The sequence below is a fragment of the Sarcophilus harrisii genome, chromosome X, assembly GCF_902635505.1.
Source record: "Sarcophilus harrisii chromosome X, mSarHar1.11, whole genome shotgun sequence".
In the NCBI taxonomy this organism is placed as follows: Eukaryota; Metazoa; Chordata; class Mammalia; order Dasyuromorphia; family Dasyuridae; genus Sarcophilus; species Sarcophilus harrisii.
This window is the reverse complement of record NC_045432.1, coordinates 13189286-13250233: the sequence shown is the minus strand read 5'-3', so window position 1 is coordinate 13250233 and position 60948 is coordinate 13189286. Positions and strand designations below refer to the sequence as shown.

Genomic DNA, 60948 nt, shown 5'->3' with positions numbered 1-60948 from the left:
CTTTCCACTCCTTGAGTACCATGTACGTGCTGGTCTGGCCTCCTAAAACCTCCCCAGAATCAAATTGTCTCACAGGGACGCTTTGTTAACAATGTTCTGGGTGTGTCTTCTCTGGGGAGCCGGTAGGCATTGGCTAGGAAGCCAGTGTCCAGTTGGGACTCGGCAAGGTGGTGGGATGTGACATGGCCGGGGGAAACGGCCCTCCCGAACCTTTCCGAGATGAGTCAAGAACGCTGGTAGAACACATTAAATTCATTTCTGAATGGGTCCTGAGTGTCCATTGAAATGTTTCTGAAGCGTGTGTGGTTGTGCTGAAATGTGAAAGCAGAGAATGCTTTGATGCCAGGGACGGGGGGCACGGTTGTCACGTGAGCGGGCGGCCCCCTTCGGCCTTTATGCGTCGGCAGGGTCCAGGAACCGGAGAGAGTCCACTTGGACAGAAGCGAGGCACCATGTCTGCAAGGGAGCTGTGCAGGCCAGGGGAGGGAGGGAGGGGCGGACACCTCTTGGGGGGAAGGGAGGGATCCCCTCGTCCCCAGCTCTCCTTGCCCTGACGGGGCTGTGTCTGGCCGTGAGCACGCGTTCAGAGGCCCACGGTGGGAGTGATGAACAAATTGATAGCAAACATTTCTCAGAGGAGGCATTATCCTCAGGGAATAAGGTTCCAGAAGCAACCTCCCTTTCGGGTGAAGGATGGCTTGATGTTTTAAGCTTCAGAAGTTGGCAGAAGGTTGGTGACAGGAGGGTATTTGGCTGCATATGAAATGCTTTTAAGGAAAAAAAAAAGACTCAGAATTTGGCTGGAAAAAGTGCTTAGACCAGAGGGACTACCACCATCCCACTGGGGCATTTAGCCAGCTTTTTCCCCATGCCCCTGTCAATGCCCCTGGGAAAATTCTAATTGTAGGTGAAGAATAGGATTTATAGTAAGAGGACGGCAACTCAAATCCCACCTCTGCCACTTATTATCTGAGTGACCGTGTCCCCTCTCGGAGACTCAGTTTCCTCTTCTATGAAGTGAGGGAGTTGCACTAGATGGCCCTTGAGGATCCATTTCAGCTTGAGACCTAGGAGAGTAGGTTCCTGGGGGGAAAGCACTATATTAGGAGCCAAGAGACCTGAAGTTTAGTCCCAATGCTTCAATACCATTCTCTGGTCCTCAGTTTCCCAATCTGTAAAATATGCTTAGACTAGACAGTCTTGAAATTCCCTTCCAGCCGGAACATTTTGTGATTCTATGGCTTAATTAGCCAAGTCTAAGGCATTTTTCCGCCCTAATGTTCTATGAATCTGATTCTCAGATGGCTATTGATTCACCCCCATCCCATATTCCCTTTCTAGGTGCTCTTTCCTCAAAGCTCCTCACCCAAAACCTCGTGGACCCAGCCCCAACCCTCCCCCAACTTCACTTGTCCTCCTGTGCCCTATCGTCTTTCAGCTAGCTGTCCTGTGATTTATACATTCATCCCACTGAGGGATTAATGGCTGGGGAGAGCTCAGTGCTTCTCCCTTTTCCTGGGTAGCAGGGATCAGTCTTAAGCCAAAGAAATTGATCTCAAATGGGGGCCCTTTTAGGAAATGAGACTGAAAGTGAGACAGCGCTGGGCCGCTGAGAGGCTTTCCCCGGGCCTCTCCCATCAGAAAGTTGGAGGCTGTCTCCCGGCCCTCCGACCTCCTGCCTTGGAGAGGGTGGGTCCTTGTCATTTCAGGAATGTAGAAATCTCTGGACTCTCCCCTGTCCCAGCAGAGATCCCAGGATGACGTTGTGGCCCCAGGGGAGAGGCCAAAGGACTCTGCCCAATCATGGGCCCCTGCCTCCTGCTTTTCCCCTTCCTTCCTGGGGGCCAAGGTGAGAGAAAGGGAAACAGCCACAGAGGGACACAGGAGCTTCTAAGACCACTCACCAGGGCTGGTAGTTCAGTGGTTAGCCTGAGCACGGGAGGAAAGTATCTGCTCCCCAGATCCCCAGCAGCCAGAGTGAAGGCCTGTGAACTTGATTGTCCCCTCAGAGTGAAGCTTCTCTGAACCCCCCAGGCCGCATAACCGGGGCACATGAACAAGAGCCAAAAGGCATCTGCACGTGGCTATTCTCCCCGGGGGCTGCCGGTTAGGTGGTGCTAATGGGCTTCTCCGAAGGGCCTCGAAGATCTCGGGAAGTGAGTCCCCACTCACGTGGGTTAGGAAAAAAGAAAACAAGGAGAAGCGGGAAAAGGCCGCTCCAGCCTATCCTGTTGGCAGGTAGCGGGCTGTCCAGACCACCTTTGCAAAGCACCTCCTGTCTCACTGCGTGTTCTAACACCCTGGCCCAGCCAGGCCAAGACCTGCCTTCCAAGAAAAACCCATTAGGGGAACAAGTAGGGGAAAGAGGAGAGGAAGTTGGGCAGGCCCGGTTCCTTTAAGGATCCCACGGTGGTATTTGGACCGGATGCCTTGGCAGTGGTTCGGGGGGAGTGTGTGTGCCTGTATCTGTGTGTGTGTGTGTGTGTGTGTGTGTGTGCGCATGCAGCGTGTGTCTGTGCATGTCTGTGGTGTGTGTCTGTGCATTGTGTGTCTGTGTGTGTGTGTTTTCAATGATAGTGGTCCCTCATGTTACCAGGGAGACTGAAGAGATGGAAGGAGGATTGGCACGGTGGTGTGGGGGAAGGCTTGCGCTATTTAGTGAAAGGCAGCTCAGGGAAGGTCCCCCATCCCACCGAATACACATATATATATATATATATATATATATATATATATATATATATATATACATAGCATGCAAATGCACACGGGCATATATACCACACACAGATGCGGGCACATGTACACAGGCATGGAGACATACACACACACCACAGAAATGCCACACACATGCACACACATATACACACACACACACAGAGAAATACCACACAGAGACACACCACACACACACACACAGACACACAGACACAAACACCACACACAGAAATACCACACAGATATATATACACACACACAGAGACACACCACACACACACACACAGACACACAGACACAAACACCACACACAGAAACACCACACAGAGTCTCACACACACAGACATAAACACACACGCAGAGACACATACAAACACCACACATAGACACAAATACCACACACACAGAAACACCACACAGACACAGAAACACACACACACAGAAATACACCACACACACACAGACACAACACACAGAGGCACAACACACAGCAACACCCCCCCACACACACACACAGAAACACTACACAGAAACAAACACATACACACAGAAATACACCACACACACACACACACACACACACAAACGCCACACACGGAAACACCACACAGACTCACAACACACAGAAACACCACACACACATACCACACACACACCACACAGAGACACCACACAGAGACACACACACACACACACACACACACACACAGAGAAATACCACACAGAGACACACCACACACACACACACAGACACAAAACACACACACAGAAACACCACACACACAGACAACACACACACACAGAAATACCACACAGAGTCTCACACACACAGACATAAACACACATGCAGAGACACATACAAACACCACACATAGACACAAATACCACACACAGAGAAACACCACACAGACACAGAAACACATACACACAGAAATATACCACACACACACAGACACAACACACAGCAACACCCACACACACCCCACACACAGAAACACTACACAGAAATAAACACATACAGACAGAAATACACCACACACACACACACACACACATACAAACGCCACACACGGAAACACCACACAGACTCACAACACACAGAAACACCACACACACATACCACACACACACCACACAGAGACACCACACAGAGACACACCACACACACACACACACACACACACACACACTCCCTCCCCCCTTTCCTCAGCCCTGAGTCACCAGCTGCTAGCCAGGGAACTTCATCACTGCTGGGGGTTGGGCACCTCACTCTCACCAAGCCCTTGTGCCAATTCCATTGCCCTGGAGTCATGTGCCGGGAGTATCCGGCCTCAGGGGCAGCAGCAGTGAGAAGTCTCCTGTAGGCCCCCAGTCCAGCTAGAGGCAAGCTTCAAACGAACCCAAAGCCCTACAGTCAGTTTCTAAAAGGCACTCCTAAGGGTCTAGTGCTGGGCAGAATGGACCATGGGTGCAGACAGTGAGGCCTGGAGAAGGGGGTGACTGCCCTCGCCCTGGAACAAGCGGAGAAAGAAGCCTGAGACGAGGTGGGGTCGGCACTCTGGACTTTGAGCCCGAGAAGCCTCGGAACTGACTGGCAGGAAACTGGAGCACATACATCCCAAAGGGGTGCAGAAGAAAGGGTGGGAGGGAAATCAGGAGGTGGGAGCCAGCCTCCGTGGGAGGGAGGGCAGGAAAGAGGAAGACAAGAGCATAGGGACATGTTCTAGTCAGGACTCAGAAAGGGCTGACAAGCTGGCGGGGCTTTCTGGGACCAAATAATACACCACCCCATTTTATAGATGGAGAAACTGAGTCCCTGACTTTCTTACCAAAAGCCACACATGGAGCTAAAAGCAGCTCTCCTTAGGAAAGCCACTTCCTAAGTCCCAGTCTAGTAGATGGGCCAGCAGGCTGGGGACAGGCAGGGTCCTTCTCCCCCCACCCCCAGCTCCAAATCCTACTGTGGAGAGGGCTGCCCGTGTATGAAAGCCCGGCCCTGAAAGCAAATGACAGACAAGGCCCTTGGGACCTGGGACAGTGGCTGGGAAATCGCCTCTCCACACTTGTGCATGTCTGAACAATGATGACTCAGGGGGTTAGTCACAGCAAAAAGGCTGCTGCTGGTCACCTTCTCCCCTTCACTCGCTCATCCTGTCCTAGCAACAGCGAGGTCCCTGCTCGGGGTCAGCTCTGATGATGCTCAACTGCGAAAGCATCATCGGTCCAGGCCAGCCTGAGGGAGGGGGGATCCCGGCCCCGAGGCGTGCCGGGAGCTCGGGCAGCACTTCACCGGGTCCTCAGCGGTTACCGAGGGAGCTCCTCCCGGCTGGAGCAGAGCTAGGAGCCCGCGGGGCTTCCCCGACCCCAAGCTTGGCTTCTCCCGGACTCAGCCAGGCTGGCCTCGGGATGGAGCTAGCGCTGCCTCCCGGGGCCCCGGGGGGAGGGAGGGGGGGGCGCGTTAGCTCTGGGTTATCGGCCCGACTGGCCGCTCCGGTGTGGGGTCCCAGCTGAGCCCTGAGTGGGCTGTGCAGATGGAAGGCATTAGGAGGAGGGGCCGTGACCGCAAGGCTTTCTTGTAAGAGCCCCGCTGCCCGAGACCAAGGTCACTGCTACTCTGGTCCTAGTTCCCGAGCTAGCCCGAGCCGCAGCCCCAGCTACACCCGAACCCCGGCCTCAGCCCGAGCCCCGGAGCCCCACGGGCCCGGCTCTTGTGCCCCGCGTGCCCAGGAGGATGAGGAGGAGGAGCTGGGGATGGCGCATTCTCACCCAGCACTGATCACCCAGGGGGACCAGAAAACAAACTGTGCCAGTCCCCCAACCCACGCTCACACAAGCACTTTAGCCCCGGGGCCCCGGGGGGCTCCCCTACTTTAGCCTCGGGGCCACGAGAAGGGGGCATGGGACCCTGCGGGATCGCGAGGGTGGGAAGGAGCCCCCCCCCACATTGGGAACCAGGCTGCCCCTCGGCAGATCCCAAAGAGTCCCAAGTCTCCGAGGCACGGCCCGGGTGCTGGAGGCAGTGCCCACGTGGAGCTGGGGTGGGGGATAGCACTGGGTAAAGGCTAGAAACCTCCACAGGATTCAAAGTGTTCGCTCAGGTTTCCCCCCCCCACCCCCCCGCCCCGAGAGGGGGCGGTGGCAGTAGCAAGTGGCGGGAGGGGGGAAGAAAGGAGGAGAGAGAGGGGGGAGGAGGGAGGGAGAGGGAGGGGAGAGCGGGGAGAGCGAAACGGGAGAGAGGGAGAGAGCAGAGAGGAGAGGGAGAGAGAAGGGACACAGAGGCAGAGGGGAGAGTGAGAGGCAGGGAGGACACACGAACACAGAGGAAGTCAGAGACGGGAGAGAGACGCGAAACAGAAAGAGACGGAAAGGGAGAGTGAAGGGGAGACCGAGGGAGAGCCGGGGGTGGGAGCACGAAGGGGAGAAGAGGGACCGAGCGGAGCTAGACAGCGAGAGGACCGCGAGACTGTGGGTTCGGGTGAGCGCCGGAGCGGAGAGCCGGGAGAAGCGCGAGAGAGCGGGCGCCGAGCTCGCCGCCCGGTGCCCGGTGCCCGTGGCAGCGGCGCGGGACGCTGCTCCCCGAGGTGCGGAGGAGGAGCCGGAGCCGAGCCGAGCCCGAGCCGGGAGAGGCGGCGGCGGCGGCGGCGGCGGCGGCGGCGGCGGCAGCAGCGCCGGCTTGCTCGCCCACTTGCCCCCGCCTGTTCCCTGTGGCTGCGCGCGAGGCCGCTCGCTGCCCGGAGCTCCGGAGCTCCGCCGCTGCCCGCAGCGGCGGCGGCCCGGGTGTCAGCGGCGGCGGCCGAGCCCGGCACTACCGCGCCCCCGCCACCCCCGCCCCCGTGTTCCCGGTGGGCTGCGGCGGGGGGCTGGGGCGGGCTCCGCCCTTAAAACCCGGGGGGGGCGCGCCGGCCGGACCCCTCCCCCCCCCCCCCTTCCGGCTTGGCGGGAGGCGCCCCCCGGCGGCCCGACGGGCGGGACGGGGGCGGGCGGCCAGCCCCGCCCCCCCCCCCCTCCCCCGGCCTTGGGCGGCGGGGCCCCCAGCGGCGGCGGCGGGGACGGGGGAGCGCGCCCGCCCCGGGGAACCTCCCCCAACCCCCTCCCCGCAACCCGAACCCCCCAAACGCATCCCGGCCGATTGACGCACCGCATACCCCAACGAACCCTCCCAACACCCCCCCACCCCGGCCCAACGTCCTTTGACAAACCCGCCGCCGCCCCCGCACCCACGACACACGCCGCCAAACACAAACCCACACCCCGGCCCAACGTCCCCGCGCCGCCCCCCGCCCCCCCCGCCAGCCCCCTACCCCGCCCCTCCCCCAATCCCCTTCCCCTGGCAACCCACTTCCCATCCATTCCCCGGGCTTCCGAGCAGCCTGCCAGCTCACACACGCCCCTCCGACCCCAACGCGTCAGCCCCACACGGAGCGCACTCCCGCCGGCGCTGCCCCCCATGCACACCCCGTTTGCAGGGGTCGCATCGGGCCTTTGCCATCTCCGGGCCTCAGCTTCCCCCTCTGAAGAAAACGAGGAGGGGGCGTTGAGGGACTTCTAAAGCCCTTGCAGCTCTTCAAAAGCTATGTTCTGTTGCCACATCTCCACACACTCGGGGCCCTTGTGTAAGATGTGTCTGGGTCTCAGTTTTCCCGTCTATAAAATGGGGGGGAGGAGGTTCCTGCCAGACTCAGTACTCTGAATCTGGATCTTGGGAAGGGAGACAGGGAGGGAGGTGCACTCGGACAAGGCCCTTAGGCTCTTGACTTTCCCAGCCAGGGTCGGGTTTAATGCACCAGACTCTGAAGCATCTTAAGCAATTGCCTCTAGACTACTGGCTGAGGAGAGGGGAGCGGGGCTGGGGAGTTAGGCAGGGGGGAGTCTTCTGAAGTGCCTGAGAGAGAGTGACCCTGAGGGAAGAGGGTCCGAGCCTCCGGGCTTCACCATCTCTGCCTTGTCTCTTGGTCTGTCTCCATCCCTCTCCCCCTCCCTTTCTGGCTTGGGGGTTGTCTGTGTCCTCTCTCACACTATCCTGGGCTCAAAGCAAAGTTCTGCACTATCAGGTAACCGAGATAAGGGGATTTTCCTGCTGGGGGCAGGGTACGAAGGTGCAGCCTCCTGCGGGGAAGCCTTCCCAGCTCCTGCCTTCGTGTAAGCCTCGGCCTTTGGCTGCCCACCTCCTCCTTCCTCACTCCCCACTCTCCACAGAAAAGGACTGTCCTACTACTTTCCCTCCTCTGTCCTTACCCAGCCCCCTCCTCACCCCACACACACACACACACACACACACACAAGTACACACTCAGACACACAAACATATACACATACACTCATACACACACACACTCACACAGAAACACTGATGTAGGTATTCTGTGACAAATACACATACACACACCAATGCATCTGTGCCCATACTCCAAGAAGGCCATGTGCATGTGTACAACACACCGTACACGCATGTACATGGGCCTCTGTCCCCACATTTCAGACAAGACAGACTTCCACACACACATACATGGGCCAAGGCTCTTTCCTCTTTTTTTTCCTCCCCATCCCCCTTTCCCAGGCAAGTGGGAAACTCCAGAGACCCAGGCTGTCCCCTCAGGCTCACCTACTGCTGCTCCTCGAGGATCTGACTCGTTTTCTCCAACTCTACAGGTAGCACCACCAGGCCCAGTCAGGACTGCCACCCCCAGCCTCCCCCCTCGGCCACCACGTTGGGGGACCAAAGGATCTCCCTTCCTGGGTCAGCTTTTCTGGGAAGAGCCATACAGCCCCACAGGCCCCTCCACCAGCCACCTCTCCCTTCGGATTCTGCCCTGGATTTGTCAGCAGTTTGGGATCCCCTCAGTTCCCTAAACGCCTCGAAAAAACGATTCCGGGCACAGAAGCTAGGGGGAAGAAGGAAACCCTGCCCCTTAGCCAGCTCACATCTTCCTGCCTCTCCCTTCCCTCACTTCCATCTGTAGCACAGCTGGAAGAACAACCCCCCTCTCTCCAACTCCCACCTCTCAGAGCTCCAGATTCTCAGGACACCGGCTCAGAGTGGCCTTGGACTCAGTTTCCTTAGTTGTACTCTTCTCTGGAAGAGAACTTTACCTAAAAGATGAAAAGACCTCAGCCCCCTGAAAACTAATTGTCCAATCACATTTATTGAAGACCCTGTGGTCAAGGGATCCCATTCCCTCCCCTGAGAGAAAACAATCTTTCCCTTCTCTTGTCCATAAGATCCCGCTGGGATAAGGGGCTCTTCTGACCTGGACCATTAGCCTTCCCCCCTCCAAAAAGAAAATATTCTTTGCCTTACAGGGAACTTAGAACCTGGGAAGAAGGTTCTCAGGTAGTGGCCCTCCTCTCCAGACCTCTGAGAAGGGGTCCCGGAAGCTGGCAGCTCTCACCACTGGAGAAGCGGACTCGTGGTTCAGGGCGACGACCTCTCCCTCCGACGTCAGAACAGGAAGGGCCAAGCCGCCGTGGCCACGTGAAGCCAAGGTGGGAAGTTAGGGAACGAGGAGGTGTGACTGGAGCCCAGAGCCCTGGTGCTTTTTCCAGATTCTGGGGCTACCCGGTTCATTCCCAAAGCTATGATGTGGGGAAGGGAACCTTGGCCTTAGCCAGGCCCACCAGGAGCAAAGGCCAGCCCTCGGGTTTCCTAGGGGAGGCCCAGCACAGCTCTGGGCAGCGGGCCTTCGCCACTCTCAGTTTTCTGTCTCTTTCCAATAAGGAAAACATTGTCACCCATACTCCCACTCCCGCTTTCCGATTCCTACCAACCTGGGGCCCCCTTTCCACCCCCCACACCCATACACACACCTTCAAGTGGCCCTGCCCTGACTGACTCCCCGGGCTCTTCTGAGAGGGAGCTGAGGGAGAAGTAAAGATGGCCCCTAGGCCACATCCTCCCCATCTCTTCTTTCTTGCTTGAAAGACAGACAGAGACACCCAGGGACAGAGAGAGCGAGCAACCTGAGGAGAAAGTGAAGGAACTGGCCCTGACCATTGGGTCATGTGCATATCCCTCCCTGGGCCCCTCTGAAGAAATCGGGGGCAGCTCGCTAGTCATCTTTCTCCATGGAGGGGCTCGGAAGATCACCCCTGTGGCTGAGCAGAGAGCTGGCCACCCCCCAGCCCCAGCTGCTCCTCCTGGACTGCCGGAGCAGGGAACTCTATGAATCGGGCCACGTCCAGGGGGCTCTCAGCGTCGCCCTCCCAGCCCTGCTGCTTCGAAGGCTGAGGAAGGGGAACTTATCTGTGTGCTCCCTGCTCCCCGGCCCCCTGCAGCAGCACCAGCCACTGGCCCCTCTGCCCATCCTCCTGTACGATGAAGGGCGCTGTGTGGAGGAGGAGGAAGGGGAGGCAGCCCAGTCGGTGCTCGCCACCCTACTCCAGAAGCTGCAAGAGGAAGGCCACCCCACCTACTACCTGCAAGGTAGGTGCCCGGCCTCAGAGACCTGGGAGCCTGGGAGGAGGGGGGAGGGGAGGGGAGAGAGGAGAGGCCGTGGGGCCTCGGGAGCCGGGATTAAGTGCCCATCTGTGAGGGAGGCCCAGCTACATCACTGACTGACTGAGTGAGCGAGAGCCAGCTTCTCCCTCTGCCACAAGAGCATAGACCCCCTGCCCTGCCTCCCTTACAGGGTCACAGGGCAAACTCCCGGGCAAACCTTCTTCTTCTTTCTACCCCATCCAGCTTGCCAGATCTTATCTCCCTAATTATGTTTTTTCAGGGCTGTACCCTGCTTGGGCCTGCTTTGCCCAGACTTGCCCCTCCTATGGCCTAAGGGGAGGTTTTCCATGAGAAATTGAAATCAGCTGTCCTCTGCTTAAATCAGATTTTTAAAAAATCAAATTATGGTTTAAATGCAAGGGAGTAGCTGGTAACTTAAAGGCATCCTGTTATAAGCCTTTCTACAAAGTCAAGAATCCTTGTATAAATTGAGTCATCGCCCCCTAATTTCTGATTTGGAGATCCGGGGATTTTCACACACGGTGTATTCGTGTCCATCAGCCGTGAGTGAGGAAAGTGTAAAGTGTCCCCACTAACGGGATGTCCTTATGGCGCATGTGAGGGTAGGACCTGACCTAGCAATTGGGTCATATTGCTAAAAGAGACCTTAGAGGTCATCGAGTCCAACCCCTTCATCTTGCAGATGAAGCGTTCCCATTCACCCAACTAGTAAGCATCCGCAGCAAGATCTCAACCTTGCCCTTCCTGACTTGAGCCTGGCACCCCATTCCCTAGGCCATACGTGTCATTTCATCCAATTCAATGAGGCAATAACCAAGGGGTGATATACCCATGGCAGCCGTGCGTGCAGAGGCAAGGGTATCCAGCTGGAGCCAAGCAACAAAGATAACCTTTAACAACTTTGCACACAGTTGAGTTAGAGAGGAGGGTGTGGAGGGATAGTCGACACCGACTAATAACGCGGCGACACAGAAATCAAGTCAGCTGGTCTTGAGGGTTATTGTCCAGGCAGTGTATGGAAAGGTGGCTCTCGATATAGAGACAGCGGCGTCGCTGCATGGTCTCATGGTCCTTCAAGCTGTTCTTGATTCTGAGTGGCTGGAGTAGCTGGTGTGCCCGGAGAAGTGATGAGTTGGCTTGTACGGGTGTCTTCCCCAAGAAGCCAGGCTACTCCAGAACATCAAACTGAGACTGAACAATGGTGAAGCCTATCACAGGGCCAGCCTAGAGCTACAAATCTGATGTTTAGCAGCTAAGTTCTGTCTCCTCTCCCTAAAGCAAGGTTGCTTGACAGCAGAATATAGATATCTAAAATACTATATTTTATGTATCATATAAGTGTGAATACATTATATAGCGACTAGGTGGCACAGTGGATAGAGTACCGAGTGTGGAGTCAGGAAGACCTCCCACAATAGCTTTGTGACCCTAGCCAAATCACTTCACCCTGTTTGCCTCAGTTTCCTCATTTGTAAAATGAACTGGAGAAGGAAGCAGCACACCACTCCAGTATCTTTGCCCAAATGGGGTCACAGAAAGTTGAACACAACTGAACAATCACAATATATGTGTTTACCAATAATTGGTAACAGACATTTTATATATAGATATATACACATACCCACACACATACTTCCACATAATAGACGTGACCAAAAAAGAACTCAACAACAATATGTACATCTATGTATTCCTAGAATTGTGAAATTGCAACGTTTCTTTAAAACTCCTTATTCACATATTCTAGGGGGCCACAAGCTGATGCTATACCTCCCCCCAACTCCACCCCCTGCCATACACACATATAAATTAGAATTTTTTCTCTGTAAAATAAGATGCTCCCCATTTTCCAAAAAAGAAACTTAAGGATTTCCCTCTATTGAAAGAGCAAGAAATAGAAAAGTTTAGGGACTTTTTTGTTCTAAACATTCAAATGGTTAATGGTGTTCCAGCGGTATTTAGTAAGGTTTCAATCTCAAGAGCTGAATTCTACCCCCTCCACCCCCAAGAACAGTCTTACTATGTATACATATTGTTATAACTTCCCATCTCTATCTTCTTTCTACCATTTCTTTTCATTAATTGACACTAAAATTCATTATGGTTATTGCCTGCTGTATCTATTGTTTTAACAAACAGAATTTGAGTGTGTGATGTGTGCTGAACTCTGTGTCCAGGGCTGGGGGAGTTAGATAAAGAAACTTCTTAAATAAGAAACAGTTGCTGACCTCATGGAACTTCCAGTCTAGTAATGGGATATGTGCAGATATCGGGACTAAACCATTATGCATAAGTGAATAAGAGAGGTAGAGCCCAAAATGTTACATGGGACTGGGGGAGCAAGGGGGGGGGGGGGACGAGCGATCATTTCTGGCTGGGAGGAATCAAATCCTAGAAGCACTTGTGAAATGCTTACTATATGCGAGGTTCTGAAGGTCCAGAGCAAGAGGAAACGATCTCTGCCGTGGGTATTTGAGTTGGCTCGTGCAATGTTTGAACTGAAAAGAGGATGAGAGAAGTGGAGGACATTGCAGGCCAAGTACATAGTGTGTAGGGAAGACACTGAGGTGAGAAAGCACAGGGCATGTTGGGAGAGAGGGGGGAGATTTCAAAGCAGATGTGACTTGAACCTAGGTTGTCCAGGAAGTAGAGTCGGAAAAGGTGAAAAAGATAAGGCGAGACCAACTTTGAATGCCACACGAAAGGGTTTGGACTTTCTATATTAGAAGATTCATTGTTGTTCAGTTGTTTTTCAATCACGTCTGACTTTTGGCGACCCCATTTGGGGTTTCCTTGGCAAAGATACTAAGTGGCTTGCTATTTCCTTCTTCAGCTCATTTTACAGAGGAGAAAACTGAGGCAAACAGGATGGAGCGATTTGCCCAGGGTCTCACAGCTAGTAAGAGTCTGAGGCCAGATCTGAACTCAGGAAAACGAGTCTTCTCCAGGCCCAGTGCTCTACCTCCTGTCGAGCCAGCTAGCTACCATATTAGGGAATAAGGAATCATTCAAGAGTTTGGGGTAGGAGCACTTTGAGCTGGAAGGTCACTTAGAGGTCACTTTATCCAGTCTCCTTATTTTGTGAATGAATAACCTAAGGCCAGAAAGATTAGATGTTGTCCCAAGGTCAATCAGGATTTGAACCCAGGCATGGCTCCCTGACATGGTGCCAGACTGAGTAAAGGAATGATACATGCAGAAGAAAGGCCCTCTCAGACTTGGCCAGTTTTCAGAAACTGAGGAACTGGTCACATACACTTAACACAGCTTTACTAGACAGAATGGAATCTTTCATTGATGACTCAGACCTTGCTTGGCCTCTGGGCCCCTTTTTTAATGTCGGTGATTACTGCTTGGGATTATAAAAAAGAAAAGCAAAAGGAAAAGAAAAGGAAAAAAAGAAATGGCACTTATTTACACAATCTATTTGATTGTGGGCATACAGGACACAGTCAATCAGAGCTTACTGTATCGGGTTTGCATCAGGTGAAGGGGACCTGTAACTAGGCACATTGTGAAAGTTCCCATTGTCCTACACAGAAAAGGAAGAACGGGGGTCAATCGCACTTAATGTAGGATGTTCTAGGCAAGGGAGTGAAGAGAGCTCTGGATTTGGAACTGAGCATAGCAAGATCCTCCCAAAAATGCGGTGCCCAGAACTGAGCCCCAGACTCCAAATGGCGTCTGCCCACTGGTGAGGACACAGCCTCAGACACTAGTTCTTAAGGAGACCGAAAACCTCATTCATTAGCTTTGGGCTCCCGTGCTTCCTGTGCTTGGTTCCGGGGGAGCTTTTTTCAGATGCATGGACACCAAAACCCAAAGCTCTGATATTGTATTTAGGAAGGTTTCAGGGGAGTCACCTGATTAAGTTTCATTCTCATGAATATGACCCACCCTTTGAGCCTGTCACAAGTTGACTCGTTATCTAAGGTTATCTAAAAATTTGATAAGTATATTTAGCTGGAGGCAGCCAGATAACTAGACAGTGAGGTGGTGAGATAGAGTGCTAGACCTGAGTTCAAATGTAGCCCCAGACTCTTTTTAGCTATGTGAATCTGAAAGGGAAGGAAATGAACATTTATTAAGTACCTAAGATATGCCAGACACTGAATAGTATCTCATTGATCTTCACGACATCTTTGGAGGGTAAGTGCTATTGTTATTCCAATTTTACAGTTGAGGAAATTGAGGCAGATCAAGTGAATTGGCTAGCATTACACTGTGTCTGAGGCTAGATTTGAATTCAGGTCTTTCTGATGAAACCCAGCACTCTGCTGTATCCCCTAGCTGTGCTTGATCCAGTTTCTTAACATCTGCTTGTGGCAGTTCCCTGATCTGTAAAATAGGGGTAATAATAGCCCCTACCTCCCAGGTTTATTGTGAGTATCAAATGATATAATGTTTGTAAAGTACTTTGCAGCCTTAAAGTTCTGTATAAATTCTAATTATAATAATAATAATTATTATTATTATCAGTGATGATGGTGGTAGTCTTTCCCCTCCGAGATTGCTAGTTTTTGGTGGTGATAAACTAGGCCATTTTTGGTCTCAACCCTTACCCAGTCCTTAGTCATTAAATGGGTGTGACCTCAGACAAACTGAGACCTGGGAATGACCTTAATTTAGAAAGGCCAAGGTCACCCCCCCCATCTTGGGTCATCACCGTGCCAGTCCTCTTGATCTTTTTCTTACCCCAGAACTCTGATGACCCTGGAGGAGAAGAGTGCAGCATTATTATTAGTATCCCTTTATAAAAGTCACAGATAAAGATGCTACACAGCACGCCTGAGCACGAGCGGACTCTAATCCTGAGCACGGCTGACTCTAATCCTGAGCACGGGCGGACTCTAATCCGGCCGGGTGAACAGGCTCAAAGAATAGTCATTAAAAACTCACTATCAGCTGGAAAGGTGCTCCCTGGAGGAATAGCCTAAGGATCTGTGCTCCCGTCTGTGCTCTTGGTATCTAAGGGATTCTGAGAGACCCCAGTAAGATTCCATGAGAGTAGGAGAGACAGCCTGAGCAGAAAAATGGCAAAGGGAATAGATATGCCAGACATTGGGAAATTAGAACCCGCAGACTTGGCACCTGATTGGGTGGCAGAGAAAAAGTGAGGAAGAAGAAAGGGTCAAGGATTACACAGAGGTCATTAGCCCAGATAACCGAGAAGATGGGAGTGCCTTTGACAGATACTGGGAAGTTCAAAAGAAGACAGGTGGGGAAGAAAAGATAACCAAGTCGTTGGGTTGCTGACATGAACGTCCATTTGGAAATGCCCTCGACTCTCAGTCCCTACCCTCACCTAGACTGTTGCGTTGGCCCCTCCGTGACTCCCGTGCTCCCCTATTGTCCCCTCCACAGCCTGTCCTCCATACTGTTGCCAGATTGATATTCCTGGAATAGATCTGGCCATGCCAGGCCCCTACCCCAAAATCTGACTTTCTATCGCCTCTAGAAACAATTACAAATTCCTTAATTTGGCATTTAAAGTTCCCCTTTCCCCCTTCCTGCCTGCCTTCCCAGTCTTGTTCTAAATGGGCCTTGCACTCGGTCCATTCCAGCCGGTTGTTGCCTGTTTGGGACATTCCATCTCCCACCTCCCCTCGGGGGCATGGCTGGTCTCTCCTGTCTGGACTGAGCTGCCTCCACTTCCACTTTTTGGAAGGCCGGTTCCCTTCAGAGTCCAGAATGCACTTCCAACATAGGACCCCTCCTGTCGTCCCTTCACGTCCCAGTTATTATTTTGTCCTTTTAAAAATGACTTTATATATAATTGGTGTTTATCTGTATACTGTCGTATTTCCTTAAGGGAAGAGATGATTTGATTTTTGTATTTGTATTGCTGGCACATAGTAGGTGCTTAAAAGTCTTTGTCAAATCAGACTGAAGATCCCGGGCATTCAATTGTACCGTGAATTCAGACATCACCCAGCCAAGGCTGATCTCGAGCTAATAATTTATTTCATTTAACTGATGCTAGTCATCCTCATCAGAGCTGTTCTCTTATAAGGCCTGTGCTTGTTGAATGCAGTGAAATGATTCATAGTGCTTGATCTTATTCCTGTGATTTCATTGACGTAGGGAGCTAATGGTGAGGAAATTCACCAAAGCAGACAAGCCGCTATTCTGCAATCTATAGTCCCAGAACATTGAGTGAGATATTAAGTAACTAAGGCAAGGTCATTTGGCCAATACATGTCAGAGAGAGGCCTTGAACTCGGGTGTTACTGACTCCAAGGTCAGCTCTTTAACCACTCGGCCAGCCTGCCTTTCATTCTTTCATTGCTCACATTTGTTTGGTACGTTCACTGTCCCTGGCACATAGCGAGCACTTAGTAAGTGCTTTCTCCATCTACCTGCCTATGTAATGGCCCCTAATGAGGACAAACTCCAAACTCAAGAAATAACCATCGACTTGGAAATAGAGCTTTCCATATGGGTATATCTGTTGGCATATTGATCATGGAGCACTGAGCCTCTGGGATCCTAAAAGGTTGTGTGGAATGATTGAGAGCAGCTGGGGTCAGACAGGGAAGAGCTGCAGAGGGGGTACGGGTTTGACCCCAAATTAGAGATGGCCAGAAGAAAACAGAGATGACCCGTGAGGGAAGCTCCCACCCCATTCAGTCCCTGATGTTTCCTTTCTTTTAAGAGGATGGAATTTGCCCAGTCGGGTTCTCTTAAGCGCTGTGCCTACAATGGCTACGGGTGGTCACGGGGCTTTGCTGTTTAGGCTCTTCCCACCCCAGGAACGACTTATTGGATTCTAGAGTACTTAACATCATATCTAGTCAGCATGGCTCTTCCCACACAAATGGCACGTAGCTTATGAAACAATAGTATAAATGGGATATTGGAACACCATATTTGCTGAGGATAAATGGAGTGAACAATGAATGCGGAACTTAGAGAAAGAAAACCTCTCAGAACCATGTAGTTAGTATCTTCTCTGTTCTCAGTCCTACCAAGTAAGTCTTTTCTATTCTCAGGAAGACCTTGAAATCGTTTCAGTGTCTGTGGGTTTGGGTTCTGGGCCACAGCATCCTTAGCACTTGTTGCTTCCTCCATGTTGAGTCCTTGCTGCACTGTTCTAGCCCTGTGTGTCTCCATTGAGCCTGGTGCCAGTATGTTTTCCTCATGTGACTTTTCCCCTTTCTCCCTACGACAGGTGGCTTCAGCAAATTCCAAGCTGAGTGGCCACACCTCTGCAAAACCAAGCTCGATGCCCCCTGTGCCAGTAACTCACTAGTGCCTGTGCCAGCACCTGTGGTGGGCCTGGGAGGCCTGTGCCTCAGCTCAGACTGCTCAGATGCTGAATCAGACCCAGACCGAGACACGCTGAGCTACAGTCTGGAGTCGGAGGGTGGGAGCCCGCCACCGCCGGGACACCCCCCATCCTTACCTGTTCAGATTCTCCCCAACCTGTACCTGGGCAGTGCTCAGGATTCAGCCAACATGGACATGCTGGCCAAGCTGGGCATCCGCTACATCCTCAACGTCACCCCCAACCTGCCCAATCTCTTTGAAAAGGACGGCGACATCCACTACAAGCAGATCCCCATCTCTGACCACTGGAGCCAGAACCTCTCCCAGTTTTTCCCAGAGGCCATTGACTTTATTGGTGAGTTGTTGCTAACCAGAGATACCCGTCTTCACACTGTGCGCAAGTGCGTGCGCACACATCACACTCACACATTATTCTGTCTCCCCTCAATATTGTCTGTGTACCCTGATGCTTAGGTGAGCAGAGAGTAGGGAACAGTTGTGTATGGGGCCATTGCACCAGCCCCACGGGCCCACACTCATGCATGCCTGTGCCTCAGTTTCTATATTTGTTGCTCTCCCTCCTAGGACTTCCCCTTTTCTCATCTCTCACTCCTTCCCTTTTTTATTTCCTCTAAAACTCACATCCACAAAATGATGAGAAAGTAATACAATGTTAAGCCTCATGGGAGAGGGGAGAATGGCAGCTTGGGATGGGCTTAGAGAACAGGAGATTCCAACTGGGCCTTAAAGCTAAGCAGGGGAGCGGAAGAGAACCATTCCAGATGAGATATAAGGGTAAGAAAACGCCAGTAGAGAAGGCACCCACTGTGACTGGAGCTGAGGAAGTGGGATGTTGAAGGCAGCAGTGGGGGATAACCAATGAAAAGATGATGAAGAAAAAGAAGAGCCTAGGGCCAAAGCTAGGAAGGACCTCCAAGGCCAGAGTTCCATCTCCTCGTTTTACAAAGGAGGAAACTGAGGCCCAGGGAGGGGGAGGATCCCAGATCTAGAGCCAGAAGGGATCTTAGAGGTCATCTTCTTCAACCCCCTCCTTTTGTAAAGCAAGAACTCTGGCCTGGGAGAGGCCTTGCCCAGAGTCACAGAGATAGCAGAGCTTTGAATACAAGTCCTCCCCTCACTTGACTTGCAGCAGCTGAAAGGATTGCAATCTGTATTGGTGGAGAGAGGGCCCCACATGAATGTGCTGAAATAAGAAGATATACTCCCTAACAGTCATCTGGAGAGCATGTAGAATAAATAAATAAATAAATAAGATAAATAAATAAGATAAAAGGAGGCCGCCCATTCGAAATCCCTCATCATTGACAAGATGTCCAAAATAGGCCCACTTTGAGTTGGGGAGTTGGGGAATTGGGTTTCCCCGGAGAGAAGACAATTCAATCTTCCCAGGGTGGGGCTGGGGTGGGGTTAATGTTGACACTGCAGCAGCTGAGCTTAGTATTGTGGAGGATAGCATGAAGGGAGAGATACGTCTGGTATAAACTAACTTCTTGAATCTCTCCCTCTCCCTCCCTCCTTCCCTCTCTCTGTCTCTCTGTCTCTCTCTGTCTCTGTCTCTGTCATTTAACACCTCCCTCAGATGAAGCTGTGTCCCAGAACTGTGGGGTGTTGGTGCACTGCCTGGCTGGCATCAGCCGCTCCGTCACCGTCACCGTGGCTTACCTGATGCAGAAGCTTCACCTCTCGCTTAACGACGCGTACGATCTGGTAAAGCGGCAGAAGTCCAACATCTCTCCCAACTTCAACTTCATGGGACAGCTCCTGGACTTCGAACGCAGCTTGAAGCTCAAGGGCGAGGGGCCCAGGGACCAGAGTGATGGAGAGGAAGTGGGGGGGAACCATGCCCCAACACCCCCCTGTTTCTTCACCACACCCACTGGTGACGGTGTCTTCGAACTGGACTCTACCTAGGGGCTGGGGTTTGGGATGGGGGCTGGGTGGAGGTTAAGGACCGCTCTCCATTGAGAATTCTTGACCCCAACCCAGGGGACTCCACGGAAGTTGGGGGGACCCCAATACCTCATATGAAGAGACAAGAGCTAAGAACCCAGAACCTTTTGCTGTTTCCTGCCCCTTTTAAAGTGGTGAAAGGGGAAAGACCTTTTCTAGCCACTTGAAAAACCAAACTTCAGCAAGAATCTGAACGTGCCTATTGACCAGGTATTGACAGTGATGTTGATACTGCTGCCCCGCACCCCTGCTCCCGGAGCCCTCAGCCAGGGCAGAGAACCCTTGGGGGCTCGCTCAGAAACCCCTCCATTGGAAGGTGGCGCCATTGCGGGTGCCCTGCCTCTTCTGAGACTGGAGGGTCAGAGTTGGGAGCCAATCAACAATGCAAGGCGGCGCGCACTTCTCAAGTGCCTGCTCGGTGCCGGCTCTGTGGAGGTTGGGGCTGGGGTCGCCTTAGAAGTGGAGTTTTTCCAACCCCGTTGGTTCTCCGAGCCCTGCGGCCAGGGCTCCTTAATGACTCGGGACACGAACCTGTGACCTAGAACCAGCGCCTCCTTCTTCCCCGCCTCCTTCCTCTCCAGGAAAGCCCTCGAGCCACCTCAAGCGACAGAGCAGCAGCAGACTGTGGACAAAGTGAGCCCCACTGAAGAGGTTAATCCTCCCACTTCAGGTGGGTCAGGCCACGCAATACCAGGTCTAGAACCTGGACCTTCAAGACCCAGGTCAGGAAAATCCGCTTCTATACCTTGTCCAGAACTTTCTGTTTGAGAGCCATACTTTCTCCCCTCAAGAGGCCAGCTCTTGGGGTATCTGGGACTCAGATCTGAAACCTGCCACTCTAGAACTTAGATGTTCCAGGCCCCACATCACCATGCCATACCTCAGCCATCAGCTTGGTGGTGGTTTTGTGTGTGTGTATGTGAGTGTGTGTGTGTGTGTGTGTGTGTGTGAGTGTGTGTGTATTAGTGTGAGTGTGTGTGTGTGTGAGTGTGTGTATGAGTGTGAGTGTGTGTGAGTGTGAGTGTGTGTATTTAGTGTGAGTGTGTGTGAGTGTGTGTTCTGGGAAGGGGGAGGGCAGTGTGCGCATGGTTCTGGGCCAGAACTTTTGGTGGGGGGGGATTTCTGAGCACCAGAAATGGATAGCTATCAGAGAAGGAATGTCCGTGTATTTCATTTTTCAGGGGGGAGGCTGCAAGGGCTTGGGGGGAGTTGGGTGGGGGGAGGGGTGCCGTTGGAGCTGCGAGTCGGATTCCAGACCCAACATCTGGCTTTCTGACTATTTATATACTAGATTTTTCAAAGAGATTGTTTTTTGTTCGTTTGTTTTCTCTTCCCCCAGATATGTCTTAGAGGGGCAATCGGATAGGGGTCTCTGAGACTGAGGATGATTAAACTGTGGCTAATTCTGGTTGCTGTTTCTAAGCAGGCAGGTCAGGAGCTTTTCCAGGGAGAGAAAGAATTGGTGAAAACTCAATGGAGACAGACAGAACCAGATCCACAGATGGTGTTGTTGGTTGATCTGTTTTGTTTTGGTTTTTTGGATGGGAGGAGGGAAGTACTTAAGACACACACACACACACACACACACACACACACATCCATCCATCTACAGAGGTTCACACACACACAGACACACCCAGGCATGCACCCTGTGAGCAGACAAAGATGGACAGTCTCACACACACAGTATTGGGCCAGGGCAGGACCAGCAGGCATGGATGGTACAGCCGTGGGCTTTGACTAAGTCTTCTCACCCTCCTGCGTGGAAGAAGGGACACGGCACCTGGTTTCTTTAACATGTTGGCAGATTTCGTTTGTGATAAGCATTTTACAGAGGGCAAAAAACCCAAGGAAGGCACCGTTTTTATCATCGTCTGGGAGGAAGGATTGTGGTAAAAGGCAGAGGCTTCTGGGGAGGCAGATCTGTGTCTGAATCAAAATCTCCATTCTGAATTCCATCCGCATCTGATTTTCAGTAAGAGTTATTCTGATGATCAATATTATCGTCTATTTCAATCAATGTTATCAGAAGCATCATCGTGGATATAAGCTAAGCTTCTCCGGGTCCCAGATTCCCGGCTGCTGATTGTGTTTGTTTTAGCGCCAAGGCTTTGTTCAACTTGGAGAAAACCCTCTAGTGGGATGGCCTAGGGCTCTTTCCTTGATATATTAAAAATTACTGACATTTATACAGCACCTTCAAGTTTGCAAATTGCCTTATTTACATTTTCTCATTTGAGTCTCACAACGTTCCCAGGCATTATGATCTCCGTTTTACGGATGGAAAAACTGAGGCTCAGAAAGTTGACAACAATTTGCTTATACTCATATGTAGAGCATCTGGGGACAGATTTAACCTAGGTTTTCCTGATTGCAAACCTAGCACCCCAGCCACTAGATTGTCTTTCCTGCTCTTACCCTTGACCTTTTTTGGACCTTGTTTTAATCTATGGCTCGGATATGGATACAGATGGCATGTTTATCACATTTGTAAATTATATGAAACTGGAAAGCGTGGCCCGCATGTTGGCTGGCAGAGCCGGGATCTAAAAGGACCTTAACAGGCTAGCATGATAGGTTGGATTTAATAAGATGGACTTTAACGGGCATACAGGTAAAGTTGAGCCATAGCTCAACAAGTCAATTATACAAATATAAGATGGAGAGGGAAGGTCTTGTTAAAAAAAAAAAAAAACCAAGGGGTACAGTAGATGGAAGGCCACTTAACCTGTCTGCCTCGGTTACTTCATCCATAAAGTGGGATTAGGGGCAGCTAGGTGGCTCAGTGGGGCCAACTCTGTAGTCAGGAGGATAGAGGTACAAATCCAGCCTCAGACACTTGATACTTACCAGCAGTGTGATCCCGGACAATCATTTAACCCCACTGCTTGGCAATAATAACATAAAGACAGGCTAATAATAGCACCTACCAAGGCTTTGATTGGTGTTGTCTAGATAAAATAAGTTGAGATTTAAAGAAAATAAAATGACCAGAGGTTTGTGAGCAAACTGCAAACTCAACACGCGTTAACAATGTGATAATACAATCTAAAAGCCAATCCAGTCTCGGGCTGAATTGGTGGAAGCAGAGGTGGGGCACGGGAAGTGACCATCCCATTATGTACTGTTCTCGGAACATGTCTGGCACGTTGCGGTTGCTTCTGGCCTTCACATTTTGGGGAGGATGCTTACAAAATCTGAGGTCCTTCCAGAAGCTGGTGCCCAGGGTGCTCCAAAAAATAGGAGAAACGCTTCCAGGAAATAGTCGGCATATCTAGAGCGGAGAAAGGAAAATTGAGGCAGAGACCGGGAGAACACGACTGATGTCCTCAAGTATTTGAAGCACTGTTATGTGGGAGAAGGAATTGGATCTAGAACCAAAATGCTAAGAAATCTTAGAGCTCATCTAATTAAAACCTACTTTTTTTAGATGGGGAATCTGAGCCTCGGGAAAGTTAACAAGTAAACGCAGAGCCAAGATTTGAAAGGAGGGCTCCAAATCCAGACCTCTTTCTGCTTGGTTCTAGATTGTGCCACTAAGAATCCTGGTGAAAAGTTGCAAAGAGACCAAGGCTTGATGTCAAGAGAAAATTGACAACAAATAGAATGGACTGCCCCTGGGGCTCTCTCCTTGGAGGGTCTTTTAGCCCCTGGGGGATGGAAAAGAGACAGGGGGTTCCTGTTCAAGTAACAGGCAAGCTGAATGACCTTGGGGTCTATTCAGTTGGCAGATTCTGTGATTCACTGGAACCCTTTAAGCAGGGGGCCAGTTGCAGCCCAATGGGTGGTTTGGTGCCTGACGACCAGCCCAATTAAGTTAAAAAAAAAAAAAAAAAAACTCAAACCCAAAATGACTATGACAGATTGACTTTTTCAGTCCTATCAACTTTCAGAGTTTCTTATCAAAAACCTCCATTGAGATACATTGTTGGTGGAATTGTGAATACATCCAGCCATTCTGGAGAGCGATTTGAAACGACGCTCAAAAAGTTATCAAACTGTGCATGCCCTTTGATCCAACAGTGTCACTACTGGACTTATATCCCAAAAATCTCCATTGAGAGGGAACCTATCACCTTCCATGTCTAATTATTGGGAGGTTTTTACTGAATCAAATTAAAATTGACCTTTCTGATATTTCCATCTTTTATTCTGACTTCTTCCCTCTAGGATTAAGCAAAATGAGGTTGATCCAATATGAGAGCTGTCATATTGTCACGACAGTTCTCTTGTCACCCCCAAATCTTCTCCAGCCTCCAAGTCCCCATTTTCTTCTAGTAATCGTCACATCACCCCCTTCCACTCTGCCCAATTTGTCAATCTCTTTTTGAAAATGTAGCAGCCACAAAGATAGAAAGGTCCAAAGACCTACAAAGTAGATATCAGTTGAAGAATAACTAAACAAATTGTAATGCATAAATGTATTGAAATATTACTACGCCATAAGAAGCAGTGAATATAAAGAATAATATAAATTAAAAAGAATTCAGAGAAATATGGGAAGATATTGGAAAGATGACATGATACAGAACATAGTAAGCAAAATCAAGAAAACAATTTACTCAATTACCACAACAATTTAAATAGGGCATAACAACTGAAATGGAATACTATGTAGTTAGGATAATTAATCTTGACCATAAAGAAGAGAGGAGAAAATTAACTTCTATCACTTCTTTGCTGAGGTGGAGGACTATGGGTGTGTCAGACCCTGCATATACTGCATATTCCACTGATGTGTTAATTAGTTGCACTAGGTTGCCTTTTCACTCCCTTTTTTATTCTCTCTTATAAGGGATGACTTCCTGGGAGAGGAAAGGAGAGTGTGTATTTGGTAATGAAGGTGATGTAAAAAATAAAATACCCAAAAAACTTTTTAGAGAAAAAGGAAATGTAGCACCCAGAATGTTCTAGATGTAGTCTAGCCAGGACAAAATACAATGGGACTCTCACTTCCCTTGTCCTAGGTACTGTTACTAGTAGTTACTGTTACTGTCTCTCCTAATGTAGCCAAAGATTTCCTTAGTTGTCTTGGCTTCCATATCACACTCGTGTCATATTGAACTTGAAGACCATTAAAGACAGCAGAACTTTTTCAGGAATATCACTAGCCACATCTTCCCCACCTTGCACTTATGAGGTTGATTTCTTGAACCTTATGAAAAGACTGATCTCTAACAAATTTAATTGTATTACTTTTGGACCAATATTCTAGCTGTCAAGATTTGCTATCCCTTCCACCTTTGGGTCATCTAAAAAATTTAAGCAACATACCATCTAAAACTTTTTCCACATCACTGATAAATATAGTAAGTATTACAGGATCTGAATCCCTGAGGGACTCTACTAAACCCCACCTTCCATGTTAATATTTAATGACTGCTCTTTGAGTCAACCAGTACTGCCATAAACAAACCGTAGTCTGGTTTATTTCTCTTTGTCTTGTCCAGAAATTTAGCACATGAGACTTTGTCAAATTATTTGCTAAAATCAAGGTGAAACAGTAATATGATAAACCACTATCTAATTTATCTTTAAAAGAGAAATGAAAACCAGATTATCTGAATAAAAAAAACTTAGGAGGAAATCACAACAAATAGCTCTAAAATTACAAAATATGCAAATTAACAAAATAAGAAATAGGCAACCCAATTTCAGAAAGAAAATTTGAAAGGGACATAAGTGAATTTTCAATGAGAAAAAAAAAGCACCAAGGAGACTAGCAAAAATGGCACAATAGGGGGGAAGTGTTACAGACCAACTCTTCCTCAGTTACTCCAACAAAGACCTAGAATGGGTATTCGATCTAGTGGATCCAGAGATCCAAAGAAAAGTCATAATGAACCATTTTCCAGCTCTGATGCTAATCAGAGCATAGGGAGGCGCGCAGAGTCCTGTGCATATAGAGGATAAGATCTAGGCAGGAAGATACTCTGGGCCTTCCTGGGACCTGTGGCTGTGTTCCAAAGGAAGGAGCTATTCAAGATTACAACAGGGACAAGCTTGACACTCACTGTGCAGAGAACAAGACCAGTACCTTTGCCAGTGGTACCTCAGAATTGGGTGATAGATTTAGTCCGTACCGAGAAAGAGATCTGCTTCTAACAATGGAAACAGTCATGGTCTGAAGTTGTGTTCTGAACAAGCAGCAAGAAAGAGAATGAAGAGTTTAATACATGAAGTACAAAACCTTACCCATGCAATAGACTTCTGGAAAATTAGAATGGATCAAATGGAAGTTAATGATTCCATCAGACAACAAGAAATATTAAAACAAAGCCAAAACACTGAGAAAATAGAAGAAAAAATACAGCATCTTACATCACAAACAACTGCCCTGAAAAACAGATCAAAGATGATTTAAGAATCATTGTATTACCTGAAAAGCAAGATAAGAGTCTAGACATATTTTAGGGCATCGTGAAAGACAGTCTCCCAGGTCTACTGAAGAAGAGGTAAATGTGTAAAAAGAAAGGACCTACCAATTATTTCCTGGAAAAGAAATCCCAAAATGAAAGCTTCTAGGAATTCCATCGCCAAAATCCAGAGTTTTCAGCTCAAAGTGAATATATTGCAAGCAGCCAAGTCCTGAGGAGCCACAGTCAAGACCACGCAAGATTTAACAGCTACTACTTTAGAGGAGCAGTGAACTTGGAATACAATACTCCAAAGAAGAAAAGAAAAAAATTTATCAAGAATAATTTACCCACAAAATTGAAATATAATCCTATGGAGGAGGAAGTATACATTTAACAAAATAGAAGACTTCTAACTATTCTTGATGAAAAGACAATCTAAATAGAAACCTTAACGTACAGTCATGAGTAAAGAAAAATAAAAAGGTACGTATGCAAGCAATGGAGGCAAAATTAGAGTGAAATATTTATATGTCAGGGGATTGATACCTGTCCTCACAGAACTGTAAGCGGAGTCACAAAGGTGTTGAATTAGACAAGGGGCCTCGGATTGGTTTTGTTACATTTTGGTAATCTTAGGGGAAAAGAAGTGGAGGGGAATGGGATACAATAGAGTATGAAGGGGGAAGGAATTTAATCTCATACCATGTTGGGAGGAGAGAAGTAGGAGACACATGGACCTTGCTTTCAAATGATCTGCTTAAAAGGGTAAAATACACAGTTGGTGTATTTGGGTTGAGAAATACATTTAACTCAACAGGGAAACAGGAAGAAATAGGGAGAAAGAAGGGGAAATAAGAAGGGAATATTTAGGGAGGAATTAGTCATAAGCAAAATGCACTGTAACTGCTGGAATGTGGATTGTGAAGACAAGCTTAAAAAGGAAGAAAGAAAGGGGAAAAAAGAGCCCAGTGACTAGGGTTTGGGGGAGAAGAAAAGTAATGGAGGAACAGAGGAACAAAAGCAGATTTTAATAAGTCTAGAGCATTGGTGAGAAGCTCATTCTTGTCTTGACAACTTCCTATTTGTTTAAAAAATAAGTGCCAGGAAGAAAAAAGAAAGAAAAGTATAAGAGAACAGAATGGAGGGAAATATATAATCAATGGTCATAACTTAAAATGTGAATCAGATAAACTCACGTCAAACAGAATAGAAGAGCAAAATGGATTAGAATACAAAATCTGGTGATTTGTTTTTTACAAGATACATACTAGAAACATAAAGATTAGCAACTAAAATAAAGTACTAGAACAATAGAGATTATGCTTCAACTGACCCCAGAAAGATAGGGTTAGCGATCATGTCCTCAGACAAGGCAACAGCAAAAATAGACAATTAAAAGAAACAAAGTAAAAGAAAAATTAAGTTAATTAAATTAGATTTAAAATTAAGTTGATTTAAAGAAAAATTAAAATAAACAAAAGGTGTCTGCATCATAATGGATTATCTGGTGCATCCACTTTACAGAGCTGTGAGGATTAAATAAAATAATATTTGCCAAAAGTGCTCAGCACAGTTCCTGACACCTAGTAAGAACTACAGAAATGCTTATTCCCAGCTTTAATGGTAACTATCATAGAAAGTGAATTAATATCAGTACTTAACATCAATGGATCCAATGGTGTAGTAGCTAAATACTTAAAGAAAAAGCTAAACCAGTTACAAGAAGAAATACATAGTAAAAGTATAATAACAACAGATCTCAATATATTCCCTTTCAGAAATAGGTAAACATAGTAAAAGAAAATGAGAGCAAAGTTAAGGACCTGAATAGAATTCTACAAAAGTTAGATATGATAAACCTCTGGTGATTATTGAATAGGGATAAAAAAAAAAGAGTATACATATCTCTCTGTCGATAGACAAAAATTGACAATGTGTTGGACAAAGTTCCCAAACAAATACAGAACAGCAAAAATATTAAATACAACTTTTATTGACCACAGCACGATAAAAATTGTATTCCCTAAAAGGTCACTGAAGAGAGAATTCAAAATTAATTAGAGACTAGATAACTTGATCCTCAAAAAAATATTGGGTTAAAAACCTAATCATAATACTGACAGAGAATTTTATTAAAGGTAACAGTGAAACAGCATGCCAATTTTTTTGGAAAGTAATCAAAACAGTCCTTAGGGAAAAGTTATATCTCTAAATACTTTCATCAACAAAAGAGAGAAAGAATAAATCAGCAAATTGATCCGATTAAAAAATTTAAGAAAGATTTATGAAAAATGTAAAATCCCAATTAAACATCAAAAGAGATATGTATTCTGAAAATTAAAAAGAGCTTAAAAATTGCAAGCAAAAATATTCATTGAATTAATAAACCTAAGACCTATTTTTAAAAACTAATAAAATAGATAGACTATTAAGAAATTTCATTTTAGGGTAGCTAGGTGGCACAGTGAATAGAGCACCAGCCTTGAAGTCAGGAGGATCTGAATTCAAATTTGACCTCAGACACTTAACACTTCCTAACTGTATGACCCTGGGCAAATCACTTAACCCCAATTGCCTTAGGAAAAAAAAAAAGGAAAAAAGAAAGGAAAAGCAAATTACCAACATAAAAATGATGAGAATTTACAAGTGAGGCAGTAATAAAGGAAATTATTAGAAACTATTTTGTCCTATTGTATAACCCAAATGAAATAGATGAATATTCACAAAAGTATAAGATGATTAGATTAACAAGAAATAGAGAATTTAAATAACTCAATCTCAGAAAAAGAAATTGAACAACCTAAAAATGAACTGCCAAAGAAAAAAAATCCTGGGGACCAGATGGCTTGACAGGCAAATTCAATTAGACATTCAAAGTACAATTGATTGTAATTGTTTGCAGAAATAGTAAAAGTGATCCAACTTTGGTTCCCTCTATAATAAAAATATGGTATTGATGCCTGAACCAGGAAAAACCAAAACAGAGAAAAAATATTCTAGATCAATGTCCTTTGGTTGGCCATTATGACTTGCCCAGTGTCACAAAGCTAGTTAAGTGTCTGAGGCTGGATTTGAATTTAGGTCTTTCTGACTTCAGGACTGGTGCTCTATCCACTGCACCATCTAGCTGTCCCTGGGCCTTTCCTTAATATAACTGATATCAATCTCAAACCTGGAACCAGAATTAAATGTAATGGGAATAAAGTAAAGGCCTTTTCAGTAATATTAAGGGTAAAGCAAGGATGTCCATTTAAGCACTACTATTTGATAAAAGTGCTAGAATGTTTGCTATAGCAATGACAAGACAAAGAAATTGAAGGAATAAGCATTATCCCTTTGTGTAGGTGAGAGTAATGTACTTAGAGAACCCTAAAGAATCAACTAAAAATTAATTGAAATAATTTCAGCAAAGTTAAGGAATATAAAATAATTCCATGTAAATCATCAGCATTTCTGCATATCACCATCCAAGCCTGTCTAGAAAAGAGAAATTTCATTTAAAATAACTACTGACTTTATAAAATACTTGAGAGTATAACCTACCAAGATACACAGAAATTATATAAACGCAACTACAAAACACTCTTTACACAAATAAAGACAAACTTAAATACCTGAGAAAAATTGCTTATGACTAGGTTAAGGCAATATAATAAAAAGGAACAATACCATCTAAATGAATTTACTTATTCAGTACCATGCCAATCAGAGTACCAAAAACTTGCTCTATGCAGCTAGGGGGGAAAAAATCATTACAAAATTCATTTAGAGAAATAAAAATCAAGCATGTCAAAGGAATTAATTTTAAAAATTGGGAAGCAGGGTGGGGAGGGAGGGAGGTCAAACAGTATTATATCTCAAACTGTACTACAAAGTAATAATTATTAAAAATTATTTGATACTAAGAAGTAAAGAGATCAATCAATAGTACAGATTAGGTACATAATATACAGACGTAAACACAGTTTGTAAAACCAAAAGACCCCAGCTCCCAGTATCACTATTGACAAAAATTACTGGGAAAACTGGAAAACAATCTGTCAGAAACTAAATAGAGACTGATTTGTCACACCATACACCAAGAAAACTCCAAATGAATATATGACTTAGAGGCAAATGCTTTGGCATTCCAAGGGTTGGACAGTGGGAGCAGTCCAACTGGGTGCAGGCAATAGTCGAGTGTATTGTCTGTAGAAAACTTTAAAACAATAATGAAACTGACTAAAAATCAGTCTGCCTTTTTTTTTAATCACCATGCACCTTGTCAATGATAAAATACTCCTCCCTTCCAAAATCTTTTTTGGTTTAAGTTGTCTAAGTTCTCAATTGTTACGTGACCATCGTCAGGCCTTGTGACACATGCAGACTCGGCTACATTTGTTCATTTTGTTCTTAATGGTTTGGAATTCTGTGAGCTCCCTTCGGGCTCAGTTCATGTCTCTAGCCTCTGTGATATTTTGCATATTCCTATGTTTAAACAGTAGATTCGAAATATATGATGATAGCACAGTGATTGTAGAGACAAAAAGAACTTGAGTTATTTCAATTCTGACATTCTATGTGAAAATTTGGTGTTTTGATTTGTGTTTAAAATTTAAAACAGTGAAACTGTGAACTGCGAAGTGTAATATTTTTGTTCAGTAAGTGCAAATTTTAGTTCTTCTGTGAAATCTTTTACTGAATTTGAATAATGTCTTTAAATTGAAATGTATTCTTTTTAAATTGTTCATTGTTTGTTTTCAAATGAAAGAAGGAATCAAGAAAAGTGTTGTTTTGGTGGTACAATTTAGGGGATGCCTAAATTGTGCCTTTTGCAGACATTTCCGTTTTATTAAAATTCCCCTGCGAAATGAGATTTTCATGAATCTCTGCCAAACTTACCCTCCCATTGAAGACTTTTCCTATTTGTATATCTGTTCCTTCATGTGAAAGAAACTTTTCAAAATTTAAATGAAGTGTTCTTCGATCAACTCTATGTGCAGATAGATTGACAAACTGAGCTATTCTGTTTATTGAATGTGAACATAAGATCAATTTTCACAAAGACACTGACAAATTTGCAGAATTAAGGCTCAAACTGTAATGTTATTATCCAGTACTGTGACAGACTAATATGTAAATATGTTTTTCCCTTTTTGCAAAAAAGTACATTAGTGTAATTAAAAAGTATTAATGTTAGTTTTTCTTTTTTATACTGTAATATTTATTTTAGTCTTTATTTTTATTTTTTTACTGGCATAATTATACTATATATGAAATACAATAAAAGAACATTTTCACTGTGTTTTGTTTCTGACTGTTATTATTCATTTGATTTCATGATTCTTACTGAAAATACTTTTGTCATATAGAAGAGGAGAGGGTGTTAAAAAATGATCCTTTCGGGGTATCAGATATGTTAAGTGTGATACTGCATAAAGCATAAAGAGATAAAAACCATAAACAAATTCGAAGAATAAGGGGGGAAATTGCCTATCAGATAGAGATAGGGTTATACAGTTCATGACCAAACAATCAATAAAGAGGATCACAGAAAGTAAAATGGACAATAGTAGTTATATAAAATGAGAAAGACTACACAAGCAAAGCAAAATGCAGGTAATATTAGAAGGAAAGCAGATGGTTGGGGGGAAATCTTGCTCTTTTAAAGATCTCATTTTCAAAATATATAAGGAATTGGTTTTTTTGGCAAGGTAATTAGGGTTAAGTGACTTGCCCAGGGTCACACAGCTAGTAAATGGATTTACTAGCTGGATTTAAACTCGGGTCCTCCTGACTTTAGGACCAGTACTCTATCTACTATGCCATCCAGCTGCCCCAGGAACTAATTCTAATGACCTTTTCTCCATTTTTGTCCTTATCTTCTCAGCAGACTTTGACACTATGATCTCTCTCTCTCTCTCTCTCTCTCTCTCTCTCTCTCTCTCTCTCTCTCTCTCATTTCCTCTCCCTCTCCCTCTCCCTCTCCCTCTTCCTCTTTCCTCTATCTTTTTTTTTTTTTTTTTGATAATCTTTTCTCCTTAGATTTCTGTCATACAGCTCTCTCCTGTTTCTCCTCCTACCTATCTGGATGTTCCTTCTCAGTCTCCTTTGCTAGATCCTCATCCAAGTCATTCCCAACAACTGTGGGTATCCCCTGTCCAAGGCTCTGTACTGGACCCTCTTCTTCATCTATACTCTTTCACTTGGTGATCTCATCAGATCTCATGGATTCAATTTCTCTTCTCTGTGCTGATGATCTACTTGCCAGCCCTAATTCTCTCCTGACCTCCAATCTTACATCTCCAGTTGCCTATTGGACATCTTGAACTGGATGGCACAGACTGAACTCATTGTTTCTCCCCTAACTTTCTAATTTTTCTATTACTTTTGAGAGTATCACCATCCTTCCTGTCACCCAGACTCACAATCAGTGTAATCCTCAACTTCTCATTCTCTCTCACCCCCAGAGCCAATGTGTTGTCAAGGCCTGTCATTTCTACCCCTCCAACAATTCTCTCAAATATGTTCCCTTCCCTCCTCTGACCCTGACCACCCCGTGACTTCAGCATCTCATGCTTGGAGTGTTGCAATAGGCTGTGAAGGGTCTCCCTGCCTCAAGTCTCTCCATACTACAATTCATCTTCCACTCATACACTAAAGTGATCTTCTGAAAGCACAGCTATAATCATGTCACTCCCTGACAACTCAATAAACTCCAAGGGCCCCCTATTACCTTCAGAATCAAATACAAAATGCTCTGTTTTCCATTCAAAGTCCTTCATAATCTAGTTCCCTCTTGCCTTTCCAGTCTTCCTACGCTTTACCTCCACTATGTACTCTTCCATCTAGTGATTTAATCTATGACCAATCTCTTTGCTCTTCCTCACACAAGCTTCTGCAGTTTCCAGCTATGAACATTTTTGCTCACTGTCCCTCATGCCTGGAACTCTGTCTCCTCGTTTCCATCTCTTGACTTCCCCTGCTTCCTTCAAGTCTCAGAAGTTCCACCATCTTGCAAGGAGCCTCTAGAAGCCTTCCCCAGTCAGTCCTCTTTAGCCTTGGTGCCTTCCCTTTGAGACCAATTAATGCTGGCTGTATTTGTCTGTATACAGTAGTTGTCTCCCTCATCGACTGGGAGCTCCTTGAAGGCAGGAGTTGGCCGTTGGTTGTTATTGTCTTGCCTTTCTTTGTATCTTCAGTGCTTAGCCCCATGCTTGGCCCAGATTGGCACTTCCTGATTATTGACTGAGTGAGTCTTTAAGTTCCTGTGGCTCCTGAGGAGGCAGTTGCTGCAGAATCTGTAGCCAGTTTCCAGGTCACATCTCCACAATGTGGTTCCCATGAACAGCCACTGTGGAAGCCAGACTGAAAACAGCTCTCGTGGTCTATAGAGTGCTGCTATGCTTGTGGCTCTTGGGTCTAGCTGCCTGTCAGTAACTGTTGATTGGTGGAAGTTGGGTGGCATTTAGTGTTGATACTGGCAGCAATAGCGGGCACCTTCTTACAAAAATTCCATCCCTTCCCCAGTGACGACTACCGAGACAGAGCTGGGAGAGGACTAATGGTCTGCATGATGCTGCTATTCCCAGAGCTCCTGAGTGCAAGATCCTGAGCCATATCTCCTAGGGTCTGAAGGAAGGGAATTGTTAAAAATGGGGGCAGTAGTCTGATCCATCTTGTACATCCCACTTACCAAAATCGAAAATGAAAAATATTTCACAACAGATGAAAAATTCAAAACTACTTTGGTCAATTACGTACCAACGAAATTGGCAACCAAATAAAATGGATGAATTACAGCAAAAATATACAGTTTGAGGATTAATAGAATATAAAGAGAATTTAAGCAACCTGATCTAATTTAAAAATGGCACAATTCATAAATGAACTCCCAAAGAAAAAACCCCAAGGCACATGTTGATGAACAAGTAAATTCTATCAAAACTTCAAAAAACAATTAGCTCCAAAAGTATATGTTGTTTTCAAAAATAGAATAAGTACTTCACTGAACCCATTCTATGAGACGAATATGGTTTTATCATTCAAACCAGAGAGAAAGCAGAGAAATAAATATGAATATTGATGTAAAACTATTGAATAAAAAATATTAGGAAAGGTTACACATATTCAAAATGTTGGTCCCTTTGACCAAGTTGGATTTATACTAAGAATGAATTGTTGGTTCAACTTTAGGAAAATTATAAGCATAATAGAACATGTTAATCAATAAATAAATATTTATTAAGTTCCTACTATGGACTAGGATGTAGGGCACATTGGTGTGGGAACACAAATACAAATACAAAAAAAAAAAAAAAAAAAAAGATAGTCCTTGTCCTCAAGTACCTTACAATCTAAAAAAGAAAGAATGTATAACAGGAAGCTGAAGTGGAAAGAGAGGAGGAGAGACTCGGGGGCATGATGAAGTCAAAGAATTTCCAAAGTAGCGCAACCAGGTGAGAAACAAGATTTCTGAACTGAGGCCACTCCTTATGTAGAAGTAGGGAATCCATGGCCCAGTCTGTAATCAGAAAGGCAGAGGATAGTGAAGAGGTGAAGGATCAGGGATGTTGAGATCTTTCAGGATGATGAGGTTATCGCAATAATGAGCTTCCTGAAGCATGGGGAGAAGTCAGTCAGAAAGTAATACAGCCAGATGAGAGCTGGGGATATGCAGGAAAAGCTTTTGACAAAATTCGATGCTCACTTGTGTGGAAAATCCTAAAAAGATGCTTGTGTCTCAGGACCTAAAGGACCCAGTTTCCCATCGAGAACCCTGGTTGAGTTTAAAAATATACTAGTTTATGGGACACCAATAGTGTTGGTGGAATTGTGAACGCATCCAACCATTCTGGAGAGCGATCTGGAAATATACTCAAAAGGTTATCAAACTGTGCATACCCTTTAACCTAGAAGTATTTCTACTGGGATTATACCCCAAAGAGATCTTAAAGGAGGGAAAGGGACCTGTATGTGCAAAATTGTTTGTGGCAGCCCTGTTTGTAGTGGCCAGAAACTGGAAACTGAGTGGATGCCCATCAGCTGGAGAATGGCTGAGTAAGTTATGGTATATGAATGTTATGGAATATTATTGTTCTGTAAGAAATGACCAGCAGAAGGATTTCAGAAAGGCTTGGAGAGACCTACATGAATTGATGCCAAGTGAAATGAGCAGAACCAGGAGATCATTATACACTTGAACACAATACTATATGATGATCAATTCTGATGGATGTGGCTCTCTTCAACATTGAGATGAACAAAATCAGTTCCAATTGTTCAGTAAAGAAGAGAATCAGCTACACCCAGAGAGAGGACTATGGGAAATGAGTATGGAGCACAACATAGCGTCTCCACTCCTTCTGTTATTGTTTGCTTACATTTTTGTTTTCCTTCTCAGGTTTTTTTTCTTTCTTTCTAGATCCAATTTTTCCTGTGCAGCAAGATAACTGTATAAATATGTATGCATATATTGGATTTAACATATGCTTTAACATATTTAACATGTATTAGACTACCTGTCATCTGGAGGAAGGGAAAAGTTGGAACAGAAGTAATTGCAAGGGTCAATGTTGAAAAATTGTCCATGCATATGTTTTGTAAATAAAGAGCCATAATAATTAAAAAATTAAATATATATATATATATATATATATATATATATATACTAGTTTAGAATGGACTATGGAAAATCATCTATAGACTCCACCTAAACCCAGGATGTACAGCTGGGAACCCCAACGTGAATGAGCTTGGCCAAGTGGAAAGCATAGCACAAAGTGGGCCTGGACACCTAGAAAGGGATCTGGCTCTCAATTGAGCATGTTGAAGTCCACAGGGAGAAAGTCATCCCAAACCCAGTAGCAGCAGGTGAAGCAACCAAGGCAGAGGTGGAAACAGGAGACATAAGAACAGCCCTGGAGCCCAACATCATAGGAGAAGGGCCCCAGTCAGAACCTAATTTGTACAGAGAATAACCCTGGAGCTTGTGGCATGAAGGAGGCCTTGGCAGAAACCAATATGGGAACAGGATAGTTGGTAAATTCCTTGGGGAAAGTCTGGCATCAAGGAAATGGCCCCATGAACGCTAGCTAAGGGGTGGCAAAGACCCATAACAAAAGAAAGGAGAAAACAGGGCTCCCTGATGCTAAACCCCATGGCACTGAGAGAGGCAGAGCTGGATCTGAGGGTGGTCTAGGATTTCTAGTGACAACAGGAGAAAAAAGACCTCTGGGGCAGTGTTGCCCTGGGACTTGGCCATAATAAAGGAAGGGCCCTAGAAGCACCTAAGAAACTTTAGTCCAATTTTTATCATCCAGGCAGCCTGGCTGCAAACCATAACAGAAAAGCAAACCAAACTTTCCCCATGGAAAAAGGGGTCTAGTCTTGACCAGTATACTCAGGACCAGGCAGGTTCTAAGCCAAGTATAGGCCCTTCAACCTAAACACTTATTTGGCAGAAATAAGCAAACCAAAGAAAATATGAAGACATAAATGGAGAGATGCCTAGAGGATACCCTGAGGAAGAGAGGGACCCACAACAAGTCCAAGTTAAGCCTCAGAGAAAGAGTTCTGGCCAGGAGGATTATAACAGTACTCTGGACACGTGCCAAGGAGCCACAATCAGGAGCTTTTCTTCTCGCTTAAGGCTATTTCACTTAATGTTCTTGTCAGTTCCATGGATTCAATTATCATCTTTATGCTGATTCTCAGATCTACTTGTCCAGCCCTAACCTCCCGTCTCATATCTCCATGGACATCTCAAACTGGCTGTCCCAACTCAACATGTCCAAACCGACCTCAATCTTTCCCCCAAATCCTCCTTCCTTCCAAAATTTTCTATTTCTCTATGTATGTATTTTTGTGATTTTTATTTTATGCTTGTTATTTTGTGGTTAAACTCCTTGAAAAGGCCATCTATAAGCTCTAAGTTTCTTCACTTCTTTTCCTCTCACTCTTTATATCCGTTGTAGACTGGCTTCCACCCTCACCATTCAACTGAAAACTGTTCCCTCCCAGTTATCATTGACCTTTTCATTGATTCTCATTGATTTGCCACCAATAAGTCCCAGACCAAGCCCCATTTGGTCATTTTTGGGGTCCTGATTGACTCAGATTGAATGTAAATAGCAGTCATTTCTAATTGGCTAGAAACCCTGAGGGTCTTCCTCTCCCAGATTTATTTATTTAGATTGGGGGGAGGGGGTTGGGGGATTTTTGTTTGTTTTGTTTTGGGGGGAGGGAGAATTGGACTAGGTGAAAGACAAGATTCTTTGCCTCAATTGCTACCTAGCCTTAATCACTAAATGGGTGCTGCCTCAAGTCTAACAGAGACCTCTTGAAGACCTTAACTTAAAAAGACCAAAGTCTCCCACAGCATCCAGGGCCATTTCCAGTCTTCCTATTTTTGGTCACTGGAAGAGAGGCCACAGAAAGTGAGGCAGGTGATCTTTCACCAGTCCTTCCTTATTTAAATCCAATTCCCTTGCAAGAAGGAAGGAAGGACAAACAACATTTGTCAAAGCTAATCACCTTCTTTCGCTCTTCATTTGGATGGATGACTTTTATAAAGCTTTTGACGCTTTATGAACCACCATCTTCCCCAGGACACTCTCTTCTTTCTGGATTTCCAGGACATTGCTCGCTACCATGCCTCTTCTTACCTTTGTCCTAAGCCCTCTTCTCTTTTTATGTCTCTTCACTTGGTGATCTCATCTGTTCCTGTGGATTCAATTATCATCTCTCTGTTAATGGTTCTCAGATCTACTTATCCCCTATTCTAACCTCATCTTCAGTCTGGCATTTCCAGCTACCTATTGGACATCTCAAATGGGGTACTGCATTGACATCTTAAACAGATGCCCAAAATTGAATTCATCATCTCTCTTTTAAAAAAAAAAAAAACCTCTCCCCTCCAAACTTCCTTTTCCCCCAAACTTTCTCCTCTTCCTAACTTTAGGGAACTATTACTGTCGTGGGGATCCTCATCTCAGTCATCCAGGCTCCCGACATAGATGTTATCCTCAACTCCTCACGCTTTCTCTACCTATCCCCACCCCCATATGTTGGAATACACAGGAGCCCCTGACAGTGGCTGCTCGGAGGGTCCAACCCAGAATGGATCTCCTCTTGTGAGGGGATGATACAAGGAGACTGAGCGGCAGTTGCTGTTCTCTGACCTCTCTGACTGAGAGGCCGTGGCCTTGTCCGACCTCTCTCCTCTTCCCTCCACCTCCAATTGATCTCGTTCCCATTCCTCAACACCTGTGTCAGCAAAGGCTGCTCTGCAACTTCTTCAGATGTTCTGATCCACAGCTGTGGAGGCTCTCGGAGAATTGACCTGCCCCCCAACACCCATATCCCATTACTTGTCAAGCCCAGTCAGTTTTACCTTTCATAACATCTCTCAAAACTGGCCCTCTTCTAACTCTGCTGGCACTGCCCCCACCTGGAGGCAGTCCCTTATCACCTCATGCTGGCCTACTACAGTAGTCTGCGGGTTGGTCGGCCTACCACAGATCTTTCCTCACGCCCACCCTGCACGCCTTCCGACTTCCCCGGGAATTGACATGCGTGCACCTTTAGAAAACCCCATGAGGCTGTGCTCACCATGGCGAGACAGAAAGTCCTCAGTAAAAAATGTAGTGAATCCGAAATGTTAAACTCATAATATTCTAATTACAATGCAATACAAATTATATTCAAAGAAAGAATTAAAAAGTAATTGGGGACTAAAGAACAAGTTATAGAAACAATAGAAAATTTGATCAAAGAGAATACAATAATGAGACAATGTACCAAAACCTATAGTGTCGCTAAAGCAAGAAACATTGATATCTCTAAAAGCTTTCATCAATAAAAAAATAAAATCAAGGAACTAGGCACGCAACTGAAAAAAAATCTTAGCAACAAATCAAAAGCCTTCAATTAAGCAACAAAGTAGAAATTGTGAATATCGAAAAGATTAATAAAATTGTAAGCAAAACATTGCACTGAAAAATAAAACTAAGAACTAGTCTAATTTTTTGAAAAAACTAATTGGGTAAAGATATAGATAAAGAACTAATTGGGTTTTCAAAAGAAAGGCAAACCAAATTATTCATTTCAAAAACAGAAAAGGAGTATTCACAACAAGTGAAGGGGAAATAAAGAAAATGACCAAAAATTATTTTACCCAAGTATATGTGAACAAAATTGATAACTGGGAAAAAATGATGAATACTTAGAAAAATATAAACTTACCCAGATTAACAAAAGAAGAATTAGGCTAAATAACCCAATATCAGCAAAAGAAATTTAACAAGCCAGAAAATAACCTTCCACTATCAGATAGATTTACAAATGAATTCTAACAACCATTCAAAGAATAATTAGTTCTAATATCACATAAATTGTTTGCATTACAGGAAAAGAAGGCACCTTTTATGATATGATATGATATGATCAGATCAGTCTTATGATAAAAACATGAGAAACATGAGAAAGAAGCTAAGGGCCAATATCTCTGGATGGATAGAGTGACATAAAGAAATTAAAATATAACTGTAGCAAATAAGCTATAAGATATTAGAAAGATTATATACCACGGCCAGGTTGGAGTTATACCAGGCATGCAGAGTTGGTTCAAAATAAGGAAGACTACAAATAGTATAAGTCACGTTAATGATACAAATGTAATTTGAGGATCAACGACTTCACGAGTGATGTCTTGACTTGTGTGTGAATTGGATATAAGTGAGGCAGAACTGCAGAAAGCCATCAGCCTCATGCTCTTTTCCAGTCATCAAAGTCCATTGGCAGGACAAAAGTCGGGACCTCGGCATCTTTGATGCATGACCAGACTCCAAGCACTCCTTGGCACGTGCTTCGGTGCCTTCGTGGTCATTAGAATAAAGTTTTCCCATCCACCAGGGGAAATCTTCACCTATTTGAGGTTGCCATTCCCCTAAGTCACCAGCAGATTTGAGGCCTGTCAGCCTGGTTTAGTCCATCTGCTGAGACAGTTTTACTAGGGTGTGATCACTGTGCATGCTATAGCTTCTTGGAGCCACAGGTAAGAGCTGGGGGCCAGGTAGAAACCAAAGGTGGATGAGCAGCTCCAGAAAGAATCCAGCAAGCCCTCACACCAGAGGTGCTAGGCCTCCCCCGAAACTTGATTGGCTCCAGCTTCTCTGACAGAGCTTCCTGGCTTTAAGCCAATAAAAAGCCATGAGCTCAGGGCCTCTCAGACTCCATGGGTGCATGAGACCATTCAGGTTGCTATATCAAACTCATGAGATGAAGACAAGGTTTCCCCTCCAACCTTCTTCCTTACCTCAAAGCCAAGGACCACTTACTATATGAGCCTGTTACATGCCCTTGCTGTATTAGAACAAAGAAAACTTCCTTTGTTAAATGTTCAGTGAGTTGCTTTTTTCTAACATCAGTGAACCAAGAAGAGCTGGCTTTAGAGCCTGGTCTACGACAATTGTTTGGCTTTTGCTTCATTCAGGTCTGAGAGAGCAGAGAGACTCCTTCACTGATGGTGTCTGCTAAGGAAATGGTGCTATAAGAAAGACTATGGGGCCTTCCCCCACCACCTCCACCCCGGAGAAACAAGGCATGATCCTTGGCCTTTTTCATTCTTTTCCATCCTAGTTGCAGAGACTAAAATCTCCAGTCTGAGCAAGACAAATGGTCACAGGGCTCCAGGAATCCAGTCATCTAAGCTAGATATTACAGTCAGCCTAGCAGTTTGGTAGCACAGTGGATAGAACACCAGGCCTAGAGTAAAGAAGGCTCTTCCTGAGTTCAAATGTGACCTCAGATACTTCTTAGCTGTGTGACACTGGGCAAGTTGCTTAACAACACTGTTTGCCTCCGTTTTCTCATCTGTAAAATGAACTGAAGAAGGAAATGGCAAACCATTCCAGTATCCTTACTAAGAAAACTCCAAATGGGGTCACAAAGAGTTGGACATGACTTGAAATGACTGACCAAGCTTAAGTTCTGAGAAACAAGGATTCCGAATTCCAGTCCAACAAAGACTGGCAATGACACCAGCTTTGGCTATGAACTCGGTGGGATCAGTGTAATGTAGGAGCTGAACCTAATCCCTGCCTCAGAGACTGACGTGACATCCAAGGAATTATGTCCCTGAAGTATCAGGAAAAGTATTTGTCTGATTGTTCTTGCGCTATCTGTGAAGTAAATATCCCTTTGGAAAAGCCAATCAGCATTAAGTAAGTGAAATTAGAACCCTAGTCACTGATCCCTTAACAATATGGGGCACACAATGCCCAAAGGGCTATCAAACTGGGCATACCCTTTGACCCAGCAGTGTTTCTATTGGGCCTATATCCCAAAGAGATCTTAAAGGAGGGAAAGGGACCCACATGTGCAAAAATGTTTGTGGCAGCCCTTTTTATAGTGGCGAGAAACTGGAAGCTGAGTGGATGCCCATCAATTGGAGAATGGCTGAAAAAATTGTGATATATGAATGTTATGGAATATTATTGCTCTATAAGAAACGACCAGCAGGATGATTTCAGAGAGGCCTGGAGAGACTTCCATAAACTGAGGCTAAATGAAATGAGCAAAATCAGGAGATCATTGCACAAAGCAACAAGATTATGTGATGATGGACTGTGATGGATTTGGCTCTTCAACAATGAGGTGATTCAGGCCAATTCCAATAGCCTTGTGAAGGAGAGAGCCATTTGCATTTAGCCATAGGACTGTGGGGACTAAATGTGGACCACAACATCGTATTTTCCCCTTTTTGTTGATGTTTGCTTGCTTTTTTTTTTTCTTTCTAAGTTTTTCTTTTTTGAGCTGATTTTTCTTGTACAGCACGATAATTGTAGAAATATGTATAGAAGAACTGTATATGTTCAACATATATTGGATAACTTACTGTCTAGGGAAGGGAGTGGGGGTAAGGGAGGGAAAAATTGGAACACCAGGTTTTGCAAGGATGAATGTTAAAAACTATGTTTGCAATATATTTTGAAAATAAAAAGCTATTATTAAAAAAAAACAATATGGAGCACAGCTGGCATGGGCACAAGTCAATGACAGAGAAATAAAGATTAAGCCCCACAGGGTACCTGAAAACCCTGGCATAAAACAGGGCCCTTTGATTTTGTGGAGTCTGTTAGAGAAATTCTTCATCTGGGATTTCAAATTTGAGATACTCTAATTTATAGTTTGCTCAAGAAATCGGCCACAGAAAGCAAGCTATAATTTTGTACAATTGATTTTTGCTAGTGTGTGCTCCCTCACAAGTCAGTTCCATTGAAATCAATTTGCAATCTTTGCATTGGTTGATTTCCTAAGTATTTAGGTACTGATACTGTTGTGTTATTGAATCTACTATATAAGTATTGACATCAAATCTAATGTGGTAAATATAGAATTTGCATCACTAAAATGTTGGTACCTGGTTGAGACATGTTCATTTTTTCCCCTTTTCAATTTAAATAAACATAGGCACCTTGTTGTAAGAGCGTGTAAGGTGCCTGAGAAAGGTGCCAATGCACTTTGAACCTCCAAGCATTTAATTCATTTTTTTGCTCTTTTTCTAACCAAGCTATCTTGTCCCATTAAGGAGAGTTTGCAATTTCATTTGAATTTTTCTTTCAGTTCAGGATCCTTTGGGAAAAAATTCCAGGTTCCTTTTAGAATAGGAACACTGAGGAAATTTCACTAGAGGATCAGCTATGGCCTAGCTTCTTAAACTGTTTTTCATGATCCCATACAGGGTCTCATAACTGAACGTGAGAATTGCAAAATTATCATTTATTATCACTAAATATTATATCTGGGGCCACATAAAAATTTCTCAGGCAAAAATGATACAGACACCCCTCAAGAATTTTAGGTGTGCTATTTACCCATATCCCCTCGCTTGCTGTCTTGGGAAGAGAGGAGATAAGGAAGGGAGGAGGAAAAATTTAGAACACCAAGTTTTACAAAAATGAATGTTGAAAACTATTCTTCCATGTATTTGGAACATAAAATACTATTGACAATTTTAATAAATAAATAAATGGATGGATAAATGGCTGTATTAATAAATAAATAATGAATCTGAGAACAACCAAAAAAAAAAAGAATTTTGGGGTGTGCCCTGTATAGCAAGAAACACTTAGAAAATTTTATTCAGATCCAACTAGGACATCATAAAAGAGTTCTCACCCAAGAGAGTTGATTTCTTCAGAGAGAATGAGTGACTTACAGATGGCCCCAAGTCCTAAATGGGGAGATTCCCCTTGGCCTGAGTTTTGTATGGAACAGGTTTCTTTCGAAGATTTCAATCATTTTTCGATTGTGTCCCATTCTTCATTCAAACCCCATTTGGCACAGATTCTGGAGTGGTTTGCCATTTCCTGCTCCACATCATTTTACAGGGGAGGAAACTGAGGCACATAGGGCTAAGTAACCTGCTCAGGATCATACAACTAGTACATATCTGAGATGGATGGGAGCTCAGGAAAATGACTTCAGGCCCAGCACTCTATCCACTCTAGCTTCCCTCTTTCCGAGATAAGAGGCCAATTTTCTCTGCTTTTTTTGCTTTGGGGATGATGAAAGCCATTCTGGCATCATCAGGCATCTGCTGAGTACAAAGCAAACAGTCATCTTTGGTCAATTTTGTTCCTTGTTTGTTGCATCTGCAAATTTGGGTATTGGAGGATAATTGTGATTTTTATGTATACATGTGGGACTACAAAAGATGGTACATTGTACATTGACTGAGCCTCCTGGATGGCGTTGCAGAAGCAAAGGAAAAAAGCGAGATTTCTGCCTCCCCAGAGATCCCAGGACTAGTCTGTTTGGGGGACGGGGACGCTGTGTTCCAAATGCCCCCCTGCAAGGATCAGCCAGGGTGGGGAAGTAGAAGGAAGTGGCAGCCCCAGAAGTACATGCACTCACAAGGTCTCTGACTGTCACTTTCATCTCTTGGGGAGAGAGAAGGGGAGGAACCTCAGACTCGGCTTCTTAGAAAGGGGCCGAAGGATCTCAGCCTGGCTGCTTATTATCCCAGTCCCCAGAGGAGCTGAGTTCAGAATTTCAACCTTCAGGCAGAGAGGGGGGCTCAAAGGTACTAGCTCTTTTAGTTCCGATTCCTGGTCTTCAAACTCCCCCCTGCCCCAGGCAGAGAAGCAAGACCTTAGAACCTGGTTAATACTGGTCCTAGTAGGGCAGCAAGGTCTGATCCTGACCCTGGGCCCAGGGGAGGGCAGATTCTTGGCTTGCAGCCACATGGCCAGTGAAGATCCAGGCAAGACTCACTTCCAGGCAAGAAGTGGAGCCTCAGTGATAGTGGCTCAGTCCTGATCCCCTGGGCAGCAAGGCAGCTCCTATACTGAACTTGGTCCCCAGAGGCCAACAGAGTCACTTTCTTCTCTTTCTTCCTAGAAAATATACCCCGCAGTTACCTCTAGAACCCTGAGCAGACCCAGCATTCAGGCTCTGGAGATTGGACTCCTCAGAGTGACTTGGATCTGGAATAAGTGCCTCAGAGCATGCCTGGTATCGGAATCAACTTCTTTCCCTTGTGTCCCCTTCCCCGCTTCTTTTTTCCTTTGTACATTGAAAGCATGTTTTCCTGATGCTCTTTTTTTCATCATAGCACTGAGGATGGGAGGGGTTTGGCATCCTCCGGCCAGGATGTGGCACATGGAGCTACAGACCTTGGGAAGATAAGGCTCAAGGGCTGGGCAACCAGCAAGCAAGGTCTCCAAGGTTCCAGAAAGAAAAACTAGGATGATGATGGCCTAAACAGCAGGTATAGCACAGATACTTGAGAAAAACTGGCATTCTTTTTATAGTGGCAAGAAACTGGAAACTGAGTGGCTGCCCATCAGCTGGAGAATGGCTGGGTAAATTGTGGTATATGGATGTTATGGAATATTATTGTTCTGTAAAAAAAAAAAGAACCAGCAGGATGAATACAGAGAGGCCTGGAACTGATGCTGAGTGAGGTGAGCAGAACCAAGAGAACATTGTACACAATAACGGCAAGATGATGCGATGATCAACTGTGATGGACCTGGCCCTATTCAACAATGAGGTGATTCAAGGCAATTCCAATAGACTTGGGATGGAAAGTGGCATCCACATGCAGAGAGAGAATCGTGGAGACTGAATATGGATCAAAGTATAGTGTTTTCATCTTTTTGCTGTTGTTTGCATGGGTTTTTTCTTTTCTCATAGCTTTTCCCCTTTTGATCTGATTTTTTTTTTTTTTGCGCAGCACAACAAATATGGAAAAATGTTTAGAAGAATTGCACATGTTTAACCTATATCTGGAGTGGGGGAGGGGGGATTAGAGGGAGAAAATTTTGAAATACAAGATTTTGCAAAGATGAATGTTGAAAACTATCTTTGCATGTATTTGAAAAAATAAAATACTCTTAAAATCAAAAAGAAAAAAGCTGTCATTAAAAGAAAGGAAGGGAGGGAGAGAGGGAGGAAAGAAAGAAACAAACAAACAAAAAAAGAGAAAGAAACAAACAAACAAAAAAGAGAAAGAAAGAAAGAAAGAAAGACAGAAAGAAAGAAAGACAGAAAGAAAGAAAGAAAGAAAGAAAGAAAGAAAGAAAGAAAGAAAGAAAGAAAGAAAAGCTGGCATTGGGCAAATGTTGTGTAAACTGAACACAGATTGAATGGGGTTCCATTTTGGAGATTCATCAGCAACCTTTCGTTGTGTTTTGTTCCCTCCCAGATAAATCTAGGAACACTATCAATTAGCTACCCCAGGAAAAAAACTACTAAAGTTAGCTCCCTTCTAAAATATTCAAATCAGTTCACTTGATAAAAACCAAGGGTTAGAGTTAAAGTTAGCACTTTGAACAATAATATTTTTAATACACACACACACACACACACACACACACACACACACACAATGAAGAACTACATGACACTCAGACCACCTCAATCTAGTAATAAGGAATAAGCTCCTCCCTCAGCAATAAGGAATTTCCTGCAGTGTGAGTGAAATTGAAGGGTTGCTAGAGCTGATTGTTAAATTTTCAGTGTGTGCATTTACACCTTAGAAATTGTCAAACTACAAGTCAGGGCTTGCTTTCTTATTTTGTCTAAACTTTAAAAAGTAATAAGGAAATATTAACAGTGCAGATTAAAGTTTTTTAAAGAATCAATGGGCTACCTACAAGGTCTGGCTCTCCTAATTCAAGAAATCATGAAAGAAAATCTCCAGCCATATCAGAACAAGCAAGCAAAATGAAACTTGGAAAGACTCCATCGATCGCTTTCTGGGAGAATAAAAACTCCCAGAAATCTCGGAGCTCAAATCCAGCGCTTCCAAGGTAAAACAAAACACTGCAAACCTCTAGAAAGTGTAACCCAGGCTTGTCATGTGCCAAAGAGGAGTGATCCCATGGGGCACACCAGGAACCTACTCCGGGGAGACGAGAGCATCGCTCCAAGGGTGGACATCAGCCTCTCGCCATTAGTTGCAGAGTGAGAACCTGTGTCTTTAAAATTGAAAACATCGTCTCTTTCTTTTCTGGCCTTGGGGGGAGGGGGAAATAATTCATTCAAAGAGGAGCTTGAAGGCCCTTCCAGATCAAATTCTTCCCCCTCGGCCCCCCCTCGCAAAGTGGTTTGGCTTTGTTTGTCTTTCCGGTGGAGTCCAGGAGCTGGAAGTAAAGGATTCCAGGCCTAAAGTTACACTCAGCCCAAGATGCAAGTCCAGTGTGGGCATGGGACGAATCGCAGAGGTTCATGCTGGTAGGAACTGAATTCAGCTGGGACTTGAATATTCCTCCCTTTTCAGACACTGAGGTGGCCACAGGGAGGATTATGGCCCCAGCCTGTTTGGGGGAAAACATTTGGATGATGGCTCTTGTTATGCCTTTGAAGTGAGTTATTCCTTTGCAAAAACTCATTTGAATGTTAAGCAATCGGGCAACTAGGGGGCACAGTGGATAGAACTCCAGCCCTGAAGTCAGGAGGAGCTGAGTTCAAATCGGGTCTCAGACACTTAACACTTCCTAGCTGTAGGACCCTGGGCAAGTCACTTAACCTCAATTGCCTCAGCCAAAAAAAAAAAAAGAATGTTAAACAATTAAATGGAACTAGGATGCTTAGATCCTTTAAATTGGGGGAACACAATCAATAGGGACTCTAATCAGCGATGGAGATGAGAGATCAAATTAAATAATAACTGTAAAGCCCTGGCCCATAATAAGGACTTAATGCTCATTCTCTCCCTTTTCCTTCCTCCCAGCCCCCAACTCCCTCAGAGTACTGGAAAAACCTAGGGGAAAGGGGCAGCTATATAGCACACCCCGCCTTTAGCCAGTGGAAGCCAAAGTCAGTGGATATTAATAGAGGATTGCTTCTTTCACATAATCAAGGAGTTTGTGTAGTTTATAGAAATATGGAAAAGTGGGGGGGGGAGAGCTACTAGAGTTTATTGAGTCGGGGGAGGGGGAGCGGCCCCGTCAGCCGTCTGCTTTAGGAAGCTGAATTTGACAGCTAGATGAAAGAGAGACTAGAACCGGAACAGCAGCGATTGCCGGAGTCCAAGCTATGAGTGAGGTGGAGCCACACCTGGGCCGTGTGTCTGAGCTTCCAGAAGTGAGCTTGCAAATGAACAAAAATGATATAAGAGGTGAAAGAGAAGGAGGTGGCAAGAGTGCCACTGCCTAATTGGGAACCTGGGCATTCCCTACAGGAACAGGGAAGGTAGGAAGAGGGGAGGATTTGGGGAAAATGGCCCGAGTTCAGTTTTGGCCGTGTCCGTGTCTATGGAGCATCCAGTTCAAAAAATCCAATAGGCTGTTAGAGCTCAGAAGGGAAGGCGGGGTTAGAGAAATAGGTCTGAGAATTATTAGAAGAGAGCTGATTATTAAATCCGTGGAAGCCGTGAAACTCACCAAGTAAAATAGTATAGAAATGAAAAGAGAGCCCAGACAGAGCCGTGGAAGGTACCCACGCAACCTAGACGAAGGGTCTCAGCAAAGAGGACTGAGGATGAGTCAATAAACATTTATTAGCCACCTACTATTTGCCCAGCACTGTGCCAAAACCTGGGGATTAAAAAAAAAAAAAAGGCTACCTCTGCTCTCAAGGAGCTCACCATATAATGGGGAAGCCAAAACACAAACAACTACGTCCAAACAAGCTATAGAAAGGATAAATTAGGAGGAAAACAGAGGGAAGGCGCAAACATTAAGAGGGACTGGGAAAGACTTCCTGTAGGAGATGGGATTTGAGCTGGGACTTGAAAGAAGTCAGTGAAACCAGGAGGCAGAGATGAGGAGGGAGAGTATTCCATGCATGGACAGCCAGAGAAAATGCCTAGCGACGGGACATGGAGTGTCTCATTCAGGGAACAACAAGGAGACCAGTGTCACTGGTTCCCAGAGTGAGAAGGGGGTGAGAGGGGAGGGGGCAGGTTATGAAAGGCTTTGAATGCCAAACAGAGGATTTTATATTTGATCTTGGAGGTGAGAGGGAGCCCCCGGAGCTCCCCGAGTAGGAGAGTGATATACATGCACTTTAAGAAAATCACTTTGACAGCCTAGTGAAGGGGATGGGATGCGGGAGAGATTTATCACAGACAAACGAGCTCTTGCCAAAGTCCAGGTACGAGACAATGAGGGTGACGGGTAATGGCGGTAACGGAAGAAAACAGAGAGGAATATGGGACAAAACCTGGCGACCGATGGATGGGGGAGGGGGACGGGAAAAAATAAAGATTTGAGGATGACACTTCTATGGGAAGTCTGGGAGCCTGGGAGCATGGGGGGCGCCCTGCACAGTAATACAGAAGTTAGGAAGGCGAGAGGGTTGGGGGGTCGGGGTGGGAGAGACGGAGAGTTCAGTTTTGAGCATGTCTAGCTTCAGATGTCTGCAGAACAATGAGTCGGAGACATCTGAAAGGCAGTTGGAGAGTGGAGACTGCAGATTAGGTTAGGTTAGGGGTGGATAAGTAGATCTGAGAACCATTAGCAGAGAGATAATAATTGAATCCATGGGAGCTGATGAGATCACCGAGTGAAATAGCATAAAGGGAGAAGAGAGGAAGGCCCGGGCCAGGAGGAGGAGGAGACTCGGGAAGACCCAGAAAGAAGAGAGATCCAAGAGAAGCTGGTGATTGACAATGTCAAAGGCTGCAGGGTTGTCACAAAGGAAGGGCACTGAGATTCGATTTAGTGATTAAGAGATTACTGGCAACTTGGGAGAGTGCGTTTTCCGTCCAACGATGAGGTTGGCAACCAGCTTGCAGTAGGTTTAGAAGGGGGAGAGAGGAAAGCAACTGGAGGGACTTGGAGATTGCCAACGGCTTGTTCAAAGAGCTTGGCCACTTTTGTGAGGAGAGAATATGAGAATAGCACAGGAGGGACAGGTTTTGAGGCTGGAGGAGACATGGGTGCTCTTGTAGGCAAGAGGGTTGTTGTTGTTATTTGTTCTTCATTCTGGAAGAGGACTGTGACATCAGGAAGGTGATGCCATGTGAGTAATTGAGGCAGGGCCGGGCAAGGTCACCTGCCTCACTTTCCCCTCCAGAGCCATCTAGGTCTAGCGGCCAGATATAGACGACTGGAGCTGGCCCAGGATGCAATGGGAAACCTGGGCCTTTTTAAGTTAAAGTCTTCACCGGGTCTCACTTTGACTGAGGCAACATTCCATTCGGTGATTAACTCAAGGTGGCAGGTGAGGCAAAGAGTCTCTTCTTTCACCTAGTCTAAGGAAGCATCTAGTGGATGGAGAGATTAAAGATTGGGGGGGAGGGAGCATCTGAGTGATGTGAAATACAAATATAGGGTAAAAGGAGAGCTCTCGGAAAATCCTTCAGAACCTGTTCTAGTTCCTCCTTTCATGTACCCAACTCATGCTGTAATGCAGCAAGGGACCACAACCACAAGGCTGCCCTGTTTTATTGGGAGTTCCTGGTCTCTCAGAAGCTTCCTTTCCTGGCCATATGGAAGGGAAAGGCTCAGAATGGCAGATGGATGGAGTCTAAACAGGAAGAATCACGAGCTGGAAAGTCCTTCCCAAGGACAAAATCGGTGATAAACCAAAAAATGTCTGCACGGATGTGCTTGGAGTGGAGTGGGGGGCCTTACACCGCCAACCCCCAAATCTCCCTCCAGTCCAGGACAATGTCGGCTTCTTGAACAGCTGGCTACTCCACTGCCCTGAGCTGTTGGCTCTCACTGTCTATTTTTTAAAATACGGTACAAGACGATTTTGATAATTATGACTTCATAACATACTTTGAGTTCTAGCTGTGACATTTTCTGTCCTTTCCTACCTTTTTCATTAATTCCCTTAATATCCTTGACCTTTTAGGTTTTTGCATGAATTTCATAATCATTTCATCTAGTTCTACAAATTATTTCACTAGTATTGTGATTGGCAGAGAGGCAGCACAGCACTGCTGTTATTGGCATCGGGAATACTTGACTTTGAGTCCCACTTGTGACACTCATTAGCCGTGGAACTCGGGTAAGTCATTGAAACTCTCAGCACCTCTGACGATTGCCCATGGTTTAACTATTAAGCCACCGGTGGCCTGTGATCTTCATTGAAAGGAGTTCTCACACTGGGATTTTTCTAAATGGATAAGATAACATATCTGAGTATTTTGACTGATATCCCATTAAATCTGTAGGTGAATTTGGGACATAGTGTCACCTTAATCAGGTTCGGGACAATGACCAATTCGCCAAGTATTTCGATCTATTTTTATTTCTATATTAAAAGGAAATAAAAATAAAAGGAATTAAAAAAGAAATCCCATCATCTCAATAGATTAAGTGTCAGATCTCTTGTGTGTGTTCTGAATGGAAATTGCCTCTCTCTTTTTTCTTTTTGGCTTTCTGTAGTCATGTATGTCTGGACGTGTGATTCAAAGAAAGTTGGTTGTCAAGTTAGAGGCCCTTCATTCAAGTCCCACCTGTGACACATATTGACTGATCACTTCCTTTCTCGGTGCCTCAGTACACAGAAGGCACCAATCTGCCATGGAGCAGGGAATTTACACATCAGGAGTCTCTTCTATCAATGAAACTCCAGGTTCTAGCTGAAAACAGAAAAGGAATCTGTAGAAATGCTGATGGCTTCTGTAAATTTATTTTATGTTTTACTACTTTGATGAAACCTTTATTTCAAACAGTTTTCTGAGTGAAGCGCAATATCATCTGCAAGCAAAGATCTTTGAGTCTCTTTGCCAAGTCTTCCCTTTTTTAACCCTTGATTTAGGACCCCCCAAGATTCTGGGATCCCATGGATTAGAACCAGTCTTGGATTCCTGACCCCAAAAGGTCATTATCTCTCTTGGGTTCATTGTGCCCACCTGGAATTGTTCCAGGAAAATCTTTGCAGAGCCTCAAATTGGCTTTCCTCATTGTCTTCGGTCTGTCCTTGCCTCATAATACCAAGTCTACCAGCAGCTGTTTTGGGGATGCAGCCCTCTAGGACAGCAGTTGCTGCTAAGACTCCAAGGGGAAAAAGTCTACATTTTCTGGATCCTTAAAAGTTCATGAATCTCCTCTGGCCAAGGTGAAGGGGCCTGGAGAGGAGAGGAGACCAAGACCATCTTCACTCAGCAACCTCTGTCCCTTATGAGGTTAATTCACTCCTTATTTTTCACCCAATCAGGATTTCTTCTGAGGGATGTTTTCTAACAGCTTTGGCTTTGTTGCCCAATGAGTCCAGCGGCTGGCATGCTGTCTTTTTCTTCTCCTCTCCAAACTCCTGCTTTCATACTAGGAGACTTCACTAGACATAATGCTATACCTTCAAACCTCAGACTAGGGAATTCATCATATTGCTACTCCTTCAAAACCTCACCTGACTTCTCCTCCTCAACACAGCCTCGCACGAAGAGAGCCATACCCTTCACCTTATTGGGGCCTACGAGTATTCCACATTCATGTGGGCCAACTCCGAAACTGTTTTATCTGATTGTAATGTGCTGTCATCTCTCCTCTCCTGCTTTGTAACCCTTTCTTTGTTCTTCCTTCTCACCACGGCCTTCCCAGGCCATCGATGTTGCACCGGTTACACTCTTCCCTTCCTCATCTTGACTGACAAATTAGCTCAACTCTACACTGTCCTCTTCTTTCAAGTCCCTTGCCCTTTTATCCTAGTAAAGATCTTGTCTTGCCAAAGCCAAGTCTTGGATTACCTCCAACGACCATTGCCTTCACTCCTACTCATGCGCTGCAAAACGAAGCCTGTGAAACAATGGCTGGATCCACCCCAGATTTGTATTGCATAAGATGAACTGGGTGCTCACTGTGGCACGGCCATTTTTTAATACCTTCTTAACTGATCCACTAGCCTACGCACCCAGTAGCTTTCCTAAACCTTTTTATCATTCTTCAAACCTCTCCTAGCTCTGTCCCTCTCACCCTTTCAGTTATGACCTCACAGAGTAAATGGAAGCCTTTCTCTGAGAGCTCCTTCTGCTCCCCTCTTCCTCATCTCGTTTCCTTTACTATTCTTCTTCAGTCCCGTTTCATTTGAAAAAGGAGCGCTGTCTTTGCCAAGGAAAACCCTTCTATTTGTACAAGTGAACCCATTCTATCACCTCCTCTCCAGCACATTGTCCCTATTCACTCACTAATCTTTATTTTCTCCCTATCTACTGACTCCCTAAAGCCTACATATTGTATGATAGGTAAATCACAGGGAGTTGTCCGAGATACACAGAGGTTAAGTGAACCCAGGCTAATAAGTGTCAGAGGTAGGTTTAAAATTAAATATTCTTGACTCCAAGATCAGCAATGTCATGCTGCTTTTATGCCAATCAAAATACCAATGAAATAATTTGTAGAACTAGGTGAGGTTATTATGAAATTCACATAAAAAACCAAAAGGTCAAGAATATTAAAGGAATTAATGAAAAAGGTAGGAAAGGACAGAAAATGTCACAGCCAGAATTCAAAGTAAAAGCAAAGTCTTAATTATGAAAGTCATCTTGTACTTTTTATTTTTAAAAAATAATCTAGTGAGTACTGACACCTGAGTACAAATTTGGGGCAGAGATGGAACTGTTCCAAGGATCAGTATTGTTTGGGGTGGGGGAGAGATTTTGTGGTCGGGAGTACAAGCCCCACCCCAAACACACACACACACACACACACACACACACACACACACCACACACACACACACACACACACACACACACACGCACATACACACACACACACTTTTTGGTCTATCGGTGGTTTGTCCTTGAGAAAGACTTTCTGGCCCATGATTGTTCCTGTTGAGACTCCCTCCATCTGCCATTCTGGCTAGGAAAGAAGCGGCTTCTGAGAGATCAGGAGCTCCCAGTAAAATAGGGCAGCCTTGTGGTTATGGTCCCTTACTGACACTGCCATTATAACATGAGTTGGGTATAGCAAAAGAGGAGTTGCAAGAGGTCCTGGAGAACTGTGGTAGTCATTTCCTGAGAGTTCCCTCTTTTTCCCTCCTTTTTATTTCACATTCCTCAGATGCTTTCCCCCAGTATTTCTTTCTTCAGCTCTGTCCCACATGAAGAGATGGTCTTTCTCCTTGCCAAGGTAAATCCCTCCCCATTCCCAAGTGACCTGTTCCATCCCTTCCTCTTTAACAGACTGACTCTTCTATCATCCTTACTCTGTTTACTTTCCAATCTCTCCCTGTTTGCTAAATGCTTCCCTACTGCTTACAAAAGCACCCATGGCTCCTCCAGCCTCAAAGCCCCTCACTCAACCCGTCCTTTCTTGCTTGCTATTATCCCATATGTCTCCTCTCTTTGTTTAGTGAAACTCCTTGAAAAGGACATCTAAGACCTACAAGTGCCCCCATTTCCTTTCATTGAACCCTTTTCAATCCATCTGCAGTCTGGCTCCCAAAGTCACCCAATTGAAACCACTCTAACCAAAATGACTAACATCTCTCAACCGCCAGCTCCGATGGCCTTTCCTCAATCCTCTTCCTCCCTGACCTCTCTGCAGTCTCTGACACTATCATTGCCCTCTCTTCTCTCTAGGTTTCTGTGACACTGATTCTCCTCATACTCCTCAATCTCCTTTGCTAGATCTTCAACCAACTCTTAGCCCACAGAGCTCTGTCCTGGGCCTTCTTCCTCAATACTATTTCACTTGATGATTTCATCAGCTCCCATGGACTCAATAGTCCTCTTTATGCAGATGGTTCTCAGATCTGTCTCTTTCCCAACCTTTAGTTTTGTATCACCAGCTGCCTATTGGACATCTCAAAATGAGTGACCCGTAGGTAGATAGATATCTTAAACTCCATGTGCCCAAAACCGAACTCTATCTCTTCCCCAAAAACCTTACCCTCTTGCTAGCCCCGAAGGCAACTGAAGCAGGTGCTGGGGAGAGTTTGGTCAGACAACAAAGATGCTAAGGTCACCCACTACATTAGGGATCATTGAAAGTCATCCTGACCTTTGTCTTGCCGCTGAACTTTGCTGACTCTGGAAGACAGAGTAAGGCTGATGACTTTGTGCAACTCTGCCCCACTTAAATCCAATTCATTCAAAAGTCAAGACATCACCCCATGATGTCATTGGTCCTCTTCAAAAACAAAGAATGAACAACCACTTCTGTGACAATCTTCAGCTTGTCCTGCATATATTTTATTACAAATAATGGTTTGTGAGTCCCTTGAGGATGGGTGCCACTGTTTGTCTTTCTTTATATATTCTCAGAACTTAGCAGTGTTTGGTATGCAGTTGGTGCTTAACAAATACTTGACGGTGGAAATCTGGAGTTCTTAGAACACTGACAATCCCAGAAGCTTCCATGAAACTTTTAGATGTGTTGGGACCTGTGGGAGGTGGTGCTAACCTCTGGCTCTTCCTCTCATGTTCCAAGTTCCTGTCAAACCAATCTCGGCAAGTTTTGAGTCTGTAATCTCTTCTCCCCTACCCATGGTCCGGTCGGAAGACAACGGCTGGAAGGATCAAAGGGGAATCCGTGCTGCATTTACTGTAATTTCAATAAATCACTTGGACATTACAAAGGAACTTGTCCAAGCTTTGGGAATGTGGTTAGTTGCTACCAAAAGATTTCCTCAATAAAGGTTGGGGGCTCAGAGCACAGACCAGAGATCTTTTCTATTAGAGACAGAGACACAGAGAGAGATCTTATCTATTAGAGACAGAGACACAAAGAGAGAGCTTTTCTATTAGAGACAGAGACACAGATGAGAGCTCTTTTCTGTTAGAGACAGAGACACAGAGAGAGATCTTTTCTATTAGAGACGAGAGATCTTTTCTATTAGAGACAGAGACACAAAGAGACAGGCAGAGACAGTCACACAGAGAGAAACCTGGGTCCAACTGCAGTGCCCTCAAGCCAGAGACTGGCAACTGCTGTGAAAACTCATGGGATGGGGAAGTAGTAATTACCACTTAGACTTACTTAAGTCTAAGAGCCTTTGGAGAGCCATAGATGATACCTCAATTGTTGGGAGAGTCTGCCCACTCGTGCTAAACACCCTCTTATCTAGCCACTTGTATTGGTGGCCTATGGATAGCACCTCCTGGTGGCAAAAATACAGCTTACAATCCATAGCCTGCTTTTCAGTCTGTTGTCAAAAGCAGAGCAACAAGGCAGCTGTATAATGGGTGTAGGCTCAGGAGCAACATCAAGGATAAAAATCCTAATGTGCTCACATGTGCACACACACACACACCCCATACCGAGATTCGGACTCTGGTCCCGGTTATTTTCAATTCCATTTTCTATCCTTTCTCTTATCATTTTGTTTTTGCCTTTGAGCATATGTGCCTCAGTGGCCCAGGAGTCCCAAAGGAGAACGCTGCCACCGGCCATTTCCGCGAGGATTCTGAGTTGGAGTTTAATATGAGTGTGTTTGGTTTGGGTTCTGCTGCTGCTCACAGGGAAAGGTTTTCTTTCATTTCTTTTCAGGTGCTTATTTTGAAATGTTGTCCTGCTCGTCCCTGGAACTGTTTTTCCTAATTAAGATTTTGGCCATTTTTAAAAGTGATTTGTTTGTCCCTGGGCCTGACCCCTCTGTTAATTGAGCCACTCTATTTGATAAGCTGGTGAATGCTTCATGCTTGTGGTTTCTCAGGGCTATTAATGCATTAAGCTCCCTTTCTGGATCCCTCGCCGCTCATTAGCATTGGCTCCTGACTTAGGAGATATTGTTCGCCTATTCGTGTGCTAATTGTTGGCATGTGATGCGCCTGCGTCATTGTCATCTGCATCTGTATGGCTCTGCGTGTGTCACTTTACAGGAGAGCTCATTTGCATATTGGTTTTGGTCTTTGATTTGCCACCTAGTAACCATACTTGCCCATGGCTTTATGGCTTGATCACCGCATGGTAGCCTTGATTTCCAGCCACCGTTGCCAAATGCGATTTTAACTAATACTGGAACAAAACTGACGTGCAGGGAAAGTTTTGTGCTCCTCTCCCCAGAGAAGAACCCGAAATGTCAAAAATAATAGCACTGGCTGATAACTGAAATGAGCTAGAAAAGGATTGGAGCAAATTAGAGTGATCGATATCAGGGTCAGACTTGGAGACATCAGCTCAGTCTGGGTTTTGTGAATTGCCAAACACAGTTTATGACTCAATATTTCCTGACCCAGTGACGGGGGGTGATTGTGTCTGGAAACTGATGACCAGACTGTCCTCCGGCCTCTAGCCCTCCCCTCCAAGTTGATTAAAAAACTTGAAGCCTTTATGACATAGGTTTGCTCACGGAAAGACCGGAAGGGCCTGCATAATGTGGGAAAGATGTTTTGTCCACTGAGGACTAAGCCTAAATATCCTCCATCCCAGGAAGACTGTGGGTCCAAACTGAGAATCTTCTCAGACCGGGCCCCACGTGGCCCAATAGAAATGTAGTGGCAGGGGGGTACAGCTAGGTGATGCAGTGGATAGAGCAGCAGCCCTGAAGTCAGGAGGACCTAGTTCAAATCTGCCCTCAGACACTTTGCGCTTCCTGACTGTGGGACCCTGGGAAAGTCACTTAACCCCAAGTGCCTCAGGGAAAAAAAAAAAAAAAAGAAATGTAGTGAGCTACCCAATTAGTATAGGAATAGAAAGCTCCTGCCTCTGATAAATTGGAGAATCCACTAGAAAGCATTAAAGGGTCACCTTTTCCAGATGTATGAACCCTAAAAATGGTATTCCTGGACACCCCAGAATCAGCTGGAATGCTTGTAAAGACTAGAAGCTCCCTTTATCTCACTCTACGTGGCAGTGGCCAAATAGCACAACAGGTATATATGAAGTTCTAGATAGGTACCATTCAGTGGGAAAAGTGAGAAACCCCCTGACTTTGTTGGACATGTAGGGAGTCTTCTCTGGAGGCTGGGACAAATAAGAATAACAGCACCATAATAGTACCTCCTTGTAAGGTGGATCAAATGAGATAATGTTTGTACGACACTTAGCATATAGTGGACATAGTAGGAGCTATATGTCATATCATCTCATATCATGTCAAATCAAAATGTGTCTCTCCTTTCCCCCTTTGCCTTGAATGAAAAGGAAGATTATCAAAATTGTTCTTTAACTGGGACATTGATGCATTGTGGGTGGAGTTGTGAACGAATTCAACCATTCTGGAGAGCAATCTGGAATTATGCCCAAAAAGTTGTCAAACTGTGCATACCCTTTGATCCAGCAGTGTTACTACTGGGCTTATATCCCAAAGAGATTATAAAGAAGGGAAAGGGACCTGTATGTGCACGAATGTTTGTGGCAGTCCTGTTTGTAGTGGCTAGAAACTAGAAACTGAGTGGATGCCCATCAGTTGGAGAATGGCTGAATAAATGGTGGTATATGAATATTATGGAATATTATTGTTCTGTAAGAAATGACCAACAGGAGGATTTCAGAAAGGCCTGGAGAGACTGACACGAACTGATGCTGAGTGAAATGAGCAGGACCAGGAGATCATTATATACTTCAACAACAACAATATATGATGACCAGTTCTGATGGACCTGGCCATCCTCAGCAATGAGATCAACCAAATCATTTCCAATGGAGCAGGAATGAACTGAACCGGCTACGCCCAGAGAAAGAACTCTGGGTGATGACTAAAAACCATGACATTGAATTCCCAATCCCGATATTTATGCCCACCTGCATTTTTTATTTCCTTCACAGGCTAATTGTACAATATTTCAGAGTCTGATTCTTTTTGTACAGCAAAATAACGTTTTGATCATGTATACTTATTGTGTATCTAATTTATATTTTAATATATTTAACATCTACTGGTCATCCTGCCATCTGGGGGAGAGGGTGCGGGGTAAGAGGTGAAAAATTGGAATAAGAGGTTTGGCATTTGTTAATGCTGTAAAGTTACCCATGCATATAACCTGTAAATAAAAGGCTATTAAATTTTTTAAAAAAGAGAGAGAAATAAAAAAAAATTGTTCTTTAAGGCTAAAGGGTGGACGGTCATACTCGGAACAGTCTTTCCTCAACTAGCAGTGGAAGTTTACCAATCTCAGTGCATGCCCCAAGTCATTTTGGAGGCACCTGCACTTCCCCACAGCTAATGGTGGTGGTGGTGGTGGTGGTTGTTCGGCCTTACTTTTTGAAGAGGACCGAGGACATCATGGGGTGATGTCTTGACTTTTGAGTGAATTAGATTTAAGCGAGGCAGAGTTACACAAAGTCGTCAGCCTTAATCTCTCTTCCGGAGTTATCAAAGTTCAGCGGCAAGACAAAAGTCAGCATGACTTTCAATGACCCCAAATGTAGTAGATGACCTTAACATCTTTGTTGCCTGACCAAGCTCTCCCCAGCACCTGCTTCAGCTGCCTTCGGGGCTATTGGAACAAATCGTTCTCTACCTATTCTGCCAGAAGAAGTTTTCACATGTTTGGGATAAACATCCCCCTGACTCGCCAACTGGCTTGAGACCTGTTAGTTACCTTCAATCTTGTTTATTCCATCTGCTGGGACGGTTTTGTCAGTATGCAGCCCCTATGTGTGTTATATCTTCTTGGAATCACAGGTAAGAATTGGTGACAGGAGGACACCAAAAGTTGATAAACAGCCCTGAAAAGGGCAAGGCAAGCCTTCACACAAGACGTGCTAGTCCTCCTGAATACCCCCTACGCATCTTTTTGTATACAGGCCACTGAAACAAAACAAAATAGTCCTGTAGAGCACATGGACACAAGGAGTGGAGTCCATAAAAAAACCTGTTGAGAGAAAGAACAGTTAATGAAGTTATTGTAAAGGCCAGTGGTTCATATGAACACATACAGAGACAGTACAGAAGATTTGGAATAAGAGAACTAAACCACTACAATGGGTAGTTATACATGACTCACAGATTAATTTGCTAATGAGTTCTATGGCTGCCTACTTTTCTGTAGGTTACAGCACCAAGCCCATAGTGTCTGGATATAGCTCCTGTTCTGTCTTATGTATACTTAGCATCCACATCACTTGTTCCAATTTAAAAAAAAAAATCAGTCAATGAAATGTAATAGAGGAACAAGAATCATAAAGAAGTCAATATATATACAATGTCTTATAAACCTAAGAATACCAAATTAATGGAAAAGGAGATCGTTCAACAAAAATTTCTGGGGAAACTGAAGAACACTTTGGCAGAAGAGAGGATTAGACCAATATCTAACACCATATACTAAAATCTATTTCAAATGGATCAACAATCTAAATATAATCAGTTTCAAATACTCAAACATTCAAATGGACTCAACCTCTCATCAGTTCTAGAGTTTCTTCCAACAATGTAGATTGCAGTACATTCATACCTGACTAATCATAGTCTAAAATATTAAGGAAGAATGAAAGGCTATAGCTTAAAAAAAAACTTGGTAAATATCTTTACTTTTCTATGCATTGCAATAGAATAATTTGTACAAATTTCATTCATAGAACACCTGATTCTTTGGAGAATTTTTGTCTTTTTCCTTACCTCCAAATTAATTTTTTACTAGATTTGTCCAAACTCAGGTGATCTTCAATTTTTGAATACATTAATATATAATAATTTTAAACTCTATTAAGCATTAACTTGGATAAATTATATCCACAATGACCATCTTAACCTACCAATTCAAATCTACCAGTTCTTGTCAAGGAAGTAAGATTAGACTGACATGATCTGATAAAGCCAGGCTGACTCTATGTGATTACTACTACTTTTTCAAATACTCACCATTCCTTTAGTAAATCCTTTTAGAGCTCTATCAGTAATATTGTTGTTATATGGAGTAGCTGCCTGATAGAAGATGAAGGAAGGACACTGAGGAAATTTTTGGTTACATTAAAAAAAAAAGACAACAATAACTTTAAAAAAATAATTTCATGACCCAAACATTCCGGAGAGCAATTTGGAACTATGCCCAAAGGGCTATAAAATTGTAAATACCCTTTGATCCAGCAATGTCTCTACTGGGTCTATCATTCCAAAGAGATGATAAAAGAGGGGAAAGGTACGTGTGCAAAAATGTTTGTAGCAGCCCTTTTTGTAATGGCAAGGAACTGGAAATTGAGTAAGTGCCCCTCACTTGTTGGGGCATGGCTAAATGAGTTATGGTATATGAATGTAATGGAATATTATTGTTCTAAAAGAAATGATGACTGCTCATCAGCCTGCACTGATTTCAGAAAAGTCTGGAAAACTTACATGAACTGATGCTGAATGAGGGAGTGGAGCCAGGGCAACATTGCAAACAATGACAGTGGGATTGTGTGATGATCACTTGTGCTGGACTTGGTTCTTTTCAACAATGAGGTGATTCAGGGCAATTCCAGGGGACTTGTGATGGAGGTTGCCATCCCACATCCAGAGAGAGAACTATGGGTACTGAATGTGAATTACACATAGTATTTTCACCTTTTTGTTGTTATTTGCTTACTTTTTTTCTTTCTCATTTTTTCCTTTTTGATCTGATTTTGTTGTTGTTTTTGTTTGGGGGTTTTTGCTCAACATGTTTGGAAGGATTGTACATGTTTAGCCTATATCGGATTGCTTGTTGTCTTGGGAAGGGGAAAGCGGGAAGAAGAGGAAGGAAAATCTTGAAAAATATATATTCCTATATATATGTATATATACACACAATATAGATTCAAAGAAAAATTATAATTAAAATTTCATCAATTTCAAGGAATTGAAAACAACTGAGGGAATGCCCATCAACTGGGAAAATGGCTGAATAAATGATGATATATGAATGTGATGGAATAT

At 44.7% G+C, this 60948-nt stretch overlaps 1 protein-coding gene across 2 annotated transcripts; it reads left to right on the top strand.

Annotated features, from left to right (window-relative positions):
* The first annotated feature begins 7068 nt into the window (after positions 1-7068).
* Positions 7069-25151, top strand: DUSP9 (dual specificity phosphatase 9). 2 transcript variants are annotated; one of them, XM_031944401.1, is made up of 5 exons: positions 7069-8367; positions 9019-9201; positions 9642-10138; positions 17346-17798; positions 19044-25151. In XM_031944401.1, the coding sequence occupies exons 3-5, from the start codon at positions 9781-9783 to the stop codon at positions 19373-19375; spliced, it is 1143 nt and encodes a 380-aa protein (XP_031800261.1). In that variant the 5' UTR covers positions 7069-8367; positions 9019-9201; positions 9642-9780; the 3' UTR covers positions 19376-25151. The 2 variants fall into 2 exon arrangements, with proteins under 2 accessions (XP_031800261.1, XP_003774748.1); XM_003774700.2 differs by having other exon boundaries at positions 7069-9201; positions 9638-10138.
* Positions 25152-60948: the final 35797 nt, after the last annotated feature.

Bases quoted from the DNA above. Each gene is read 5' to 3' on its own strand.
- DUSP9 (XM_031944401.1), top strand. From the start codon at position 9,781: ATGGAGGGGCTCGGAAGATCACCCCTGTGGCTGAGCAGAGAGCTGGCC. The intron at 10,139-17,345 runs GTAGGTGCCCGG...TCCCTACGACAG, and splicing joins CCCCACCTACTACCTGCAAG to GTGGCTTCAGCAAATTCCAA. The intron at 17,799-19,043 runs GTGAGTTGTTGC...CACCTCCCTCAG, and splicing joins AGAGGCCATTGACTTTATTG to ATGAAGCTGTGTCCCAGAAC.